The 71,482-nt window shown below is 39.9% G+C and overlaps 2 protein-coding genes across 3 annotated transcripts; one reads left to right on the top strand and one right to left on the bottom strand.

The window, feature by feature from the left end:
• Window positions 1-29,915: 29,915 nt before the first annotated feature.
• On the bottom strand, window positions 29,916-37,727 carry SNX20 (sorting nexin 20). Its single transcript, XM_039721236.1, has 4 exons — window positions 37,571-37,727; window positions 35,242-35,419; window positions 33,387-33,538; window positions 29,916-30,895 (listed from the first exon to the last, which is right to left on the bottom strand). The coding sequence occupies exons 2-4, from the start codon at window positions 35,405-35,407 to the stop codon at window positions 30,227-30,229; spliced, it is 987 nt and encodes a 328-aa protein (XP_039577170.1). The 5' UTR covers window positions 35,408-35,419; window positions 37,571-37,727; the 3' UTR covers window positions 29,916-30,226.
• A 5,650-nt stretch (window positions 37,728-43,377) lies between these two features.
• Window positions 43,378-70,115, top strand: CYLD (CYLD lysine 63 deubiquitinase). 2 transcript variants are annotated; one of them, XM_039721171.1, is made up of 17 exons: window positions 43,378-43,783; window positions 47,194-47,854; window positions 49,050-49,352; window positions 50,192-50,297; window positions 51,346-51,441; window positions 52,593-52,709; window positions 54,231-54,610; window positions 56,027-56,192; window positions 57,010-57,151; window positions 57,658-57,780; window positions 59,033-59,124; window positions 60,443-60,509; window positions 61,928-62,060; window positions 62,465-62,573; window positions 63,537-63,655; window positions 64,258-64,474; window positions 66,035-70,115. In XM_039721171.1, the coding sequence occupies exons 2-17, from the start codon at window positions 47,348-47,350 to the stop codon at window positions 66,217-66,219; spliced, it is 2,862 nt and encodes a 953-aa protein (XP_039577105.1). In that variant the 5' UTR covers window positions 43,378-43,783; window positions 47,194-47,347; the 3' UTR covers window positions 66,220-70,115. The 2 variants fall into 2 exon arrangements, with proteins under 2 accessions (XP_039577105.1, XP_039577106.1); XM_039721172.1 differs by having other exon boundaries at window positions 43,379-43,783; window positions 49,050-49,217.
• The last annotated feature ends 1,367 nt before the right edge of the window (window positions 70,116-71,482 follow it).

The following is a 71,482-nucleotide window of genomic DNA, read 5'->3' as shown; positions in this document are numbered from 1 at the left end:
GGTCCTGTCAGTCTTAGTGCAGAGCCTGCATAGCTATAAATTGCATGACATGACAATTATCATGCAATTTGGGGGTTGTGGGAGCTGTAAACATTATAATAATCTGATTTAAATACTCAGTGCTCCAACAAATTAGGCATGATTACAGTGAGTTGAGTTCTCCCTTGAATGCAAATGCAGCTTCATCCAACTCCAACAGCAATTCCATAAAAGTACACAGAGAGAGCATGTGGCTCATAAAGTGTTTTTAAAAAGGAAAATGTTGTATATATTAATGAACACAAAATAAAACCTAGGGGGAAATATAAATATACTTTGTGATGCTTATCTCAGGGATAATTGTTTAGATTTTTACATCTGGAACAGCTAGCATTTCAAAAGCTAAATATTTGATTTATGCAGTTTATTTTATTTATATTAGGCATTCTCCACGTGTCTGAAAGTTATCCCTTTGCTCTGGACGTGCATCACTTGCACCCTTATCTGGGGCATGAGGCTGCAGTGCCACAGGAGCCTGGCAGGGCTCTGTGCCCCAGGCAGGGCTGGCTGTGAGTCCCTGTCTGTGCTGCCCTGGGCTCTGCTCAGCCCCTGCCGCGTGCAGGAGCTCTCACTGTGCCTGGTAACCCCAGGTCCATGCACAGTAACAACAAAAACCAGCTCATTTGCCAAAAGATGCCATTTCTAAGGCAAGGAAAAGCAGGTGGAAGGAGAAAGGTAGGGAATAAAGAGAAGGAATGACAGTGTGGATCTGTGCAACTGTGCACGCCACTGTGTGCTGTGTTTAGCTGTCTCCTTCCCAGTGTGTCAGGGCTGTGGAGGGGAATCTTCACACAGCCTGGCTTCATTTTGCACTGGGATAGTTGGCTCAAAACTGAAGGCACATGAAGGATGAAATTCCCACTTGGGCTTCAGAGATAAAAGTGCCTGTGGGTAGCTAGGAGTGCCTGTCTAGAGATGAGGGAGAGGCACAGATGGAGTGTTCTAAACATCCAAGTGCTACCCTCTCAGCTTTATTAATTGTTGTGTGTTGGAATCCCACAGATGAATGCAGAGCACATCCTGAAGCAATGATGCACCTCGGGTTGTTCATGGATTGCCAGGAAGAGCTCTGTGCTGTGGCTGACAGCTGAACCCCTGGAGCACAAGGATGGAGTGCCTTGTCATCCTGGCAGGGAAGGGACATCCCCATGAGCACTGTGAAAGTAAAACTGAGAGGGGGAAAGCCCAGGGTACTACTGTAGATGGTAGAGAGCTGCCCCTGGAAATCAGAATTTTTCCAAAGTTACCATTTCCTTCCCACTCAGTGCATACACAGCCTTGTGACTGTCCCCTGTCTCCTTTAAAATACCCTGGCTGTGACGGACAGGCCTCGGAGTGGGGCTGCACATTTCCCTCTGCAGCTGAAGGAGCTGCTTGTGCAGCTCTCTGTGCACTTGTGAGGGGACACCAGCGCTGGCCAGCCCAGCCTGGCAGGCTCCAGAGCAGCACCCTGCACCCATCACTCGTGCTGTGCCAGGGCTGGGTGCACCCATCACTCCAGCCATGCCAGCAGACACACAGGAGCTGAAATGGACCAAGCATCAGCCCCTTGCATATCTGCTACGAGCAGAAACATTTGCAGCGATCAGTCAGCAGTTTATTGGCTGAGATCAACAACTGAGATAACTACAAATAAGTGGCTTTGCAGCCTTTTCTTCTAGCATGTCTTTTGCAATCAGTATGAATTATTACAGTGGGTTTCAAGATGTACAAAGAAAGTTCAGCTAACAAGCAAATAGATATAAAAGGAAAGGATAAAGGGAAAGCCAATGTTAATGGCTTTTCCTTACCAAAGACAGCTGGAGTTCATAACTGTATTACTATTAGTCTGCACACTGTCATTGTCAGTCTGAAGACAAAAAAAATCAACGTGCTGTTTTCTTTTTTCTTTGAGAACAGAAGAATGTAAGAACTAGATTAGGATAGATGAGTTCAAATATCTGGTCTGATGGCAAATTACGTTGGGATCAGAGAAATGAAAATGCTGCATGGACTCTGATCAGAAATTCCACATTTACTAGAACTCCTGTAGTGCTGTTTTTCTCTTCTGGGCTGCTGTGGTCCTCAGTGCTGTCCTGACTGTTCATTTCTCTTAGGACACAGTTTCAAAAGTGAAATCTTGTGGGGAGATTGGCTCCATTTTAGCCAGAATATCTTGTGCCATGACTGGAAATGCTTTCATTATTTAGAGTCAGTGCTCAAATAGTCTTCAGGAAAAAAAATCCAATTCTAAACTGAGTTCTTGCTCATGATCAACATCCCAACACAACCCAAGGGGAACTCAGCTGGTGACAATGCAGTGCGTGTCAGAGAATGGTGAAAAACCCAAATTCCCAGTGATGCCCTATTGGAAACAATTATTCTCCTACAAGCAGGGACTTTTTGAACCGATTAGAGCATGGATAATGTTGCTGTTAACCCCTCCTCACTGACCCAGCCGTTTCTTGCTTCTCTTACTGCCCAAAGGAGCTGCAGAGGGTTGTTGTGTCCCTCTGAAGAGCTGGTGTGCTCTTCACATAAAAGCACCATTCCAATAGATTCAATAGCACTGACAACTCTTGCGAGTCAAATGAAAGACTCACATTTTTTAAAGCTTTGGTTCCTTGACTGAATGATTAGGTGAAAATCTTAGCTTTCTTAAAAGTACACACTTTATTTTTATGTAGATGGATATAGAAAAACAAATTGGCTATACATAATTCTATAGGATCAGGAAATAGCAGACTCAGAAGAGACTGAAATCTATTGTATTTTTTAGAACAGTCCTGAGTTTTTAGATGTACCTAATTGTATTTAATTCTTGGTTACGCATATTGAAAGTGTAGAAACTGAAAATTATTTCTTTGTACACTATTACATGAGATAGTGCTGTTTGAATCCACCTTAATTAAAGAATTTGATGAACCAGAATTGCAAAAGGATAAAGTGTTGTTTTATTGCTTGATAAATAAATTATGAGATGGGAATATAACATATTCTTTCTCTGGGAGAGAGTTAAGAAATACCTGATTGCATGCAATGTAGAAAATGGATAGTTGAATTTTTTATTAATGCACATACTTCTTCTTGTCTTAAGATAACTTATGTCCAAAGGAGGAGAGGGAGGGGGAAAAAAAAAAAAAGTTAATTTTCAGTATTTTTCCACATTTAAGAAAAGAGCCCAGAATATCTTGACAAGTAGTGACTGACGATAGAAGGGTAAGAAATGGCATGTTCTGGGGAGGCAGACTGCGACTCCTTGGGTTTCTGTGGCCCTTCCCAGAGGTTGTTCAGCACAATCTTGGGACTGGCCACCACTTTTGGATGCATCCTTTGTCTTGGCTCTCAAGCTGTGCTGTGCTGCTCTCTGGTACTGAGACTGAATTTCCCAGCCTCGTCAACTGGCAGTGGAATTAGCTCTGATTTTACTATATGTGCTTTTCCACTTCTATTTGTGGATCGAAATTAAAGAAAAAAGAAAGAAAACAGGCTTCTAAAACAACTAGTGCCACCTAGTGTCACACCGAACCCCGCAAATCCCACACGGCAGCTCCAACTCTTCCCACTGGAAAAATCCTCGACAGTAAATCCAATTTCCATTGATTTCAATTGGCACTGACTTCCTCAGACATTAATGTTCCAGCTTGCATAGCAAAACCTATGTATTTTCCACCACTATATCCAGGGAAATTGTTAACACAGGAGATTGGAGAATTTGTGTGTGTGTGTGTTGATTGATGACAGAGAATTTAATTCCATCCTGCAGCTTTACCCTCATGCAGAAGTGGACATGACTTGGCAGCCTGGGGCAGTGGTGTTGCAGGTGAAGAAATAAATGTTTATTTCTACCTGCTCCTTTACCAGTTTCAGAAAGCTGCCTCTCAGCAACATAAAACCTTTTAAAATGTGTTTGCCGTACCAAGTTAAACACCACCATTCATTTTATCGTGTATTAAAAGCACTGTAATAAGTATTTTACACCTGATTTTCTTGTGGTGGAAAATCCTTAAAGTAAAGCTTACCACAAGGAATTTGTGATGCAGCATTGAATGATACAACTCCTAATTATCCTTCATGTTGAATAAAAACTATTATGAGACAAGGCACACCAGAAAATATTAATTACACTTCTTGGTGCTTGTGGCAATAATTCTGATTGAAATGAATTGCATCATTTATTAATATGAGGCTTGATACACTATGTGGTGTTAAATATCCTTTCTACAAGACAAAAGCTCAGTTGGAGCAGCATTATCACCACTCACCTCTCAGGGCTGGATGATGAAAGCCAAGTAAGATTATCTCTGTCTGGTCTGAGGTTTTATTAGCAATGGAATCCACAGGGATTCCTGCAAATACTTTGGGCTCAACTAGTGCCTGTTCTCTGAGGTCCTCAGTGGTCTTAGAAATTAAGTAATCCTCCTAATACTTCTCTCTTAACTTGGTGTATATTACAGAATATATTCTGTGGAAAGCGAGGTGGGAGGACTGACCCTGGAGCACATGCAGGTGTGACCTGGAGCAGGTACTTTGGTGCTGGGCCAGCTGTAGAGCGAGGCCCAGAGCCCAAAAGTCTTTGTGTGTCCTATTCTTGGATCAGCACTCCTCTCAAATTACTATTTAGAAAATGAAAGGAAGTGGGGCACTAATAGTCATGGCTGTGCAAACAGCAGGGGTTGTCAGGAGCTGTGAGTGAACACTCCACTGCTCCTCAGAGGGCTGCAGAGGAATGGCCAACGTGACACAGGCACAGCCCAGAGCAGCTCATGGCCTCTCCATCTATAAAGAGGTAAAGGGACTAAAGCAGATGAAGTTACGGAATGTTTGAACATCATCTTCTTGTGTATCTTTGTGATAGTCAGCAGATCTGGGAAAGTTTAGAACTGCAAACTGAGATTACATTCTTGCAAAGGCCATAAAAACTGGCAGAGCTCCTGGAGCAGAAAAAGGCTGTGCAGCCACTGAGCTTTCAGCACATGAAATTTAGTGCATACTCAGTCTCTGCTGGATTGGCACAATGGCACTGAGAGTTTAAAGGACTATTCACAAACCCTTCCTTCTCACTGCTTTGGAAAAGTGAGATATATTTCCTCTTACACAACATTTTGATTGATGTTCTACATAATGTCCTGCAAAATATTGCTGGTTTTGCTCACCAGAATGTCTAATCTGACCCTCTGTATGATTCTGACACAGACATTAACAAGACTTTTGCAGCTGGAAGAGACAGGTGCATTTGAGGTTAATGCCGAATTTATTGTCTCATTGTCTTTCCAAGCCTACCAGTAGGGAAAGAGCAGTAAAGACATATCTATCCTGTTTTTCTTCACTAAAAATAACTCTCAGTTTTAAACAACTTTTTTTTTTCTATCCTGAGGGTACAGTGTGAGACAGTCTTGAAATGTTTCAGAACTTACTGAACAAATATGTCCTTACTCTACCCTTCAAAACATCCACAAATGCTTTAACCCCTTGTGTTTTTCTTGACATAACTTGGCCTACTCACATACAGAAACAGGAGGTTTAACAAATGATCATTATTTCTGTGAGCTCCATTGTAAATAAGGTAATCACAATGTTGGTAATTCAGATTATCCTGATTTATAGATAGAGTCTAGCACCACATTCCAATCAAAAAGAGCATGTTTGTAAATCTGTATGGATGGATTCAAGTCTTTCAGCTGCAGGTGATACTAAGTTTTAAGAAAAAACCTGTGTACACAGGTAGAGTTAATCATAGTATCTATAAGGCATTTCCTGGCAGCCTGACAAACAAAAATGCAATTATGGGATGAGTGGTTTCTGCTAAGATGCAAAGTTAAAAACAGCCTGAAAACTTGCTTGTAAAATTAAATGTCTGTCTTTCTTGCCTACTGTGTGAAATAAAATGCATTAGTATTAGTTTTATTTTACATCATTATTAGGATACTGCACATGGTGCTTGAACAGATGTCAGTCATCACAACTTACATCTTGTATGTGGTACTGAAAACCTCTGAGTGAATTTAAATTTTCAGTAAGCCTGAGGAATCAAAAGTGGGTAGGCCACAAAAATCATGAGGTTTTGTATCAGAAGATCTAGAAGAGAATTGTTGGGCTCCTCACGAATTTTTTTCTGGAGTTTATGTTCTGCCTTGCAAGCAGGAGGAATTTAAATGAACCCTTTCCTTTTTTCCCCCCCTTTTTATTGAAAGTTGAGATAAATAAGCAAAAAACTGAAGTTTTAAATAACTAAAATATCATAGGATAAGTACTGAACTATTTGGACAAGACAACACTAAGTCAAACAAGCTTGCTATTGTTTTGTACAGACATCTCCCTATTTTTTGAACTTCTTTTAAAAAAAATCAGGGCCAGATTGCATTTTGCACGTCCAAACCCATATTGAATAGTGGGGAAAGATCCACCAAATAATTTCCATTCTTTCCTGTGGTCAGTGATACAAAGGGGAACCAAATGATGTTGTAGGAGTGTCAAGTGGTTTTGCCTGTTTTGCAGTGTTGTGGTTATTGACAGTCCATGGTCAAAGAGAGGGACAGAGGAGCCCTTAGGCTGCCTCTTGTAGCTCAGTCTTTCCCTGATTTCAGAGTGCATTTTTTACTTCAAAACAAGAATTTAAAAGCTTCAAAACAGATGAGAGATTTTTTTGAGAACAGTCCTACATGTCTAGCTCCTGGCTTGGACTGGGGTATGTCCAGTGCAGGCTGTGCCTGGTGATATGTGCTGTGGGAGGAAGAAGGAATGTTTGGGGATAGCAATTCCCCATTTTGATTTTGCTACAGTACTGTGACTTTTGGATTAATCAGTATTAGTTACGAGTTGGACAATTCAGCTCTGCACAGGAGCAATCTTAAAAAAAGTCCTCTTTTTAGAGTCCTCATATTTGGACCCGGCAAAAAGAAAAGGCAGAATAAGCAACATTTCTAGTTTTTTAGCATGTGTGCTCAGATTTTCAGCTTAAATCATGCTTGCAACATTCAGCTGCAGTATATCTATTTAGTCAGTAGGAGCAGAAGCATCAGAGCTTTGGCTTTATACACTCTGGACAGACCATTAAAAAAAGACAGGCTCCCTGAAATAATTTGTAATCTATACAGACTAACACAGAGCAGAAGAATAATGCCTTACATACAACTGTTTTAACCTTTATTTTGTGATTTAAAAAATTATCTTTATCATACCCACAGAGAGGCAGGAGCAGAAGTTATAAATTATGACATCTCACTCTTCCACATAGTGTGGCAGTGGAGACAGGTAATGCTTTCTGACTGGGTGGTTCAAACAAGAGGCTTTAGAGATCTCCCAGAAGGCTGGTGAAAGAAATGTGGATCTTCATGGCCATGGATTTTGGTATTCAAAGGAACTGATCTCCTAAAAGTCCATGACACTTTTTGCAATCTTGATTTGGACATGTAGGTGAGCACTGAAATCTGCTGGGAAAGCTGTTCTGGCATGGTCCCCCTCTGAGTGGTTTCCTGTGTTTATGCTGCCTCCCTGCCCCTCGTACCTGACTTCATGCTGGTTTATTTATCAAGTGCCTGTTCAGGTCTATTCACTCTTTTTTTTCTTTAAAACCTTTTTAAGAAATGTTTTTACTTGTAGAAGTTGAATGATAAATTAACTCACAAATGTTGATCTTCTCATTTTTTTAATTGATTTCTGTTGATTCACATCAGAAGTTATTCATGGCAATGGCATTCTAGATTGATTCAACAGAAGGCTATCAAATACACTCTAATGAAAAAGCTAACCTGACATTTCATCACTTAAACTTGCATTTAACTCTTAGGCATGAGTAGTGCCACAGGCTGTCCACTGGAGGAACTTGTGTTACCTGAGCTGAAAGCACTGGAGGTTAAAATACTGTACAAACTGACCAATACATTACAGGCAGAAATGGCAACAGAAGGCTACAGGAGACTTGTTCCAGAGATGTATTTGTTAATTAGCAGAGAATTATTGTGTTCCATGAGTTTTTTAGCCTGGAATGCAATTAAAGGATTGTCACAGGGGATTGGAACTAGATGACATTTGAGGTCCCTGCCAACCCAAACCCTTTTGTGATTCAAACATTAACAGGGAAAAATCCAGGCCCCATTAAAGCCAGTGGGAATTTTTGCACTTATCAAGAGGGGCAGGACTGCACACCTGAATGCAGATGCCTGGAATATCATGGGAAGCAGACACAAATTCAGCAATGACACTGAGGCCAGACACAATGATCCCTGTGATGCTGTCCTGCAGTGAGCTGCCTACCAGCACTGAAACCCTAATGAAAAACATCTTTCAGAAAGTGCTTTCTGCAACATTTTTTCTGTACTTGTGTATAAGTCAATATGCTGTGTAGAAAGAGAGGCTCAAGAAAAGTGCCTTGGTCTTGCTATTGCAGTAATAGTGATTCTTGACAATGCTGTAGAACTTGAAGCTGAAATACTTGAGTTTAGCTGGAGGATAATGGGATAATGGGCTCTGTGGAGGCTGTTGTGCAGTTCATAATCAGTGCTGACAAACTATGGAAAGAGACATTTTGGCTAAATCACCATCTGTATGAAAACTGTACACTAGTATTGGTTACTTCCACCTTTCTAAATTAGATAAAGTAAGGACAGGGGGACTAACATAATGACCAAGGGGGAGGAAAAATGGTTTCATTTTATCTTATAGATTTTCTCCAAATTGCATAGACATTTGGGACAGAACTGCTATCTCTAAAGGCAGGTATTTCAGAGTTCAAAAGCTGACATCATATTTCTGTTCACAGATAAACGAAACACAAATATGAGTTTCAGTGTGAAACACAAAGATCATAAATGTATCTTCTATGCTTTTGATATGCACAAATTTCTTCTAACATCTCATAAGAAATAATAATATTGGTGAAAGTAGATGTCTGATTCTGAAGGATTAACAAAAATATCTGTTCTTGCACGTTTTAGATTTTACAGGTTTGTATTGATCTTTCCTACTCTCAGCTGTAGAATATCCTGCTATTTTAATTAAACTACTAATTGATGTTTCAGGCTAGCAACTGTTGCCCCAGTGCCTCACCTGCACCTGATCAAGTGGTTTTTTTTCATTCCATGAGAGAAGAGCTGAAAACAATTTAATCAATGTGCACTAGCTGAGGATTTGGCCTGAAAACAGGTAACATCCTTTTTCCCCCATTTGCTCTACCTATCCCTAAAAAGGACTGCTTTTGGGATGTCTCCTTGAGAGTCTTTGTCAGCAGGAAAAAGGGTGAGTGTTCTTTCTAATTTAAAGATTATTTTAGTTTTATGGTACAAAGCAAGCTGCTAAAATGTATCCTCTGGGTCAAGAACAGGTCAACAAAGAAATCATACAAATGCATTTGAGATTTTCTTTCTTTCTGCTTTTCAAAAACAAGGCTATTGTACAAGTTTTCTATATAAATCTTATCCTTGTTCATCCTCTTCTGAATATTTTGTTCCTGGATGCTTTTCTACACTGCCATGAGGTACCAAGTGATGGTAGGGTTGGGAATTGCCATGCATAACTTCTGGTACACAACTATGACAATAAATAGGTTTCCCAGGTCAACTCCAACCTCTAATGCTTCAGGAAACATGAGAGTTCTGCTTCTCTGTGGAATGCAGAAGGCTTGCTTACAGGAGCACATTTTTAAGCCCACAAGTCTGAGTGGGTTTGAAATGTGTGCAGCTGACCTCTCTTGGTCCTAATGAAAACACGTGTTTGGCAGCACTGGAATTCCTGCTATAAAACAATCCTGCTCTTTGAGGGTTGTAGACTTAATGATACTCTGGACCCCTTTTTTCTTTCCTAGCGTGCCTGATTTTTTGTTCCTTTTTTGTCACCACAACAGCCAGTGACAGACATGTGTTCCACCTCTGCTTTACTTCTTGCTTCCTTTTTTTGATCATTTAGAATGCCTAGCTTAAGACATCTCATACAACTAAGCAAATGACCTATTTTTAATGACTCATTTTAGTTTTAGCATCCTCCACCTTACTAGCAGACCATCCAATCCCTCAGAATTGACTATGTCATAAAACTTTGTCTTCTACACTTATTTAGTGGGAAGTAAATATAAATTGTATTTTTTAAAGTTATCATTAAATATGTCCTTCTACTACCTAGAAAAATATTCAGCTTCACCTGTAACTTATTAAGTTTCTCACTCAGCTTCTGGTGTGTTCATTTTTCATGCTTCAAAGACCTGTCGTTCTGCCTGCAAGCTTGAAGCATTATCCCATTATCACTAGGGATCAATATGTAATTTTACCTCCAAAAACGCTTTTCAGAGATCTGTTTTTCCCATGGCTACTCCTGTGTATGCTCTTAATTATAGTCATGACTAATTCTAACAAGTTGGACAATATCAATTCCGTATTGCTATGAAATATCTTTCCCAGCTGATTTAGAAAATTGGGTCTCTTTAACTATAGCTGTTTAGGAGAATTGTTTAAAGTGCTGGCACACAGCTGTAGTTGTAAGAAATTACCAAGTCTTGGGTTTAAGCTGTTAGTACACATTACTGGAGACAGCTTGGGATAGTCCTGTGACAAAACCTGCAGGTGCTCTACCTTTTTCTTTAAAATATCAAATTTGTATGGTTCCTTCTCTAGCGCTTCTTTACTTGAACTTCTAGCAAAAGATGAAGAACTTGTTTGAATCTGCCTGCTATTTGGCATGCCTGAAGCTGCAGTTCTGGACTGAAATTTCAAAATTTCTGGCCATAAATTCAGATTTTAAAATGTCAAAGCTGGATCTAGGTCCTACATAGCACAAAATCTATGCATTTGCATTTCCAGTTGAGAAGAGGTAGCTGTGACTGGGACATGTCATGCCATTTCATGGCCCTTCTTGATAGGCTGCTCCTGGAGAGAGAGCAGCAGAGCCTTTCCTTGTCTCTCCATGGACCCTTCCCTGCAGGGCACAAGCCAAGGGGCATCACCTCGCTCCTCTTCTCCACCATTATAAAACAGAATTATCTCACTCACACTGCCCGAGCTCACAGTCCAACCTGGGTGCTGCAGCCACAGAGCCCCCAGCACCAGTTGCTGGTGAGAAACTCCCCAAAATGAGGAAGCTGCTGGTGTTTCATCTCCCCAAAACAGGCTTTCACTGAATTTCTAGGGACCTTACACGTCACGGCTATGAGCACCCCAGCTAGCAGGAGCTGGCAAACATTTTACAATCCTTCAGGCTGAAATAACTGGAAAAAAAGGAAGTTGTTACTTAGCTTTTTATCTCTGTGTGTATTTTTTATTATTTAATTTACTCTGTTCATCTTCTGCTTATATTGTACAGTGGCATAACAAAACCTGTTTTTCTATCTTTAAGCGCTTAAGGAAGAAAGTATGAAATATGATTGTTACAATAGATTTTTCAGGCTTTTTTTTAATGGGTGTGAGAAGAATTCTTTGTGACAGCAGATTTAGGGAAGAGGAAAGAGGCAGGAAAAGGGATAAGTGCTGATGAGATTGATTGCTGCTACTGAACAGTAAAAAACTGGGCTTGGGGATGGGAGATAGAAGCTGTGTTCTGGACAAACCTCTAATATTGCTCTGTAAAGCAGAAAACCTAAATTAATCCTATGTTTGGTTTTAGATTTGTGGCTTGTAAAGACTAAGTGTACAATTTTATATTTTTTCCCTTCCGTACATGACAAGCTGAAGCTTAAGTATTCCCTCTTATGCCTTTAAATAATTCAGGCTTGTCTCTGAGGGGAATACAGCAGATGTGCAGTCGGTCCCTCTGCTCGCCATGGAAATGCTCTCCAGAGCCCTGTGAGCTGACAGGATTGCAGTGCACAGGACTCTGCATCCTGCCAAAACCACGAGCTGTGTCTGTGGGGGGGAGCACTGGGAGCAGGGGCTGCTGAGGCTCTGGCAGCCCGGAGCACAGACAGGACACCCAGGCAGGTGCTGTGTGTGAGCTGTGCTGCACAGACACATGTGGCCTCTGTGTGCCATCCAGCCCCTCCCCAGGGGACAGGTAATGGCTTTCACTGCCTGCATCAATTGCTCTCTGAGGTTTTAATGACATTTTCATGTCTGCCTTCTCCTCCGCCTTCTTTGCTCTGTGCCCCATTTTCCATGAGAGCAAATTCCTCCCCTCGCTCTCCTGATCCTTGAAAAAAAAAATCATTTTTATATAATTTGCTTCTTATATTTTCTCTTCAATACCTGCGGCAGCTGCTTTGCAGGTCCCCTGCTGTGCAAATCGCCCTTCACAGAGGAAGATCTTCCTGCCAGTGACTGACAAGAGGTGCCAGGAGCAGGCTACGAGACTTTTGAAACCTGTGAGTTGGCAAATCAGCAGGTACCTGTGTGCAGTTCTGGATACGCCCCTAGCATTAGTTCCTAACTTGTATCAAAGAGTTTTTAGGATGATATGGCCCACAGGCAGAGAGATTCAGGTTAAAAGGAACACAGTGTCTGGCTGCATCTATCATCTAGGTCTTTTTGTTTTAAATATAATGACACCAGCGATTTGTTCTTGGGGAGGATTTTGACTTGTGTTTCGTTGTTGGAATTTTTTTTGCTTGTTTGTTATAGGGGTTTTTTTTGTTGCCTTTTTTTGTTTTATTTTTATTTTATAGGAACTGTGTTCACAACAGCCTAAACAAGGAGAAAATATTCTTAGTACTAAACAGCTCTTGTTTTTCTTCTCCAAAGAAATAAAGATGCCTTTCATATTTTCTGAGACTGACAGTGTTGAAGAGGCTAAGATACATGATAAATTGAAGGAAAGAAGGAAGAGACCTGCTGTGACTACCATTTTCTTTAGGGAAAGTTATGGGATTTTTAGATGGGACTAGGAATGCCCCCAACAGTCCTCTCTCCTCAATGCACAGTTGAAGGCAAAGGGTCTGGAGGGGTTTAGAAACTTGGTTTAGTTACTGAACCATCTTAAAGAGGTCTAAAATCAGTCCTAAGTGAAAGCACTTTGCAGAAGAAGGTGTAGCTCTCAGGCAAAACAACACTTGAATCAAATGCAGGATAAATAGCCTGAGTAAAGGACACAGAATTTGGTCCACTGTGATCATTTGATCTGAGTGGCTTAAGGCTTTGCACACTTCATACTTGCAAACCAGCTGTGAAATGCAGGAAATACAAGTAGCCGTGGTCTGACATTTCCCCATCTGTTCCTAATATTTAATAATTTGCTCTCTTCTCTGAGCATATTAAGTTTATTTATAAATTCAAAAAATATGTTTTATTTTATATAATGAGCTTAAAGCTGTAATGGGCTTTTTGCTCCAAAGTGCTCAAAGCACCCTCCTTTGCCAGATGGAGGGTATTAATTTTTCTGGAGGAATTTATATATAAGGTACAGATGGACAAGGCACAGTTTTAGCACACCAGGCTTTTGCCTTGCTGTTCTGTGTGTGTTTCTATTCTCTAGAGCTTCTGTGCAGTGAATGTTTTGAAAGGCCTAATTTTTTTTTTTTTGCTTTGCTCTGAGGATGATGGAGAGTGAGAAGCAAACCATGGCTCTCACAGTTCAGATCAGTTCTTTATCAGCCATAAAAAAACTAAAACAACCCTTCCCTTTGACAAGCTTGCTAAGAAATATCCTCACCACCAGTATGAATTTTGCTGTTGAGCTGAACAGCACTAAACACACCTAAACCAGACTTCAGCCAAGATCAGCTTTTAAAATATTTTAGGAGTCTCGTTTTCACATATGGGATTATAAATTATACGGAGAAGAAAAAGATACTGCATCTAAATGCCTGTGTACACAAAAAGTGACAGAGCACAACCTCCAGATTCATGCTGATAGTTCCCCATTTTAGGGAATGCTGGGTTCATGCTCATTCTGGGGCTGGGAGGTGATACTTCCAGACTGTGTGCCCCAGAATGTTACACGAAATGCTGACCTAAATAACTCTGTGCTCTGTAATGCTGGTTTCTACAGAGGTCTCAAATGTTTCCATTCTGTAGCAACTATCATTTTGAGGATGTTTCAGACTGAAATCTAAGTATCTGAAATCAGAATATAACACAAGATGCTCCTGCACCTACTAATTTTTATGTATCAGTCCAGTGAAGTGAATGATAATGTTTGTATACACAAAGATTGAACCTTTTTATGCTTCTGTAAATTTTGTGACTATTGAATAAAGAATATTCTAATCTAGAGAAAACATTAAATAATTAAAAACTTACAGATTTATCTTGCAGTAGTTGTCAAAAGAAAATTTATCAAGTAGCAGTTGGCAGGGATGGCATGCACCGGTGTGAAGACTCTTCAGGCAGAATTTGTCACTGCAGCAGGATTCCAAGCCCAGGCACTTGTCCTTCCTGGTGACCTGGGTGGCAAAGTAGGGTTGGGACCAGAAAAATAAAACCTCTTGTTCTTGAAGCAGAAGCCAAGTAGCAAATGAAGTGGCAGGGGTTATGATCTGGGCCTGGTGATTGAGAGTGGTGCTGTGAGAGCAGATCCTGTGAAACCCTGTGGGTGCTGTGCCAGGGAAGTCACTGAGGGCACAACGTGAGCAGGAAATGGCACTGGGGAGGGCATTCACCCCTGTGCCAGCGCTGCTGGGGGCACAGGGACTGCAGCGTGCACTTCTAGCATCAGATTTCTCAAATCATCCTAAAAACTTGTGGCGTGTAGGCACTGAGCAGCCAGGAGAGCCAAGCATGGGCTCAGTGAGCTCTGGCCACAGGAGCTGTACCTGACCCCGAGTCCTCACTGAGCCTTTGTCCCTGGGGCCTCCTGTGTCTGTCCAGGCAGCCCCAAAACAAAGTAGTGCTCACTGCTCCTCATTCTGGGGAGAGCCTTAAGGGACAAGGATTCCATCTGCCAGGTTTTGCATTGGTGGTTTTTATGGTAATGGAGTCTTTTTCCTCGTTTCCAAACAGTACTAGGAAAAACCATTTCTCCACTTCATTACCTTGGGTCTCTCAAGGATAAAAACAAGTACAACTTAAGTGAAATTGAAGCACTGAAGATACTAAAAGCAGTATGAGTCTTCCAATTTGAATAACATTGTTAAAAAATAATTACTGCTGAGGTTGTGGTATCTCCCAGCTATATCAGACACATCCCCAAACTCTACTGCGCTGTGGTCTGTTAAACCCTTAAGTGCATGTCTGTGTAAAGGCACTTGGGAACATTAATTCACAGCTACAGTTCATTCAAATGAATTTTTCTGAGGTTTCCTGTTTAGGAAAGCCTAAATTTGTTACAAGAGGTCTGGCTAGCAGCCCTGAAATGGAACTGATCACGAGAATAAGCATTTCTGTGACATTCCTGCTACAAGCCCTCACCACCAATATTTTCCCTTGAACTCCCATCCTCTATATCCTGAAAATAACACAGGTAAATCCCCAGTCCTTTACACATATTGAAAAACCTACTAAGTGAAAGGAATACCATAATAAATGATCAAGTATAAAAGTTGCTTTGGTTAAGATGTTTCCCAGAAGTGATACAACAAAATTTAAATAAATTGATTTCCCTGGAAAAACTCTAATACACACCCCTGCAGCCATTCTTCAGCATGTTTCTCTAGGTTTAATACCATTTCAGGAATGATTTTTTGGAATAGTTTTCACAGAAACCACTAAAGGAAGGAGATGTTACCTGAATGAATGATAAGCAAAATATGCTGAGCAGATGGTGCAGACATTAGGGTCTAATTTCTACTAGACTTGAAATGTGATCATTCAGCTGCCTTTACATTTTCTGTGCGAGGATAACAAAAATATCTTTGGAAAACTGCCAGCTTTCCCTATAAGTTTTAAGCATTTTCCAAGTGAACCTTTTGAGATTTTTTTGTTTTCCCTTGCCAAATGAAAGTTGATAGTGTTCTTAGAGATGTCTAAAATATTTTGATGTGGAGCTGCAGTACAATTTTCATTTGTACAATTTCATTTTCAAGTCAAAAATTCTTGTAGTCGGTAGGATACTTGGAAGTTTCCAGTCAGATCTTTTTGGAAGAAGAGTAACATGAAAAGAGTAATGATTTTCATGCTGAAAATTAATAGAGATTGAGATCTAGTTTTTGATTCAGAGTGCAGCATTAAGAAAGCCATTCTGGATTTCTGCCTATATTGTGACAGTAACTGGGACATGTGTATCTTATGTTTGTCTTCTTCATTTTACTTTATTTTTCAGGTTTTTTTTTTAATTTCAATAACTGCCACCTTCTTTTTTTTCTCCCCAAGCATTTTATTTGTTAAATTTTATCTCTATGCCAGTATTTCATTATTCTTTTAAATCCCTTCCTTCTTCCCTTGTAGTTTTAAACCTTGCTAGATGTATTTCATTGCTTTCCTTCATTTTTCCCCCTTGTCTTTATCCTCTTTCTTTCCTTAATTTCTTCTTCCATAATTTTTTTTCATAAGTTCCTTTTATAAAAAATTCTGCACTCTGTATGCTTTTTTCCCCAGTGGAAGAGAAATTAAGACACTGCTGTTGTCAGTCCAGATCAGTCTTTTGAGGCTACAAACCTTAAAGTCATGACTGCCTCCTGCACAGGCAGGCACCTGTGGAATCTCTGAGGCTCTGTTTTGTTGCAGGACTGGATGTTACAATCACCTTGTGTTCCTGAAATTCTTTGTGAGTCTCAATCTCTACCAGCAAGTTGCTGCTAAATTCCCTTTTCAATACTTAACTTTGAAATTTGTAAAAATAGGCCAAAAATGTGTCCTGTTTTTTTTTTAGCAAAATGCACGAAATGGACAGTTCCTGTGACAAAAGCCATAAAAGAGCTTTTGTTTTGAATACAAGAGGCACTGTTTCTCTGCAGGTGTTTGCATGAGGCAAAGTTGCAAGGGTGGCATTTGTCAGCTCAAATAATAAGTACAGAAGTGTGTCTCTTCCCCGCCAATGGTTCTTACAGGGAACGTGATCACGAAGGAGATTTAATTCAAGCACCAGCTCATTCCCAAGTTAATTAGGGCACTCCCTGGCTCTCTCACCAGATAACAGTAATCCAAACAGAATCAAAAGCAACTTCTGCTGGGTTTTGGTGGCTCACACTGTAATTGTTCTATTTTAGAAGAATGCAGCCCTAAGAGTAGGAGTGATGTGGCTTTGGAGGTATGGCCAGGCCCAGGGCTGGTGTTAATTGGTGCTCAGCCCAGTGGAGCTAATGGTGATAGGAGCTGCCTCGGGGTGTCTATCTGTCTGTGTAGCTCCACTCTCCTCTAGGCTACTTCCCTGACTTAATCCCTCCCCTATCCAGCTTAGAAATGCATTTCTTTTCCTCATTTAGGATTCCGTAGACCCTTCATATTTAGTATTAGTATAAAGAGGAAACAGAGCCCCAGGAGAAAGATCAGAGTTTCTGTTCTGTTGAGGCATCAGAGTCATTCTTCCCTTAATGAAGAGAAACAGCAGGATGGATAAAAAATCAATGACTTAAAAATAAATTGGGCTTTTAATTTCAGTTTTAAAAAGTCTTTCTTGAGTGAAACTTTAAAATTAAGTTTTAAACCCACACTGAATCCAATTTATTCTGATGCATTAAATAATTCAAAGTTTAAAAAAAAACCCCTAAATGTGTTGCTGGCAAGGTGCTCACATCAGGTCAGTGAGTCACTACTTGTTACCAGTGAAAAGAACACAGTTCTCCTATGTTCCATTTACTCCATTTCATTCAGTGATTAAAGTCAATATGTAGAACATTAAGAGATGTTTTCATTGTGTACTCTTCAGTTATCTTCCTAAAAAAGAAAATGATATTACAATTTTGTCTCAAAATTAAATATATCTATTTTGCTGTGTCTGTCACAGAGTCTCTGAATAAGTAGGATGCTTGTTTACTATAAGCATAATAGTTGGAAACAACCATTGCAAGTCAAGCCAGCCTTTGTTGATCAAAACAACTAATTTGAAAAGGAAGATGTGGTTGGATAAACGTATATTTTCCCCTTAGATTAATTTTAATTTATAAATATTGAATTATAATCCACATTTTTGTACACTGTTACCTTCTATAGTTGCTTTAATAGATGTGCATAGTTAGAAAACCCTGTCTGCACACAAAATGAAATGGCTATACTTTTCCATAAATCAGCATGCTTTAAAAATGACCAGCCTGAGATAATCTCAGCCTCACTTTAGGAAAAAAACAGGAATAGTAGTGCAAATCAAGACAAAACCAAATCAGTTTTCTGCTTGCTGAGCTAAATGTTGTGATTCTCTATCACAGAGTTCTCAGCCTTTCCATAACGTACTAAAACAGCCACAGGTGCAGCTCATCGGGGTTTAATGTGCAATCAGCCAACAACGTGTTCTAGGACAGGTCATGGGCTGGGAAATTGACACTGCCACCACCTTTTGGCATGTCTGTGACACTCGTGAAAAACAAGAGCCCATACATCTGCCATGGAGGGATGGCATGTGGGCAAAGCCTGCTGTTTGATTTGCACATGTCCTTGTTTCTCTTTCATTCCAAGAAGTGAAATTTCCTTGGCAAGATACCTGTGTGCATTTGACCTTTATTTGGGCTGGGGAAAACACCCAGCAGCCCCTGCAGATGAGATATTGGTCAGCAAATGGGAGGAAGAATTTGCTCAGAAGGCTGAGCAGCTCTTCACAGCCCAAATTAAAATCTCACCTCTTATTTGGTCCAGATGCATGAACACTTTATTTGATCCATTGAGTTTGAGTTGTTTTCAGTGTCAGTAAATGGAAACACATCTGTGGTTGTAGGACCTGAAGGTGTGCTCAGTCTGCCTTCAGGCCTCACTGACAGCCTTTGCACTAGCACGTAAAATTCACTTTGGAACTGAAAAGATCCTGGCAGGTCCTGAAAAAAGTAAAGTGAACTGTCATTGAGCACTGCAGAGTAAAGGCTTAATCTGGATTTAGTTCTGATTTTTAACACTGCTGTATCGTGGGCAGGGGGGAAGCTGCTATGTGACTTTTCCAACATGTGCAAGGAGTGTGTGTAAAAAGGCAAATAGTGTTGTGCAAAGAACAGAAGTTCCACATTTGCACATGCAGTTGTTTCAGGATTTACCCCAATATGGACTATTGATGGGAGTAACATTTCTGCTTACACACCAATATCCTTGTTTCTTTTGTAAAAGCTTTTCCCCCCTCCTCCCTGGCTCCCATCCCCCTGTTGTCTTTGTGCCTAGTATTTTTCCACACTTTATTTCCTAAAAGACTAGCAGGTTTGACGATGCATTGTGATTTCTTTTCTACAGGGCTTTATGAAGGAAGCTGGAGGCAGTTCTCATTAGTCTCACTGACATCTTTTATCACTTATCAGAGGAACAAGCAAACGGAGAGCAATTCCTTTGATCATGGCAAAAGTAGAAAGAGTATTAAAAACCCTATGAAGATTCACTAAGTAGAAAGTGGAAAAGACAGTCTGTGGCATGTTTCAAAGTAGTAACAAGATTTAAAGTTGCCAGATTTGCTTGTATATATTAAAGAATTGTTAATGATGCTACATTTTACATGCATTCTTAGGTCTTTGTTATTTTGTTTTCATTTGTTGTTTTTTTAAACAGGCAAAGGAGTTCTTAGGTAGAATGGATGGATTAGATCAATTGAAAAATATCTCTAAAAGGTGAGCTGTGTCAGAGAGGAACTCTGTGATTCAAGGAAAATTCTTGAAAATAAAAATAAGGCTGTAGCAGTTGCACAATGGATTGGAAAAGAAACTCGCTCTCATGGGAGAATGTTAAGAAACCTTAAGAATTCCTTTTCTTTAGGTAGCATTCTGTGGTGAATCAATGCATGTTTGTGAAGACTGCATGTAGGAACTGCAATGCTTGCAATTATCCATGTATACCTGACTGCCTAGCTCTGACCTCAGAGTGCTGCTGCTTCTTCATTCTATGGGGAAAATAAGACTTTTTCAGTGGTTCTGAGTATTGATTCACCTACCATGATGTCCTTGTCTTGTGCCTTCCATCATTACCAACAGGGCATTGACAACAAAGACAAGTGAATCTACCTTCCTACCCAGAGCTGATGAGCATTATGTACTCCAGATCCACTGGTGTGTTTCTGTATGGCTGCAGCTCAGTTTTCCACTGATTAAAAATCCCTTCTCAATTTCTATAGGGTGGTCAGCTCATATCTCAAAGCATCAGATTCAAATTGCCCTTGAAAGTCACTTTCTCAAATCAAAATACAGAGATCAAAACTCTTTAGGCATTTTTTTCAGCATGGACTCTGGACCAGCCCTGTCCCTGCAGCACTTTTTACTACCATAGCTAATTTTTAACTGTGTTGATTTTGATTTGGATGCAGTGTAATGCAATACATTTCTATAGCACCTTTTGTGCAAGCATCCCAGAGCACTTTCTGATCAAGCTAAAATTAGCTCTGGACTACATACAAATTCCAGAAAGATTAATTGAAAAAAACAACAACCAAAACAACAACTAAAAAACCCCCACCAACTGGTAAAGAGAATGTAGAAGTTTATGCAGTTCAAAGTTAAAACAGGCAGAGGGGTAAATTCTCTCTTAGTCCATAGAAAGAGGATGAGGTAATTGATGGTATTGCTTTCTAGCAAGCTTGGGGTGTGATTCTCCAAGCAGAGCAGTGCACTGCACTGACTCTGCTGGCTGAATGAACTGCTCTGTGAATGACCTGGAGGTGGCAGGTGAAGCAATACATGGGTGGGTTATCAGATCTCCCTTTATGTACACGTTGTTCTAATGCTTGCTACCTCTGATAAGGAAAGGGAAAGCCACACAACTCTTTCTGATACATGACCTCAGTCCTCCATAAGGAAGACAGTGGGAGAAATAAACAAACAGCTTTGAGGGACATGACTCATGGATCCAAAATGATACAAATGTTTTTGCAGAGCAAGGGGTTTGGAGATAAAGTAAACTTCAATTGGTTTCTCAGGATTGAAAAGAGAAGATTGTTGCCAGAAGCTGTCAGGAGGGACAGGGTGACATGCTGAGGAAGTAGAAAAAGAGTTACTTTTCTTTTTTTGCTAGACCTGGAGATCTTAATGAAAATCAGACTAGCATCTGACCTCTTTTATTGTTGCAAGAATTCCTTTGATCCTTTTTCAATAAGTAGGATGTCTCTTTAAGGCAGTCATTTGATCATCACTATTGTGTCTACATGGAAGAGAACTGTAGGTTATGAAGATACATCAAAATTGAAGAGAGATGGAGCCTGAAATAGGTGCTGGTGGTCTAGACTAACACCAAGGGAAATGAATCAGAGTATCTGCTCTGGTAACATTTGGTAGCAGCTCTGCCTGTCCTGAAGGTCAGACTGGTGGAGTTCCACCTCCCTGCCTTGTCCCTGCTGCTTTCTGAGCAGAGAGACAGAGGTTATCAGTGGCAACCTCAAACCATGGCAACTGCATGACCAGACCTGAAGCAGATGCTTCAGGGGCATCTTCAACAGGCAGGAAAACCTGAAGTGGAAGTGAAGAAGAGACATTTTAAAGCTGCACTGTTAGGAAAGACAGTATTTGAAGTCTGGCATTTGTTACAAGGAAGAATGAAAAAATATGTAGTCAGATTTTTAAACGCATCAGTACAAGGAGACATAAGCTTTTGTAAGCACAGCTAATAGATCAAGCAAGTTGCGTTTTCTGCAGAGATGATCTCTACATAGAGATGTAGAGATTCTGTAGAGATGTGTCTTCAATACTTTATGGCCCAGACTGTAGCTGAACATTTACTACCGGGTGCAGCTGAGCTGTACTGCAGGATGGCAGGATGGGCAGGGAGCATGTCTGTGTGAAAAGAAGCTCAGAGGCTGAGCTTTTTAGGTTTCTAAGGCTGTGTGTGCTGTTGTGAAATTAAGAAGTTTAGCAAAACAAGAAGAAAAATTGTGGAGAGGGAATGCATTCAGACTGTATTGTTCAGTGGATAAATCCCATCTGGGCCTGAGGACAGACCAGGTCAGCTGGGAAGTTAAGGGCACCTCTTGGGCTTGTCCTGCTGCAGCCAGTCCTGTCTGTATGCTGCAATGAATTGTCAAATTAGGCAGTGGTGGGGGGAGAGATGGTCAATGATCTAGAGTTAGAGACCTTCCCATAGCTAGTAAATCTCTTTTGCTCCAAATATAACTGCAGTGTCTGAGGCAGAGAGAATGGGATGGAGGAGGGAGCAGAGAGGTCTCTGGAGCCACACAGTGATGTTGTGAAACAAATGCAAAATAGCAGCTACAAATACATCCAGGGGAATGACTGAACCTCTGGAGTGACACATAATCTGCCCAGCTCTAGCACATGGCTCCTCTGACAGTGGTTAGCTGTGGAACTGTGCTTTGTCTCAACTTTCCTCTTGATGCTTTTGCCGTGTTTCCTGCTCCCTCATCCTCTATGTTGTGAGCATCAGTGGCCAACACAGGGGAAACATGCTGAGATGAGATAAAGAACATCCTTCTGCCCTCATCCTCTGTCTCTTACCTTAGATTTTGAAGGGGCTTGGGGTGGGAGCAGCAAACAAAGGTTGTTTCAGAGTGCTCTGCCTTCCAAAAGGAAAATGAATTCCTTTCCTATACAGAAGATTTATATGGCAAATTAGGTCAGTTATCATTAAGCTGCTGCACAGCAGGACAAATCATAATTTTAAATACATTTCAAATCTAAGTACGTGTAAAATACATTCTGATGCAGTACAAATCAAGCCTCTTACAGTTGCTACACAGACCACTCAGATGAACATGAAGCATAATAATCAAGGAATAAGTTACTTGGGCTTACTGCTGCTTGTGAGGACTATAATTAATATTGTTGTTTATGTTTTCTTATAACCAAGTATCCTCACTGCTATCTGCTTAGATAAGAAATGTATAAATGCATAAACCAAAACCAGTTTTCCCTGTCAGTCTCTCTGGGGCACTGTTTTTACCATAAAGATATGCATGACTCTTTGCTCTCCAAAGGAGATGAAATGAATGAAAACTTACACTCCACTGCAAGTGACCAACCATTTGTTTCTCTTCTTAGATTTTTCTCTCTGTCTTCTTGTTTCACAAATAACAAACCTTTTTCCTGGCTGCATATTTTTGAGTCTCCTTTTTTGATCATCACAATTTAGTTTCATGGCAGACTTTATAATCTCATGGGCACCAGAGCCCTCTGCCAAGGTTTATGCAGATTTAAAGCCTGGATTAATCTTGCCCAGTATTTATAAAATGTTCTGAACATATGAAGCACTATAAAAGCACTGTATCTTTTTTTCTTTCTTTCTTTTTTTTTTTTTCTTTTCCTTCCATGATTTCTGGAAGAACCTGAATAGGAAGAAGGCAGACACCCCTTTCAAAGATTTCACCTCCTGAGACTATTCTTTCAAAGACTTTGGCAAAGTCTTCCTGCTTTTTACTGCCTCTGGACTGCCCAGTTCCCTCATGCTGCTTCTGAAAGCTAGCAGATTCTGCAGAAACCTTTTGGAAAAAAAAATCTTGATGCAGGGGGAGGCTGCTTTCAAACTCTGGTCTGCAGCTGGCAGTCAGTGGGGGGAGAAGCCAGTCTCCAAATCCAGGCCATCCCAGCAACTTGACAAAAATCATTATAACAACTCAAGGAACTGCAGGCCAATGCTGGGTCTGTTGTGTTTCTCAGGGCTGCTTCCAAAACCAAATTTCTGTGTTTTGCAGCTTAAAGCACAGATAAAGGAGATGACTGGGAACTATGGTCTAGGTTTAGTTATCATTTCTTCCTCTTCCATGTTATCAACCAGAGGACATTGCTCAATATCAAAACATGTCTATGGATACTGTTTGCAGTATATTTCTGCCTGTACATAAATTAACAGATGTATTTTATAGTAGTTGGACTCAAAACAGAATCAGATCTTGTTTTCATACTTGGGAGTGCAGCTTTTTAAAATGGAGTCATTGAACTTTCCCCAGCACTATTCAGAAGGCATTATGGGCCCATTTATTTTTACTTCCCTCCCCCCATTATTTGATAGTTCTTTTAAGAGTTGTGAGTTTTACTTGGTTCCTTTTGATCAGAAGGAAAAGGTACTGTAGGAACTGAGACGCTGCAGTGATTCTGGCTTTGAACTCACCAGGTCTAAAAGCCTGCAAGAACATTTTCTCTTTCAGCTTTCCAGCCAGCTCCTAGAGCTCTGCCTGATAAAGGGCTGTGGTAAATTGTCCTGAAGGACAGCTGGAAAGCAAGGCACTACAGTCTGAGCCCACAATGGAGCTGAGAGATATATATTTAGTTTAATCATATTAAAATTTAAATGTTAAACTTTAGAGTAGATTTTTTAAAATAAAATTCAAGTCATTAAAAAAAGTTCTCTGCTCCATTCCCTTGAGCTCGCAGGGTCCTGAGCTCCTGAAAATGCTGCGGCTCCATCTAGTGGCACTGCAGCCCCTGCCGGGGCAGCAAAGCCTTGGCAATCACTGCCACCCGGGAAAAATAGTGGGATTTAGGTCCCACATTTTCAGCAAAATTCTTTAATATTTCCTATCGGTTATCACAGAGTCTTGCACTGTCTTGAATGAAAAATATTTAAATTACACTAGTTTAGAGAGATTAGTATATGGAAGTTCATCCAGTGTATTTCTCTGCAGCATTTTTCTGAATAATCACAGTTACATATGTATTCCTATTTCTAATATAAGGAGGTTGTATGTTTAAAACAGGCACTCTCTATATATATATATCTATATGCATATAAAATCATGAGGTGCTTGTAAAAGTAACTTTGATCCGAAATTCTTAAACACTTGGAAAGCATTTATTAAGCATCAAAACATTCAAATTTGCTTGCTCTTTCCCCTCATCAACCATCTCTCCATCCACACATCCGCTGAGTACAGGGATTGTTTATACAGACAGTAGAACCCATTCTGTTCTCCACTACATTATAACTTAATTAATTTCAGTGTAGCTACTCTCAGCTCTTACTGGTCTGACATGAAAATTCGTGTCCTGTGCATCTACAGAGCATATACATATTCACAAAGTGTGATGAACATATGTTGTAATGTGATCTGAATGTAAATAGGTTGGTTCTTTGGGGTTCTCACCTCACCCAGATGGGAATTGACATTCAGTATTTTACACCATTACAACTGTGTTTAGTTTTTCAACACATCTTGCTTCTGCCTTTGATCTAATAAAAAAATAAACATTCTTGATTTGATTTGCTCAGCTGCTGTCTCAGCCACGAAACCTAGATTTCATCTTGTGTCCTGAACTCCACTCCCATGCTGATTGTACAAATCTGTTGAATTCAATAAATGTATTTAGTCTTATTAAGATTCAGGAAAGCAAATATTATCCTCCAGTGATGCAGCAGATAACAGGAGTTAATAACAAGTATGTGATAAAGATCACAGGATTCCCTGTAAACAAGATGCTGCATTGCACAGAGAGCATCTTGTCTGCATATGTTTCATAAGTAACTAGGCATCCTCATGGGCTTCTTTAGTTATTTTAGAAAGTTGTGTAAACAGTATTATCTGCTTAATGCCCCAAATGATATAATAATTGATATGGAAATGGGGCAAAGCTCAATAGATCGTAATGCAACTCTCCATGGACTCTTGGAGATGATCTGCCCAGATTTTATTTAAATTTTTTTCTCACTTGTATGCAGCCTGTAGTTTGTTAGACATGCTAGGCAGATGTTGGTTGGACAGCATTTTTTTTTAACCTTTTTTCCTCTGAACAAGTTAAATGTGAATTTATACTTGGATTGGTATCTGTTGTAGGTATACTTCAGAGCTGTCAATAGCAATTGGAAAAGTGAGACCATACTGCAAAGCTCTGATGTACTGTGTGCTGTTGTTGAGAAAAGTGGATAGTAACAGATTGCTGATGTATATGGCACTCTGTAGTGGTTGTGGGATTCTTCTTGTTTAGGCTACAAGAGCACTGGAAAGACATTCCAAGGTTCTAAGAAATACTTAAAACTGGAAAAAATGTATTTGAAAATATTTTTCTGTTCCTTCTTGCAGAAAATGATACTGAAGTCTGTAGGTTTTCTATATATTCTAAAAATCTCTTAGGCAAGACTTTTGCTTTTTTATTTTTATAAAGTAGTGGTTAAAATATTTGTGCTATTCAACCACTTATTAGTTCTTCAAATATATTAATTAGTCAGAAATATTTTCTCTTGCATTGACACCTCAGGCAGTTTTCTCTGGGGTATGACAGCAGGCACAGGTGAAGCCATGTTGTGGCTGTTCATGCAAGAAGTACTTAAGAACACAAAACTGTGGCATATGTCTGTTTTTTAAAGCTGGGATGCAAGTTGTGCTTCAGTATTCCTTCAGGCAGTCAGTGTGGTCTCCAGACTGCTGCATTAGACCTTGGGAAAAATCACTTCTCTTACTTGTACCACAATTCCCCTAGCTGTAAAGTGGGGAAAATGATACCTTGGAATATACTGCTAAAATATGAGTAAAATATAGCTTTATAGAAGACTATTGGTATTCAAAAGAAATCTGAGATTTGATTAGTTGATCAAAGTCACTCAGTGGGCTTGGGACACTGCCAAGAGCAGAGCTTGGGTCTCAAGACCTTCAGCTGGAGAGTGACTCCAGCCACCTTCCAGGTAAGGAGAATGGCTGATGAAGGTTAGTGATGGACAAATGAAACAGGACAAATGCCAGCAAATGTTTGCTTCTATCTATTTCATTAAACTGAAGAAATATTTTGTAAAAAGGACACATTGTCTGGGGAGACAGGAAAAGGATGAAATGGATTTATTTATAGTACAGCAGTGAAGAGTGGAGTAAAATGGCTGTGGGGAAGCAGGAGCCACCTGTTTAATTAATTTATGCTATGCCCTTGCATATGTGGCAGTGACAAAGTTTCCTTCTTACAAAATAGTCTCACTGATGCAGTCCTTTTCCCTTTCGTTGACCTGGCACCTGGAGGGGTGAGATGTGTCCTCTGGGGACAGCAGATGAAGCCTTTAGAGACTGCACAAACATTTCAGCCATTGCTTCTCCAGTGCCTTCTCAAGGGGAGTTAAGGGAGGGCAACCTGTAAGCAAGACAGGTAGATATGCATGAAAATGGTAGCTATTTCTCTTTTGAGCCACTCTCAAAACATTATTCAGAGGAAAACTAAGATGAGGTGGCTGGTGTAGAGCACCCATTCCATTGTTATACACACATCTTATGGAAAAGCCAGGACAATACAGCAACACTGCTCATTGCTGCAAAGTTAATGGGAGAGATGCTAATCTTGTCTGACTGCCTGCAGGAAATCTGTCCTACCTGCCTACCTATTTTTGACTGTGGAAGACAAAGCCAGAGGGAACCTGGTCCTTGCAGGCTTCTTGCCAGTGGAAGACAGTATGGGAGCAGGAGTGCCATTACCTTTTAGTTTAGTAACATGTAATTTCTGTTACATGTAATAACATGTAACTCACTTTGTTGTAAAATCAACTAAAAAAGAATATGCGGAAGTTGACTCTTGAAATGTGTGTAAAAGGAAGCAGAATTTTTTTGGCAGATCAAACCACTCTGAGGTTCTACAGCTAAGAAATCAGAATTGGCTGATTGTCTGTGGGCCTGATCAGCCAGCTTGGTCTCACTACAGTATTACAGTAAAATGTAATACAGAGATAATTTTGTAACTTCTCTAGTTTATTAAGAAATAACACCCGATACTAAAATAAGACTGCAGTGGTAGAGAAACTGCAATCCACAATAAGCACACAGGTTTGGCAACTCAATCCCTCTAAAATTCTCTTCTGCCTCAAGATATCCTTGAGAATTGGAATAGGCTTGTATATCCTAATGCACATTTCCAAGTTAAATGCTGGACTCATTCAGTCAAATTTCACAACTGTCCTGTTCCATGAGTACTGAGAACCTGAATCAGGAAACTTTATGGGGAAGTACTGTGGGAGGAAATACGGGCAGAGAGATTAAGTTCCTTGTGCTGAGTTCAGACGAAGTCTGTGGCAGAGCGCCAGGTGAAATCCAGGCACAGTGCAGACACAAAAGGCATGCCAGGGGGAACACAGAACTGCCAAAACAAGGGTCCCTCCACACCTTTCTGTTTAGAAAAAGACGTCACCCAGGATTGCTTTTAAAGCCCTCCCTAGGGTTAGGGTTCCAAAAACCACACAGCCTACAGCTCCAGGCACACTGCAGCTGCCATAGGCATGCCAAGGGGAACACAGAACTGCCACAACATGGCTTCTTGCACAGCTTGTTCCTTTGAGCCACCCCTTGTCCAAGGATACTTTTACTGCTTTGCTTAGGGTTCCAAAAACCACAATGCCCAGAGCTCCAAGCACACTGCTGTTGCAAAAGGCATGTCAGGGGGAACACAGAACTGCCAAAATATAACCATAACCCTAATGGCCTAACCCTAAACTGAACTGTAACCCTCACTCTAATGGCCAAATTCTAACCCTAACCCTAAAGGATGAACCCTAATTGCCTAACCCTAACCATTACCCTAACAGGCTAATCCTAATGGTCTAACTTTAATCCTAAATCTAACCTAAATGGCCTAACCCTAATCCTAACCCTCATCCTAACTCTAACCCTAACCCTCACTATAAACCTAACCATAACCCTAACCCAACCCCAACCCTAACCTGTCGATGCTCACCCTGGTGTGTGTATATACACACAGATGTTTCCTTTCAAATGCCTCCTGCCTGAAATGTATCACACATTTAATTTACACACCAGGAATGAAGGCAGTGATCACCAGGTGGCCACTCTTGGGAGGGCACTTTCAGTGCATCACCAGTCTGAGCTCCTTGGCTGCAGCAGCAAGGACACCAAGCCGAGGCTAACCTCAAGCAGGCAGCTCTCACATGCCTTTAAAGAGGCAGGTAGATATTCATGGACCATCCCATAGAAACTGAGGAGGATCCAAGAAAACTGTGCCTAGGATGCTGCACACAAGGATGGGAGGGGGCAAAAGGGAGGAAATATTTTTTTCCAATTCTTTTGTTTTTTCATCACAACCTGTTGTGGGGTTAGAGCAGTGTAAAGGCCATGCTTCCTTTCTGCCTGAACTTGAAACTGCCTGAGTGTGATGCAGACCCCAGACAAGCTTTTTTCTTCACTGCTTTGTTACTGATTCATACATCCTCTAAGAAGGTGTTACCTTTGATCCGTTTTAACTGTCCTGCAATATGCTATGTTGTGGGAAGATTAGCCCTTAAGTCTCTTAATTAATTACTCTTAATTCTATTACTTCCGTATAACTAGCAAAAATAATAATTGTCAAATAACAAATAATCCATGTATTTTGTGTTTCATGCCTAGCTGTTAATAGCTACTTAAAATATTAACTTTCCATCCTAGACTGTCCTATTATTCTGTATTTTTTTCAAGACATCCTTCTTGTAACAATACACAACAAAGTTTTTCAGCTTCAGTACACTTCCAATTAGCTGAATCTTTCATGTCTTGGGTAGAAAAATTAAAACAGTTTTTCCTAAGTTATAGACAATGTCATTGTGGTGTGGGTAGTATCTGTAACAGAAGTACAGGGCTGAAGTACTCAATGAACTATGTTCAGCAGAGAATAATGACCCATGCTAGATAATGACAAGCTTATTACATTATTTATGAGAATTAATTTACTAGATTGTTAAAATAAGTGTATGGGAGAGACCTTAAAGTAGAGGGAAATTACCAAGGCAGGCAAGCAAACAAGAATATGCCTTCAATGCAGAAAGTCAAAAAACTCTGTTAGTTCCAAAAGGGAGATGAAGTGTATTCCCTCATCTGTGATGGAGTGACCATCACCTGTATTTTTTGCTCCCACCCAAGTTGATTGTAAACCCTCCCCCTCCTCCTGCCCACAGCAGCTGCATTCAGTGGGAACAGGACCAATCCCATCATCCCCAGAAATGGTAAAGTGCCATTTGACCAGGTCTCAGCTGGAGGAGCAAAAAAACTACATTCAGTGTCTGAGGATGTACCCTTTTCAGATTGCACCTACTGAGAAGATATTTTTCTTCATGAAAGAAAGTAGTTTCCACATGACCAAGTAATGCCTCTGATTCTGTAGATTTTCAAGTACTTTATTTTCTTATTCTGACTTTTCACACAAAATAAGCTATGTTCAAAATAACCAAATCATAAATGATTCTTTTCTTGCACTTTTCCTTCAAGAAACCTTAAAGTGCTCCTCGGGAACTCCTCATATCTGTACAGTAGATGTAATACATTCCAATATAGATGTTAATGTCCCTTTGAACATAGAGTATATTTAATTTTTTTTCCTATTAATACAATGTTAGGCAACACAATCAGGTAATTTCCAGTTCCCATTCTTTCAAGAGTTTGCTCTTTCATTAAATTTTTCTTGTGTTCACCGTACGTACTCCCGAACTGCAAGTTCTTTCAGGGTAAAAACCCGTATGGGATCTTTCTTTGTCTTCCATTCTTCCAGTTTTTCTTGCAAAGACAGAAAATCCTTGCCAAGCTCATATGCCAGAGTGATCATTGTTTCTAACAGTGGCACATAATACCTGTGGCTGGTGTGCACACAAAGGCGTGACAGAGCTTTTTCTCCAAATTCAAAGGCACTCGCTGGGTTTTCCAGGTCCTTGTGGCACACCACGATGGCACAGAGAGTAGGGACAATTGCAACAGGGTTCCCTCTCGTCAGCCTTTCCTGCAGCCCAATGACTTCTAAAAGGATTTCCAGAGCTTTGGTGTACTGGCCACCCCGCAGGCAACCATATGCTTCCTGAAGCTCTGGCCTTGTTAAAAAGTCAATAAATTTTTTTGATCTTCTGATGTATTTCATAGAATATAGGAGTCTCAGGTAGTCCTTGAAGGCTAATTTTCTTTCATTGATTATTTCTTCTGTGAAGTTTCCTGTTAGAGCTTTTTTGGGAAAGGTTACATCTTCCAGTTCTTCGCTAAATTCTTCCAGCAGTTTTCTGTGCAGTTTCTCAAAATCTGAATAACGCCGCTCAATTACAGACTTGTTGCTGTCAAAACTCCCTGTTTGCAAAATGATGATTTTATACATCTAAACACAATCAAAGAGAAAAAATAAGCATGAGAAGGGACCATTCTAGCCCCAGTGCAGTCAGATTTTGTCTGCAAAGCAGACTTTGTGCTTGTTCAGTCCTCTGGCTGAAACAGTCCTGCACCAATTCTCTGTGTGTAATCTCGTGTACTCCTGCTAAATCAGTTACTGCCTGGGATTACAGTGCATGCTCAGTGTAGACCTGAAAGATCTGCAGCCATCAAACTAAAAATTCCCACCTCCTGCTGTTCTGTACTTCTGTCACCAGGCTTAGGTTTAGCACGTAAGTAAGTTGTACATAAAGAGAGCACTAACAGATCCCATCCTGCAAGGTGCTGGGAAAGCAAACTAGCGGCAGACTGAAGCACATGAAAACACTCAAAGCATTTCTGTGCTTTGTTTATAACAGCCATGGCTGCTGTAATCAATCATCTTCAGTGAACTGAATGGATTTCCCAGACTTAATATTGAATGTAATCTATTTTACATCAGTCATAATATTCAGAAATGCCCTTTGTATAGGACATTCCTAGGGATTTGGGGTGTTAGTAATGCTGTGAAGGAAGAGGGAGTATTTGGCAATATATCTGGTGTGTGCAATAATAAGATGGAGCAACTCCAAATACTTTTCTCTCCTCTAAACCATTGTCCTGTATTCAAACTTAATTAACATTTAAATAATACCAAAAAAGTAACATTTCTACAGCAATCCAAAGGCCTTCACTAGCAGCTAACAGCTGTGCTGCCCCACTTAACAGTACTCAAGAGCACATCTTCCTCAGCTCTTCACTAGCCCCAAAAAGACCATAATAAATGTGGTATTGGGCAAATAGCTGCAAAATTCTGTGCTGTGTTGTCCAAATAATCTCTTCTGGCTCTGATCCAAGCACAGTGATGCTGAGGAAGAGCCAACCCCTGATGTGTGTAAACCATGGTAGCTCCACGGGGGCCAGTTTAACTGTGTCACCAGACACCAGCTAAGGACACAGACTGCTGACCTCCTGGATGATGACCATGTTCACTTCCAACTTCACCCTGTGCCCATTAATTTACACAGGAGCTGGAGGAGTTTTGCTCATGCCAGTTATTTTCTCTGCTGCTGTTGAAGGCTGCAAACCAGTACTCGCACTATGCCTGTCTGATTCTCTTCCTTGTTTTTCCTTAAAGAGAAATTCTCTCTTTTAATCTTTATAAATGATCTTTACAGGCACTTCTTGAAAGGCTTCTAAATTTGAGCTGACTTCTCTGATCTCTTTTCATTTGTAAGCACTGTGACATTTTCCTATAGTTTGTCCTGCTCCCTGCTGAAAAGTGAATATATGCCTGATGCATTCTAAAACAATCATAAGAGCATTTTTTTTAAGCTATCATTTTATCAAGGGCAGCTAAGTGAATAATTTACAAGTACTTGCTTTTTTATTTGTGGAGTGTGCATGAAAAAGGTAAGAAGTAGCACTTAATTAGACTGTCATTTAAATTGGCTCAGTTTTGTTGTAATGTAAATCTTTTTGCCTAGGCTTGTGACTTATGACTAAGTTTATTTGCACATATGCTGGATGATACTCTTGCTCTCATGCAGTTGCACAAAACCAATTTCTAGCTATTCAGAAGCTGAATATTCAGGGGTGTATGCAAGAAAAGCAGCAGCTAAGTAGGTGTGCCCAGTATGCAACAAGATGTAAGGACAGTCTCCGAAACATTTACTTGCTTCAAATTCTACCAAATTGGATCACCCAGTATCAGCAATGCTGATTCTTGGCATTTTTCATCTACAGATCTCACAGACTGTAGCAAAAAAGGAAAGCATCTCTATCTGAATTTCACAGGAGTGCTAAAAGGCACTTGGTCTAGATCAGTCCTTCTGAAGGCCAGGAGCAGAATCAGAAATAAAAGCTTTGTACAGTCAGTAGTGGGAAAAAAATACAAAAGTCCAACCTACTTGGTTGTTCCCACTCCTCATATTCATGTTTCATCTTAAAAATATGACAGAAATATGCCACCTAAGGGAGCTCCAAGTAAGGAAGGAGAACAATCCCAAGTGATCTAGCTGGAGGATTCTTAGACTTTGTCAACATCAAAGAATTCTGCACTTGTGCTAAGAGAAACCTCTGATGTGGAAGTTATACAAATGCACTGCAGCTGCTAGCTGGCTAGCTCAGTGGAAGTGCAAATATTTTTACATTTGTGTGAATTTCCTTAATGTTGTCAAAACTCTGTGTTTTAAGGATACTCAAGATACTAATTTATTTGATAACACTTTTCCACTGCAGCAGATTTTGTGAACTGACTGTCAGAGGGGTTTTTTAGATGCAGATTCCACCAGGCAAGCCAATACAATCAGTGAGAACAGGTTCTATTCAGTGTGATCCTGGCTTGCAAAACTTGGCCCTTGCTGAGCCTTTCATGTAGTGAGGCTTGCTGTGTGCTGTGCAGACCCCTGCAGAGTGAATAAAAATTAATGATCTTCTTACATATTCATTTCTTAGCTTACCACATATTTAGATAAGTGGTGCTCTACAATTCTGGTTGATGGGATTTCAAAAAGGAGTTTGATTTGTTTGCACTGGCGTTTCTCATTCCTCCAGTATTCCTGAAGCTCCTTAGTGGTCATCGAAGAGTTGGGACTTAGGGTTGCACTGGAATCTAAAACCAATATATTTAGTATTTCAGATTATATTCTTTGCATTTGGAAAGAAAATTCTTATGTATTTGTTGTGAAAGCACAGCCTAGATTTTCTGTTGCTGTAACAGCAAGACCTAAAGACTGATAAAATAAATTATTTCACTGCTAACAGACAGGAACAGATGCTTTGAGGAAAGCTATTAGGGTCTGGCATTTTGAAAGAAAAAATATCACCTGCAGAATACAAAATTGTAGAGAACCTATTGCCATGAAATATTGTATGTCAAGGTTGTAACCTAGGGCACAATCTGAGCAGGGGATTTTCTTCATCGTCTCAGAAGTACCCTAAGAAACACTGACCAAGTCTTGTGAGTCAGATGTTTCTCCAGATTTCTTTGTTGCTAAATGGATGAGATAATACAATGCAGCTGCAAACTCAAATGTATATTCAAAAACTGACCCTACTCAAATATGGGGTTTGTGCAGTAATAGGAGAAAGCTGAGAAAACATGAATCTCCTAACCTCAAAGTTGGATAACCAGCTCAGCTGAAGGAGGATTTACCACATTCTCTCTCTTTTTTATTTTTCCTGTAGCTGAACTGATGGCACAGTTCAACTATACATATACAGCTATATATAAAATCTACAATTTTTATATATATATAAAAAATATATATTTTTATATACCTCCCTCCTTTCCCCTCTCTCTCTTCCCACAGTCACATACACACACACATATATATATATATTTATGCACATATAAAAAATATGGGACAGCTGGTTGGAGAGTTTGCTTACAGGAGAATTTGATGTGGAATTAAAAAAATTTCTCTGTCTTTGAAATCTACTGACAAGAGATTTCATCAGGTGCCATATAGGCTAGATAAGTGGATAAAAGAAATGGAATATTTGTATCTCGGTGGGCACACTGGTCCCAGTTTCTAATCAAGGATGTCTTTGTCAAGGCAGTCAGCTGAAGTCAGTCTGCAGTGTATGGAGCCAGTGGAGGTGAAGGAGCACAACTGAAGGGCAGGAGAACAGCTTGATGCAGAAACAGACTTGTAAAGGCACCACAGTACTCTTTCAGTGGCCTCCCTTTTAAATGTTCTTAATCATTTGACCATACAATTTCAATTATCAAGGCCTTGGGGGTTTGGCTCAAAGCATCTATTTCCTAGGAGAGGTGGTTTTTATAACATCCTTCCAGATTTAAAATCTTGATGAGATTATAGATATTTAAGGTTATACATAACATTTTATTTAATAACAGGTGAGAGTAATCTTAGGCATGGTGAATGTTCAGTGCTGCCTCTTTAAAGGCATGTGAGAGCTGCCTGCTTGAGATTAGGCTCAGTTTGGTGTCCTTGCTGATATTGCCAAGGAGCTCAGAGTGGTGATGCACAGAAAGTGCACTCCCAAGAGCGGCCATCTGGTGATCACTGCTTTCATTCCTGGTTTGTAAACAGTGTAAATTAAATGTGTGATACATTTCAGGCAGGAGGCATTTGAAAGGAAACATCTGTGTGTGTATACACACACCAGGGTGAGCATTGGTTCCACTATTGCTACATTATTACTACAAGTGTACTCAAGGCTTTTTTTCAGTGGAATATGGCAGTACAGCTTTGAACCACTGCTGCAATAAATAAGCAAAGTTTTTAATACAAAAGATTAACTCCATAAACAGCTAGATGAAAAATAAAATTAAAGGATAGCATCAACCTTGCGTCTCATCTTTTTCTGGTTCTTCTTTTCTCACTTGACATGAAATTTCAGCTTTGGGTTGATTTTCTTCTTCATCAGATGGACTTGTGGTAGAAGATGTAGTAATTCTGCTTACAGCTTCCAACAGTTCCCTTTCTGCTGTGCAGTGTGAATCTTGGTCCATTGCTTGCTATCACTGAAAGATTACAAACCCCATGACATTTCTTAGTACCACACCTTTAGGGGATCCACTTTGGCAATTTTCTTGTATTATTCATTCTGTTGTTTTCATTCTATTCATTCATCTTTCATTCTATGTTCTCTGTGAACTTGTATCAGTGCAACTTCATAAAAACTAAAGTAATTAATAGAAATATCTACAAAGCAAGAACCACCCCTATTACTCTTACCAGTGAAAATGTTTGGATATTTTTCTGTCAGCTTAAAATCAAATAAGAAAACCATAAGAAGTTATATTGAATAAGATTAGATGGGGAACTCAGTTCTTACCTATGAGAATTTTATCATGAACTTCAGTGTGGGCAGATTTCTTCCTCCTTGTATTTTGCCCTCAAGCTTGCAAGTATGAACTCAGATGAACTAAAAATCTTTGAGATAATTAGTATAACCAGCAGCCTGGTTCTCTTACACTGCTAAAATTTACTGTTCTCAGGACTCAAAAACTTATTGTCTGTTCTTAATCTGTAGGACAAAATAGGGTAAGAAGGTCTAAAATAGTATAAAGTTTTATCATATTTCACAGTTTTAGGTTCCCTCCAGAGACTTGTCTCTGTACTGTGAAAACAAAACAACTGACTTTGACAGTGGCTTGATGAAGGAGATCTGAATTTTGTTATTATTATACAGGAAGTATTCTCCTTTTACTTGTTCTTTTACCCTAGATATACCGTGCTACTTTAGATCTGTTGTGCTAGGACAAATATTTTACCATGTACTAACAAAATGCTTAATACAATATACTCCTGCTCCATAGACCACGCTGACCATTCTGCTGCTTAAATATCTCCACACCTAAGGATGTTCTTTGATTTGTTTGGGTTTTTTTAAACAAACAAACAAAACCTGCCTGTTGCACCACTGTTACACGAGAAGTTGAAAAAGTTCTAAGAACATCCTAACAACTTGCCAAGGCGCCATGTTCCCTTAGCATGAGCAAAGTGTTGCTCACAGTTCAGCCAACAAGTGAAAACCAAGAAGCTCTGCTGAAACAATGCCCAAGCAGTAGTTATTAAGCAATGGGAGGTTTTAGGAGGGCTGTTGCTACATATCATTTTGCCTCTACTTGTCTACCACACAGTTATGCAATGCTGGATACAGAGGTGAGGAAACTCCTTCAGCAGACCTATTGATTTCTGGCAAGTTGTAAGGCTATAAAAAGAAAAGAAATTACTTTCCTCACTGAAAATAATGGAAGTGCAAACCACTTTCCTCTAAGAGAAACCTATCCTTTGGCTGGCTTGCACAAGTAAGCGTACAGATGTTGTCATCCTCCTTAATGAAAGCATCATGGGAGCTCTTTTTCTAGGAGTGAAAGTTCTCACTGCTCTTCAGTCCTCCTTATGATCTACTTTTTGAACATGAAGAATAGCCACTTACTTATTGTTTAACTACTCAGTCTTCTGAAAATCACAAAAGGGCATATATCACAAGAACATAAATAGTAGATTAAATGAGGAATCTGAAAAAGGCCAAACAGCTTTAAATGACAACTTTTTTCTTGGATATGAGTTGGGATAACTTTGTAAGAAAAACTGTGTTTACACTGAAAAAAAACCTTTGTATGTGCATAGTTTTATATTCATAAATATATATATGAGTATATGTATGTGTATATATACATATACACATACATATTTTTTTATTTTTATTTATTTATTTATTTATTTATTTTTTTATACTGGTTTAAAACATTGTTTATCAGGATCCATAACACACCTGCAAACAGAAGAATGCAGAAGTGGATGTTATGACTCACAAGTATTCTACTTCGAATACATGTACCTTAAATACTAACTGCACTTCATGCAGTTTCATTTTCACAGCTAAAACTCATGGCAAGCTCTTTTAGCTAAGCTACCTCTTATTTTTCCATATGCACTTCATGAAAACAGTTTCATTTTCACAGCTAAAACTCATGGCAAGCTCTCTTAGCTAAGCCACCTCTTATTTTCCCATATTAAAAAAAAAAAAAAAAAAAGGCAGCAAACCAGCACAAGCCTCCTGCAATACATTGCACGACGTTATCTAGAGCAGACACTCATCCTGTTCCGCGTCGGGGTCAGTGCCGTTGAAGCAGCACAGGCCCCGCAGCGCCCGCAGCACGCACCTGCAGCCCGCGGAGCTCCTTCAGCGGCGGCGCGCAGGGAGCGGGGCCGCGCACAGCCCGCCCGGCCTTCGCACAGCGCGCAAAAAGACGTCTGTGCCTTCTTCGAGCGGGCACATTCTGCGTCGGACAAAAAGGAAGGAAGAAGCCTCGGTAAATGACACTTCCCCGTGCCATTGGCCCGCTTGCGCAAGAGCCCTCCGGTGCCTCCCCCGCCGGGGCTGGCCCGGCCCCGCTCCGGGGCTCCGAGGCAGCGCCCCCGGCACCCCAGAGACCTCCACAGCAAGCGACACAGCCAACACAGCCCTGCAAACTGCCCTGCACGGGCAGAGAAATAAAAAAAAACATTCTTAGCAAAAGGGAGATTAGGGCGAGAAAAGAGCTAAATACGTAAAATGTACTTATGCAGAAACATAATGCCCCTTGGGATGTCTTTAAAATATAGGCTTAACATCCAGTTCAGGAAAAAAATGCACATGGCATCACAACAAACAGCCTTGCTCTGCGTAAACTTGCACTTCTGACAGAAATCCTGATCCTGCATAGTGCAGAACACATGATTAATTTCAAATATCTGCTCAATTAAATTTCAAATAGGAGCATTATCATATCTGACATGATTACTAAACTTGAGATGGGCTTAGGAGTGTGCCTAAAATTAATCCTATATGTGCTTAAATTCATTGTTAAACTGAGGACAAGATGAAGAAGAATAATGTATGAATCCACATGCCCTTTGGCCCAGATGCTTCCTTTTGGAGTCCACTTCAGTTTGGAAATTTGCTTTAAACCATCAGGATAGCTATTCCTGGGGTAAATAATATGGGCTATCTTTTTTTAGTAAGGTAAGTTTCCCCTCTGCCAAAGTTCAGTCACTGAAAAACCAAGCAATTTTAATGCAGCACAAATGTGGGAGGCAAGCATCCAAAGGACCACATGGATGCTGCCCCACACATTCCTTTAGAACAAACAATTTAAAATAATGTAAAATCAGGGCCATAAACTAGTAATACTTGTCTTCTGCTTTATTTGCAACATAAAACAATGCCAACTTTAACTTGGACTTGGTCTAAATGTAGGAGTTTTGCCCAAATAGCTGTCAGAATGATGAAAAATCCCTTGCTACAGTCACACTGGCAAAAGCCCTGGAGTAGATGCCGTTATATTGGCAGAGTCCTTCGGCCACTTTAGCACATTCCATGAGAAAAGTGATTTAAGTTACACCTGAAAAGAAATCTGGGCTTGCCAATTCAGCTCTAAGGTGTAGCTATACCAGCCAACTCTTTTAAGTGCAGACAAGGCATGGGTTCCTGGCACTACTCTCATTCCTTTAAAGCTAGATTTATGGGTTTGGTTACAATTGTGAGCAAAAACCGAGGGGGATTTCAGTGTATTTCACTCATACTGACAGTTTACAGATGTATCTAAGCTTTGAATTTGGAAACAGTTAATTTATGTGTTGCCAAAAAGCAGAGTATTATTTGGTGGTGTTTAGTGCTATTGTCCTGTTCTTGGTAAAGCGAAAAAAAAAAGAAAAAAGTACATTTTTCAGTTTATTAAGTGTGACCTCTACTTTCAATTATTTCAGAATAAGTAAGTTCTAGTAAAATTAACCTGGATGATTAAAAGAAATGAAATGTGTTAGTATGTTTTACCAATCAAGGGTGTCTGCCACAATAGAGGCAGCTATTATGGTCACAGCTGGCTCCTGAGGGTGTTCCTCACGCCCAGGAGCTGTGACATCCACATCAGGTTTGGCAGGCTGCAACTCCTCATCCTGCTCCCAGGAGCTCAGGTTTGGTCCAAACAGCACCTTGTCCTTCACTGGGACCCAGTGCTGTTGGTCTGGCAGCATTTAACTTTCCTAAGTGTCTACTTGATTAGCACATGCAAAACACACTGTTAGCAGTATGCATAACTAATATTTCTTTCTGTATTCTCAGGTACGCTTCCAAATATTATGGTTAAGAAGTTGAAAAGAAAATTTTCACAATGGCAGCAAAACATTCCGAGAGACAGGCAAGTGTACTTACACCATCAATTTACCTTAATACTCAAAAAACTGTGGTATATTTTAATGGAAAAGCATTTTCTGTCGTTGTCAGGGATGGAAAAGGCACCCTGATGCAGTGGTTCACTCCGAGTTTGTATTCTGTGAAAGCACTTTGTCAGACATAAAGACCACGGTGTTATAATGCACCTACCAGGGGATATGGGAAATGTGTGCTCTGCAATAATGCAGGAGTGAGGCAAGGTTAAAATCATAAGAGTGCAGTGCATAAAAGGTGGTTGTCATGTGAGTTATGCCCTCCATATCATTTAAGATGAAATGAGTCATTTTAAGAAGGAAGCTGGAAAGTTTATGGCCAAAACTTGGTGAGCAGCCAAGAGATGAGCCAGCATTGTGATGCCAAGTAAAGGGTGCCTGCCACTATTGAAAGGCTGTGTGCTTTTGGTAGTTAAAGAACCAAAAGGGACTGCCCCAGTGTCAAACATTCTGCCTTGATTTATACCCTGATCTGGGCAGTTCCCATTTTCCCAATCAGACAGATTACAAAAACCCTGACAGATACAATATGTAACCATAGACTACAAAGTTGGTATCAGCTGGAAAACTTAGGAGCTAAATCAATGTCATATATGAACTGCAATTTTCTGGCAGATTTTATTGGCATTTTATCACAGGGAGAGCAAGGTCTTATTCTTGTTAAAGAATGTGGCTGTAATATCCCTATTACAAAATACTCTTCAGCTTCTGTCCTAAGAAGTGCAGCTTCAGGCAACTTCACAGTCTGTGCTGTTTTTCCATCTCAAGCCCCAAACTAGCGAGCTAAACATGGTTTATTTTACTAAATCATTCATTAGAACAGTAGATAATGACAAAAAGCCCTAAACAAACAAGGGCAGGAAGAAATACCTGACATATTTACCCAAGTCCCTTTTTATCATATAACTAATATTTAGAAAATGCAGTCATATTGTCTTTGATGCTTCTACAAGAACCTTTCCTCTCTGTTTTTTTTTAATGCAGCTGGATAAAAAACAACCACTTCCATGTTTGAATTAGCAGAAAAAAAAATCATCTGTTTTGATGAATATTCTGTACTTTTGGGACAATGCTGTGATAAATTAATACCATACTCCTATCCTGGCACAGAACAAAATTCGCTTCCATTCTATGCCGTAATATGTAATTGCACAGTGTTGTGTCGTTTGGAAGTGGAATTTGTTTACCATACTTCATTATTACAAAACATATCTCTCTTAACAAGAGTGTAGTTTAAAGAAATCATTTGCTGTTTAATGGCAAATGTCTCATGCTGGTGTTACTGACAGGGTTTTCAACATAAAAGAGACGTAGCAGGCCCATTGTACACTGCCAAAGTCCTGTTATCACTTTGCAACTCCTCCATACTTCTAAAGGAGTATGAAGGAGCTTTAGAGTAAACAGCAGTCCTGGCCTGCCTTTCATCTGTGGTCTGTCAGTGACACGGAGCTGTGTGCAAGCCAGTGGGTCAATAGGATATTAACTTGGGTTAAATGTCACAAGCACTGCTCTGTCTGCAGAATGACAGCCTTTGTCAATGGGCCATGCTGGTCATTTTTCCTGCTGGATTCATAGAGGGTTAAGTGCATAACTACATGGAATATAGAGTATTTTTAAACATTTGGTTCTGAGTTATTAGGAACACTACATGTAGTCATTCCTATCAAGCAGTTTGATATTTTATACTCATGTGTCTGTCCCCTTTTCTTCTCACATATAATTATGGCGTACTTTGGCTGATACTTACAGTCCTGTTCCATGTGATTTATTTATACCCAAAGTGTGTAAACATAATGAAATTTGGGATAACAGGACTTACAGCAGACATGTTAGTGCAGTTTGCAGTAGCACAAGAGGCAGCTCCTCAAGCAGAGGCTGCAGCACTGTGTGTAGATAGCCACCTTGAGGATCAGCAGAGCATGACTCGGGGTTACTTTGCTCTTCTGCAAAATGAGGAAGGCATAAATCTTAGTATATTGTTTAGTATAATATATTTTCAATGTTATTTATTGTTTAAAAATGAAATGAGACTTTGAAATGCAATTTTTCTTTTAAGGAACTAGGGGGAATGATTAGTGTGACATCTCATTTCTTCCTCAGGAGTTCCCAGAAAACTCCTGCTGGTGTCTGTGTCCTTTCCATCTTGCACATACCCACACAAATAAAACCCCCTGTTCTGCCCTCCCATCCTCCTAGCAAAAGCCTTGGTAGTGACTCAGAGTGCTTCAGAGCTCAGAAATGGGCACTCCAGACTGGTGTGGGGCTGCACTGGACCTGCTCACTGACTGTCTCTGGATTCTGGAGAGCTACGGGGAACGGGATAACTGGAACGGCCTTTAGCTAATGTTGAACTGCACATGTTACTAAATTACATAAAAACATATATTAAGGGAATGCTACAGATGCTAAGAAACCAGGAAAGTGTTTATTTATATGCTAATATTACTGTAACCTCCTGAGGTACATGATCAAATGCTGTATCTTTAAAAGATGCTTCTTTGTAGGAAGCCCACTTCTAAAAGTGCAAAACTTTAGAAATATTTTTAAGTGAATTTAAAGCACTAGTTTAGAATCCTACATGAATAAAAACATATCTTCTCCAAAATAACTGGGTTTTTTTTGAAATGTTGAATGTGTGTATCGAGCCTTTAAACCCAACTGTCCTGTTGAGAAACTCCCTCCTATACCAGAGCTCATTCTCTCATTCATAATTTAAGCAGAGCTCACTATCTATAAGCAGCAGCAGACAGAATAAGTGGAACAGTGGAAGTTGCTAAGTGGATAGAACAGCGCAGCATTCAGATGACAGGCACAATCAAAAGTAGGTCGGGCAAAGAGGAACCACATTTGGCTTTTATTACATGAAATATTCAGCAGCATTACTTCAATTTCTTGGGAGTAAAAATATTTCAGAAGCGGGTACTGAAGCCAGACCGAAGCCTGACATCCGCGAGCCGGCTCTGGCGCTCGGACCCGGCAGAGCCCCCGGGGAGGTCGGGGCTGTGCAGGGGAGCCCCCTCGCCCCTGGCTCCCCGCAGCACACGCAGGGCCTGTCGCTGATCCCGCCGGTAGCTGTGCTCCCGGCCCGGGGAGGTTCCTGACCGCACCGCGATGTCTCTGCCGCCTCCCGAGGAGCGTCTGTCCCGCCCCACGTGCTGCGCGCACCGGGGACAACGACCAGAGACTCCGGCTCAGGACTGGGCGCTGGACGCGGGCGTGTCCCTGCCCAGGGCGGGCTCGGTCGGGGCGGAGCGGCCTGCAGCAGTGGAACCCAAGGCGGCGGAGCCCTCAGGGCCCTCAGAGCCCTCAGGCCGCCCTCCCCTCAGGCAGCTCGGCCCCCGCGCGGAGCCGGGAGCGGGGCGTGGCACACGCACCAACACCCGCGCGCAGCGCCAGCCCCGCCCCTGGGGGCACGCGCGCGCCATCCAATCAGCGCCTCCGGTGTGCCAGATGTCCCGCCCACTCACCCTGCGTGACCAATCAGCGCTCTCCAGGGGGAGTGTTCCGCCATCCGCCCCCTGCCCTGCGGCTCATACAAGCGCTATGCGCTGGAAAACCCCGAATCCGCTGGTGACTGGCGGCGCTTGTTGCCAATAGTGCCGCGCAGCGCTGGCGCCGGCGCGCTGTGATTGGCTGCGGGCGCGGCGGAGGGCGGGCCTGTCGGGGCAGCAGGAGCGGCTGTGCGGGCGCTCGCTGCGCGGCCGCGGCTGCGATGGGGCAGCGCGGACGGGGGCTCCGCTCTTGGCGGGCCCTGCTGGGCCTTTCCGCCGCTTGAGCTCAGTCCCCGAGCAGCGCTCCGGGAGAGTTCGGGGACTTTCCTTCCCCGTGCTGCGCGGGCCGCCCGGGGAGCAGAGGAGATGCTCAGGTTTGGGCGGGGGGAGGATCATTATTCTCCAGAGCTGACCCTTCACAGAGCCTGTGGGTCGCACGGACGTGCCTTGCCATGAAACAGTCCGTGGGAGAGCCGGTGAAAGACGATATTCGACATAATTTCGGAATCTGAGCACACCTATTTCAGTTTTTGGGGAGGGCTGGCCGGGGGTGGCTGCAGAGCGGCCGCATTGGTAAATCTCATAACGCCACAGCATTCTGGCCTTTGCGAACGATTCCTGTTCTTCCTCTCACGGGGATTGTTTGTGTCAGATTTATAACGCCGAACACAACTGCAGGTGCGTTTTCTTTTAGGGATCATGCTACCAGTGTGAACATCTTTGTATTACTTTGGTTGCACCGCTGTGTCGAGAAGCAGTTTCTATTTCTTCCACTCATGCCTTGTATTGCCGACATGTAAATCTGTGCATTCACCTGCACCTAAATTTCCTTGCTCCTGGTTTTAACCTTCCCATGAAAATTGGTTTTGGGCTGTTGAAGAACAGAACTTTGCATCTCAGCTGATTTAATTATTTTTGATATTAAAGTGTCAGTTTTTAAAAGAAACTGTACAGTTTATTTTAGCCTTTTCATTTTATACTCTGAATCAGAGCCACAGACGTTTGTTCATTCTGAAACTTGATAGCTGGTTTGAATATCTTAATATAGTTCATCTAAGGCTCCTGCAGGGTAGGAACAGAGGTCTTGAATTTCAGAGCAAACTGTTATTCTGATGAGATGTCTCTGTAGCGACAACAGTGACTCACAGCCGAGGAATAAAGGAAATTAGGGAAGCTTTGAAGTTAGGTAGCTTATGGCCTACTTCTGACAATTTAAAAAATGTTATTTTCTTCCGAAGTACGTAGTGTTGCAGTCATAATTGTGTTTTTCCTGTTTCTCCCCAAAGACTTTTGAGCATGAAAAAATTCAGGTAGTGGGTGGAATAGAAGGATGCAGCTGAACGGGCTCTGACACTTAAATTGTCCCTGTTGGTGCTCGAGTTCCCTTGGGTTTGCACAAGTCTTGTAGCTGCAGTGTTGTGCAGTGTGTGATGCCTTTGTGGTGAGGATTAAGTTGCTTGGTTCCCAAGTTAATCAAACAGTGTCTGACAGTTTGTTCTGGTCATAGTCTGCTATGACTGTGCTGTTTGTTCAGCTAAGATTTTTCTTTACTCACAGAATTCTATGGAAAATGGCTGTAAGAATAATCCTAATAATACATAAAATGAGTGGTGCATGTAAATGTATTTTTGATACATTGCCAAAACTTAATGCCCTTTTAACAAGCTTTTCTGTACTCTTAAAACACTAATTTATCACTTGTATCATTCTAAAAGAAGGGTATTTGGCTTTTAAAGCTGTATGGGACAGTGGTTATAGATAAGTTTTTAAAGGAAGGCATTTTAAATAGTGATAATGAGCTCGTTAATAAAGAAAAGCCTTTTGGTACTATAGCCATTGGGTTTAGTAACATTTCTGTGGGTGATTAGGGTTTTAAAAGACTGACCACAGACCACATAAAGTTGTTACATAATCTAAATGCAGCTGTTGACAAGTTTTCAGCCTGAATTCTTCACTACTAAACATGTGGAGATTGTACTGTTGCAGCAATGTACTTGCAAGCAAGATATACTTATTAAAATAGATATGATAAAGCTTATTTTAAAAAATTGAATTAATCTTTTTTAAGCTGTTGAACAGACTTTCTCTTTTAATATATTACTCCATGCATACTTACTAAAATTAGTTGTTTGTGTAAATGAAGTAGGAGAAATCAGGATCCCTGTAATGTTGGAGATATTTGTTTGCAGTCTCCTGGGAATTGAGAAACTTTGTGGAATGGCTCAAAGAAAAGAAAAGTGAAGTGTGTCAGCTCTTGAAAGAACATAAATGTTCTTGAGAACATAAAATGGAGCTATGAAAAACAAGACATAAGGCTTTTTTCCTATTGTGTGGAAAAAGTAAAGGGAGAAAACTACTCAGAACTTGTAAGAAACTCTTAGTGTACCATCTGAGTAGACTTACAAAAACTATTTAATCATGTTTCCATGTGGGGCAGGAGGGGTGGAATCTTGCTGTGTTCTTCATCAGTTTCCCCATAAACTATTTCAGTCCTGTGCTCACTACTTTTTTGTTACTCATTAATTAACAAACATTAAAGCCCATTTATCTGTATCAAAGGAAAGTGAAGAAAAATATTTTTTAAACTTGGAGACACATGGATGGACTATCAGCCTTTCCTCCAGCGAGGTCTGGAGCTGCCTGGATCCTGCCCCTCAGATGTTACTTCCCTGGCAGATGGAAACTCCAGTGAGCTGCTGCAGCAGCAGGGTGGAGGTGTGGTGGTGACACTGACACCCTCGTGTCACATCTGTCATGGTACAAGGGCCTCACCAAGGCAGCACAGCAATCTGTGGGTTCCTGGGGACTGAAAGATGAGGCTTTGTTTGCCCAAGTTTCAGGTTGTCTCCAGTTACTGCTTTTCTTGGAGTTTTGTTAAATACTCTGCCTGTTTGAAAAGATGAGGGAAATAATTGCAGGACTGCTGGATTTTGTTGCTTTCCAATAGCTTCTGAAACTGGGTTCAAACAGGGAAGGAGAAATAACAATAGATTTTGTGCTGTTTGAATGCCATCAGAGAAAAGTTGTGGAGAAAGAGGTACCTAGGCACAAGGATAAAGATTATTTGCCTTTAGGTATAAATAGTCATTGAGATTGTCCTTTAACTGAATTAAACTGTGGCATCACAGATTGGGAACAGGAGCATTTACATGACAATACATTCTGAACTTGTACACTGCCCTTTGCTGTCATCTTTAGAAGAATAAATTCTGCTAAGGTACTGCAGATCTTTCTTCATGCATCCACTATGATCAAAACTATAGACACACTTGCTCAAAGAAGTATTTTCAATTTGTTCTTTTCCATTTTATTAGTTGTGAACTGTAGTTCTAAAGATGACGTTTAACTGAGATGTTTGCTCCATGGTATTTTAATAACTGAAAGTGAGGTATTTCTTTGTTGAAGTGAATTATCTTTCTAGGATGATAAAATTAAGAGCCTTCAATTTTTTTCTGAGAATTGCATGTTGCAATGCTGATGCAATTTGGTTTTCATATATTGTATATTACTGGACCTGTCCATTTCTATTAAAGAAATGGCTGTTATAAGTTACTAAAGTTCCCATTTTGTGCTGCTCTATTTTGTCAACACAATTTTCTGCTTCACTAAATCAAAATGTTATGCAGGATGACAGAAGCAGTACACTTTGTCAGAAATAAGTAGTCACTAACCATGGGAAAAGAGCTTTATAGTGGTAAGTTTCATTAAAATAGCGTTTGTAAGTAGAGCAGGTTGTTTATTTATGTTCATTTGCACTTAAGTTTTCTTTTTGCTTTCACTTATGTTTGTTTCCTTTGTTTTCTGCATTTCATTACATGTTTTCCACAATCCTTTTTTTTTTCAAGGAACTAAAGAAGGAAATGAAATACACTACAGTAAGGAGCAGAAATGGGTAAATGGGTCTGTCTGTGATCAGCAGTACAGTGGCTGTTCTGGGACTGTGGTCACTGCCTTGCATTTTGCTGAACTCTGATCTGTATGAGGAATTAATCTGGTCACAGATTTAAATTGTTTTATATTCTACTTAAGGCTAGCTGTGCTTACCCAATTAAATTTTGTCTTTTTTTTCCATTTCTTTTTTATTCTAGACTTCCTGCTCTGAACGTGTTTCTTTGCAAAATGAATATTGCTTTGTTTCAAAAAGATTGGACCCTCCAGTAGAATTTGGAAAGATCACTGCACATAAATCAAGAGCTTAGTTTTCTTGAAGACTTCTGTCCAGCTTTTAAAGTTTTAATCACAATGAATTCAGGCTTATGGAGTCAAGAAAAAGCAAGTTCATCCTATTGGGAAGAGCGGATCTTTTACTTGCTTCTCCAAGAATGCAGTGTCATAGACAAGCAGACTCAAAAGCTCTTGAAAGTGCCCAAAGGTAGCATTGGGCAGTTTTTTCAAGACCGTTCTTCTGTGGCACACTCCAGAAATATTCCATGTAAAGGCAAGAAACTGCAGATTGGATTAAAGATTCTGGAACAACCTCATGCAATCCTGTTTGTGGATGAGAAGGATGTTATAGAAATAAATGAAAAACTAGCTGAGTTGCTTCTGGCTATTACTAACTGTGAGGAAAGATACAGTTTGTTTAAGAGCAAAAGCAGGTTAGCTAAAGGAGTCCAGATAGATATTGGCTCACCTGTTAGAGTACAGCTGAGATCAGGGGATGAGAAATATCCTGGAGTTGTTCGCTTCAGGGGACCCTTAATGCAAGAAAGGTCCCTGACAGGGATATACTTTGGAGTAGAGTTGCTGGTAAGTTACTTGCTAAGGGGTGGTATCAGATATACTTTATGAGGTGAGCTAAATATGTCTTCAGTATAAAGAGGAAGTCCTAATAATTTTTTTCCTAGAAGCATATTACCCCTGAAATCCATTACTTTCAGTCTCACCGTAAATACTTTTATGTGAATGTGCCATATCACATCAGCCTTGTAATCTCCATGTTAAGTGAAGCTTGATGTGCTGCATGGGCTGGTAGAAAGACTTGAACATACTCTGAGTCCTTTAGCCCAGAAAAAATTAATCATATAATGATGGAATGGTTTGGCCCTTAAATATTATATAGTCCCAAACCCCTTGTTAGGTCAGAGACACCTTCCACTAGACTCGGTTCCCCAGAGCTGCATCCATCCTGGCCTTGAACACTGCCATAGATGAGGCATCCACAGCTCCTCTGGGCAAAAAATATTTACAGCCCTATCATGGTGAATATCTGACTCAGATTTCTGTTGAGTACTTTGTTTGCCTGTGTCAGGATACAGTCTGTAAATGCAGGGTTGGATTTTAGGCCTGGTGTTTTTGGTGATCCCTAAAAGTCCAATGGCAACTAGTTAAAATAGAGAATGTATCTGCTCTGTTCTTGTGAGATATTTCTGCAAAATTGATGCCAGCCATAAGCTATTGAGGGATTAGGTTCAGGAGAGTTCTCCTCTTGCTGTAGAAGTATATTTTTCAAAGTACTCTTTAAACTTTTCCTGAACTCTTTGTAATTCCCGCTGAGAAGCTCAGGGAATGTCAGCCCCAAGTGTTTCTGAAAATCATCCCACTTTATATGGCATTTAAGTGGAATTTTTGAATGCTTGGCATTATGTCTAGTATGAAGTAGTCTTGTCTTGATATGGCAAGAATTTGATGATTGAAGCAAAATTTGCACCTGAAGAAAACATGCTTCTCTGAGTTTAAAGGCTTCTGCCTGCAGCTACTCTCTAATCTAGGGACATCTTGCTCTTTATTCCCTGAAGATAGACAGTTTGTATATTTGCCACAGATTCTGAAACAGAATTCTCTCAATAATGATAGAGCATCAGACAAATTCTTAGTGCAATTTGTCCAAAACACTGGATTATGTTACTGCTTTTTCAGAAGTCTGTTTTTCACAAAATGCATTATTTGGTTTTTTATCTCTCTTTTTTTTTTTCCTTCCTCTTCTTCCTCCTCCACCACTTAGGAAGAAGGTCGCGGTCAGGGCTTTACTGATGGACAGTACCAAGGCAAGCAGCTTTTCAGATGTGATGAGGATTGTGGGGTTTTTGTTGCTTTGGACAAACTGGAGCTGGTGGAAGATGATGACAATGAACTGGAAAGTGACTATGCAGCTCCAGTTGACGCAATGCAGGTAGAACTTCCTCCTCTGGAGATCAACTCCAGGGTTTCTCTGAAGATAGGAGAGAGTATAGAGTATGGCACAGTTATATTCTGTGATGTCTTACCAGGAAACGAAAGTTTAGGATACGTTGTTGGAGTGGACATGGTAAGAAAATAATCTGACTTTAATAACTTCTGCATGTGTGTTAGCTAGTGAATGACATGCACGTAGAAGAAGAAACATTACCCACAAGCTACTTCAGCGGAGGCTGACCTAAAATGGGAAATAAACACTGTGTTCAAAGATGCATTTGGTGGTAATTTTCTTGGCATCAGGTAAATGGTGTTGTATTTGATGCTGAACAGTTCAGGCAAAATACTCTGCATACTCTGAGGAGCCTCCACTGAGCTACTTGCCATGTTAGGTGTCAGTCATGGAGTCCAGTGTTTGTCTTGTGAGACTGGCTTTGTTCTGCCTGTTAAAAAAGTAGGCTGGATGTCTTTTTCTTTTGTTAGCCATTTTTAAAAGCTTTTTTTCATGTAACTCTTTTGTTTGACTTTGTTCTACCTTAAAAGTGTGAGTTTCAAGGACAAAAGTTGATCTTTCAAGAAAATTTAAAGCTTGTAATGAAAAATTATTTCTAGCAACATGAATTTTTGGTAGTTCAAGATTTTATTGGTTTTGTTGGTTAGATGCTTCCGTTTTCTTGGTTGCATTACCTGTTTCCTAAAAATGCACTGGAATTGCTCTAGCTTGTTTATCAGTAATATTTTTTAAAAGAAAAATGCTTGTTAAAGTAGGAGCTGTTTCTCAAGAGATAATGTTTTAAGCTTACCTTAAAGACTGGAATGTTTGGCTATTCTAAATACAAAATCAGTTACAGGAAAAAGTAGATGTCAAGTGTTCCATTCTCCTACTTTTTATATTCCTAAAGACGTATGTGTGTACTCAGTATGATGTAAATCTTCTTTTGGGATACATGTAATGTGTTTTTCTATTTTTAGGATAATCCGATTGGAAACTGGGATGGAAGATATAATGGAGTACAGCTGTGCAGTTTTGCAAGTGTTGAAAGTACACTTCTTTTGCATATCAATGATGTTATTCCAGGTATGCCCTGCTTTCTTAACCAGAAGGCAGACTTTGATAACATCTAGGACATCCTCCACCTAGGCACAGTTATATGATTAAAACAATACTGCAGAATTAATTTCCTAAGTTCACTTGAATTACCTTCTCAGTTATATTTCTGTTCAGAATTGCCCTCCTTTGGGTTACAGTCTGACTAGTAGAAAAGCTTTAATACTGAACAAAATTCCTGTCAAAGTGTATAGTATTTACAATACTATGCAGTTGTAATCTTCATGGATATGTGGGTGTCTGTATTGGGAATCTTTTCTATGGACTGTTGTTCAGTTTACTCCAGGGGTTCAAATATCTTGATCAGAAAGTTGTTCTTTCTGTGCTTGAAAGGTGTTGACAGGATTATATATGCATTCTGGGAATAAATACTTGGAAATGCCTGTCAAGACTGTGGAAAAAATTCACTGCAGTGATTCACTGAATAGTATTAACTTGTAACAACTACAGTTCCCTGATTCCTTTTCTGAAGAAAGAAAAGTTTGTATGAGACTTTAGTTGGGTACTATCTCTAGGCAGATTCTAATGAGTCTGTAGTCTGTAATTGTTGCTCTCACACTTCAATTTGACTGACTTTTCTTATGTCTGCCTCCTACTTGCTGGTTTAGTTGATATGCATGATTTTGCACAAATTTTCTGCTCTTCTCTGGAGAATTCAGAGAGACTTCTTCCTTTTTTGAAAAGAGCATTTATTGTAGATGTGTTTGTAGAGAAAAACTTTAAATTTCTTGTATCTGTTTCCCATAATGGAAACACCTACGTTAAAGGATGTGAAATCAACCTGTTTGATGTGTTCAAGAAGTAATGGTAGACTTTGCAGCAAGCACTTGCTGAGGTGATAAAAGCAGATTTTATACACACAAAATGTTGTTCATGTGCCAAACAAGGCTTTGTTCTGCTCAGTGTTAAAGCTTTGATAGCAGAGCTTTGTTCAGTTACATTTTGAGGTGAGCTTTGTGTAACATAGTGAAAACATAGCAAAGGGAAGCTAATACTCTCTTCATGTTCCATGTCTTAGAGACTGTGTCACAGGACAGGAGACCTCCCAAGCTTGCCTATACCTCAAGAAGTGGTGACAAAGGCATGTTCAATCATAGTAAGCCAAAGGCTATAGGTATGTATGGGAAGGGATTTTCTCTACTTTTGTAAGATTACAAAATTTTGTTGCTTACAAAAAAGTATTGTCTTTTCTGTCAGTTATGTGTCAAGTTCACAGAATCATCAAGGTTGGCAGGGACCTTTGAGATCAAGTCCAACTGTACTTAAAAGTTAAATTTCTCTGGAATATTAATATGAATTTAATCATTATGGAGATGATAGTTTAAGTTAAGATTGCTCAAACTGCCTTAATTTTCATGAAAGAGGGTTTGAGGTTTAGCAAAAATTCTTGACCATATTACCTAGTTGTCTAGTAATACCAGGTCAGGGCTGCATTCTGTTTCTCTGGAAGTGTGGTGTGTGTTTATTGTTTTGCTTTATTTTTAATAAATACAGTTTGCTGTTGTCTTCTTGCAGAACTAGTAACTTCAGAATTTTTAGCTCAGGAGCAGATCTACTTAATAGTGACTGTATTAATTTTGCTGTGATTCAAAACCAGAATTGAATTCCCAAAATAGAAACTTCCTTGACTTTGTTTTTGTTCAAGTCTGAAAACCCTCCTGAGAGGAAAAAAAAAAAGCCAAACTGAAAGAGAAGCAATCTATCTTTTTGGTTTTTTTTCATTAAGGCAGAAATCAAAATTCAGTGTCTTTTGATTTTACTAGTGGCTACATTGGGTAGTAGCATACTAATGACAGTATATTCTGAAAGTTGTCATTTTACCTGGCATTGGATGTTAGCAGAGATGATCTTCACTGTAGTAACTGTGGTTATGTGTTGGCCCAAGTTATAAATTTGGAATTGGATCAGTAATTTATTTGCCTACTGTGAAATTTTAGTGCTTTAAAACCAAAACCCACCTACTGTAACTATTGCAAATATCCTCTTATATCCATAATTTATAGGCATGAAAAATTTGCTCTTGAGAGGAATTTTTTGCCTTCTTTTCAGCATGCTGACTTGAGATTTCGGCTCAGAGTGTGTGTTGGTTTGGTGTACACTTCTACCTTGTTGTAAGCTTAGTACTAGCCTGTGTTTGCTCCTTTGTGGAAAGGCAGTTGTGTCTTCTTCAAAGTGTAGTAACAAATTTATACTGGGAAATAAGAGTGTAGGTGGCCTTTTATAAATAAAGTTTAATCTCTTCGATAAAATATGTTTTTTTTCCAGGATCTACCTCTGAACCTGGAAATAGAAGCAGATCTGAAGTCTTCTACACATTAAATGGCTCATCAGTTGACTCTCAGCCTCAAACAAAAACAAAATCCCCATGGTATATTGATGAAGGTAAAGAGAGAGGACAGTTTTTTTAATGTGTATTCTAAAAACCCACAAAACAAAACCAGAGTGTGTTACGTTCTTCACATAAAACAAGGATGAGATTAAATGTAAAACAATTGGACTGTGTTGTCATAGTGGAATACATACTACATCACAAAAAGCATCTTGAAACCCCTGTGAGATTGTACTCTGTCTTGGTGTGACCTGTGGTTTTATTCTGCATGTGGGAGATGATGTTCTTGGCAGTTCATGTGCAGCTCTGTGGCAATGCACGTGTCTCCCAGGCAAAATAAAAGCTGAGGCTGGGATGGAAGACAAGAAGTGTTCTTGTAGCTGAGTGTACACAGTAATTGTATGTTGCCTGTCTTTGTAGCTGTGTTACAGATCCAAGGGAACAGTAATATTGTGCCATGCCAGCTAATCAGTCTGGAAGTGGGAGCAGGGAAATTATCTAAGTATATGTGGGTTTTTTTCTGTATTTTAAAAAAGTTATTTCTGTAAAATCTCTCTGTTTTTAAAAGTATGAAGGATCTTGAGTGCACGTACTTGAAGGATCAATATATCTTGCTTTGATTCCAGACCTATTTTTCTTTTTCATGGTAAACTTTAGAAAAGTATGGCTAATGGCTTAATGACTGAAGGGGTAAATACTAAACTGTTAAGTTACACCAGAAACCTGTAGCAGCAGTAGCCCCTGAATTCTTTGAACCATTAAAGAAAATGGGTTAAAATTGTTCTTGGTTTTGTAACAGATGTCTTTTTTTTAATGTTTTTAAGACATTAACTTCATTTAATGAAACAACATGGGGAGAATGGGTGAAGATGAAGAGGCAGAGTTCTGTGAATACCAATTGTGTATTAGAGACCCTTCCAACTCAGGGTATTCTATGACTATGTAGAGAGATGAGAGAAGACAGAGTGCTTGTGCTGTTCCATGTAGTTGTGATCTGTTTTATCAGGCCCTGCATTGCTCATGACATATTTAAGTCCTTTATTCTTTATAGACACTGATAGATTCCCTGTTTTAGAACCAAAGTATGTTGTGATAAAGTCAACGGAATAAGCATTTTTCCATTTGCCAATATCTCCAAGCAATTATTTATGTATTTATAAGCTGTGAACCAAATAATTTCCTCAGTCACAATGCCCAGTGAGCTCTTTCTAGTTTCGCCCCCTTCAGTCATAATCTTTGGGGCTGTTAACTCATGTTCAAAGGAAAAGCCTCATGTGATGATGAAAAAAAAGATTTCAATCCAAACCTTCGTGTAGTTTCTAACATCTCCTTTCTCTGTGCTGTTAATTTCTGTTGCTTGTGGTAAAAGTGGTGGGACTGCAGCACTGTCTGCTCAGTCAGTTCTGTGTCTCCAGTACTGCCAAGTGACAAAAGTCTTCCTAAATGTCCCCAGCTGTAAGTGCTTCCCACCTGTTACATCAGATGTTGCTGCTTTGAGAGCAAATCTTTTCTTTTTTAATACAAGGGGAAAAAAACCCCAACACTTACTGACATCTTGGTTTTAATTTTGACAGCTGCTGAAGACCCTTCAAAGTCACTTACTGATTCATCTTCTGGATTTGGGCATTCTTCACCACCACTGCAGCCACCTTTAACAAACTCTGTGTCTACAGAAAACAGATTTCACTCCCTCCCCTTTAGCTTGACAAAAACAACAAGTACTAATGGTACTATTGCACATAGTCCTCTCTCTTTATCTGTTCAGTCTGTCATGGGTGATGTGAATACTACAGCTACCCAGGAGAGTCCATCATCAGCAAGCCCAATTGGAAACTCACATGGTCTTGAAGCAGGTTCCTTGGCTGAAGTAAAAGAAAATCCTCCTTTCTATGGAGTAATCCGCTGGATTGGCCAGCCCCCTGGAGTAAATGAAGTATTAGCAGGACTGGAACTGGTAAATATAAATTCTAGTTCACATTAATGCTAATTACTAGTTTTGTTTCTCAGAGCTGGTGCCTTTATGTGCTGCAGAAGCAGCCAGTCTGGAGGCTTTGCCCAAACAGGTTGCCAAGTGATTTGCTTGGTGCTGAGTTCTTTGATAAGCTCTGACTTTCATGGCTGCCCCACACCTTACCCTGTCAGTAGACTCCGAAATGTGTTTGTATCACAGTGGGCAAAGGATTTTGTAGGACTGGTCAATTCCTTGCTTTAGAGGAGCGTCCTTTACTTACATTATGGGGATTGTAATTGAAAAAGGAAATTTAAAGGTGCTTTAAGTAGAATTTTATATAAAATTGTCTAGCTGCAGTAGTCTTTGTTGAATGTAATTTTTTGTGTGTTGTTTGCATATCAGCAAGCAGGCAGTCAGAGTGACGACTGTCAGAGCCGTAAGGCTGGTGTTGATAATTGACAGTAGTGATATTGTTGATTTGACAGCCATGTGCTTTATGTGTTTCTGTGAGCCCTTTGTAAAAAAAAAAAAAACACATTTGCCTCAAACATGAATTGCTGTTGTGTACTGACATTCCCTCTGTGGCAGCTGCTGCCAAGGCTGTGATGAGGTATTGGTTAAATTAATGTATACAAGTTAGGGAGATGGGGGTCTTTATTTTGGGACAACATTCAATAAAATATTACATAAAACAGTGTAAAATTATGTAAAACATAAGCAAGGTATGTGAGAATGTGACTGAAATTCCAGCTGTTACAAAGAAGTCCTGATCCTTGTGGGTGTTTTGAGTGTTTTGAATGCCTGCTTGCCACAGGCATTCTGAGCCTGCTCCTTAGGGTGTCCTGCATTAACCTGGGTGCCACTCATGCATTTCTTCATTAAAGCCTAGCTGTTGTTAGTAAGCAGGCAATGTACCTTAAATCCTGTTCTCAAAGATAACAGCTTGTTGTTGTTCACTCCTAGCTTGTGTTCTCTCTTTGATGTACATTTTGTATGTGTTTTGAAGCAGGCATTTTTCTTGTGCAGCCAAATCACGCAAAAAATGTTCACACTACCCCAAGCTCAGTGATTTTAATTAAGTGGTGAAAAGTGCTCTAACTACAGAAGGAATCTGGACCAGGTTGAATTCACAGTCTCTCCTCCTACCTTCCCCATGTTGCTTCTGATGGAATTTTTGTTTTATTTTGGATGTAGTGCAAGTTTAAGCCTGAAGAAAGAAAGATGCATGCAAGTCTTAATTTTCTCAATAAATCCAGTCAAACAACACCTCAGTTGAGGCTTTGGATACTAAATTGCAGAAACAAGTGTATATCATGCTTCAGAGTAGCAGAAGGGTGACTTATGGGTAGATAAGCTATCAAATGTCTTACTGCAGAATTGTAGAAATAAGAAATGCTCAATTCTCACTTGGATTTTCAGGAAGATGAATGTGCCGGCTGCACGGATGGGACATTTAAAGGAACTCGCTACTTCACGTGTGCTCCAAAGAAAGCTCTTTTTGTTAAACTCAAAAGCTGCAGGCCAGACTCCAGGTTTGCCTCACTCCAGCCTGTTTCCAACCAGATCGAGCGCTGCAACTCTCTAGGTACTGACCTTGTGCTTGTGTCTTGTTTGTCAGCTGGGAACTGGCCAGGGCTTTGGTTTCATTCATTCCTGCAAGAAGTGCTTTTACTGAGCACTTGGAAATCTGTACAGGTATTACTTAATTGAGCTTAATGAATAACAGATCAGCCTGTGCAGAATATAGCGATTCTTGAATTATTCTTTTATGATTTAAAACAAGAGAATGTTCATATATTTAAAGAAATGTTATAAAAGTATGGGAATTTTTTATGCTGTACACTTTTTACATTAGAAGTTGTAAAACAATCTTGCTGAAAATGGTATTTGTAACTGTAGCACTGTATGATTACATTAAAAGAAATAAAGGTAGTTATTTTTCTATAATCTATAAAATCAAATTATTTTAGTCTCTAAATATTAACAAATTAGAACATGTATTTTTATGATGGAAGTTAGTGGTGAAAAACTTATTTTTTCTGTAACTTCAAGCATTTTAGATTTCTTGGGTCACATTGTATAGTCTGGGACAACAGCAAAGAAAAGTGTCTGATACTTGTAAGATAGTGTGAACAGGGCATTTGTAATGAAAAGACAACTTCATTCCTGCTGGATAAAATTAATTCAGTGCTGCAGGCTTTCTGAAGCACTCTAGTGTGGAATGTAGGGCCTTGTTCACTCTCTGGAAGATAGTGAGTCTCAGCTATAAAAAAATGCTATTCTAGTCCAGAGAAGGAATGCTTACACTAAGGCATCAACTTAGCTATAAGATTTTACTAGGAAGATCTCAAGGGGGATAAGATTTGAGGCTTTAAAGTGTCTTTTGAAAAAAAATATTTCAGCCTTTGGAGGTTACTTAAGTGAAGTGGTAGAAGAAAACACTCCTCCAAAAATGGAAAAAGAAGGTTTAGAGACAATGATTGGAAAGAAGAAAGGTATCCAGGGTCATTACAACTCCTGTTACTTAGACTCCACCTTATTCTGGTAAGTTCATAATTTGTATAGCAGAAGTTCATAATTTGTGTCCCTTGCTAGAAATGCAGAACATGTGATCTTTGCTTGAGTGACTGTGTGTGTGTTCCTGTGCAGCTCCCAGTGGCCTGTGCTGCAGTCCCTGTGCTCTCCCAGTGCCAGCAGTGAAGTGTCCAGGCTGGCCTGGCCCTTATGGATCTGCTTGTTTGGACACAGGGAGTCCCTGGCCTGTAAATGGTGCAAGGATAAGGAGAACACAGGCCAGGGGATGGAGGGAGGGAAATGCCTCTTACAGCTTCTTTGCAGAATCTTGCCGGGACAACTGGCTGTACTTTGCTGCAGAAGGGGTACTGGGTTGGAGTGGACTTTGCTGTTTAGTGCAGCTGTGTCCCCTGTCCATAACTGCCTCTTTTTGAGTTTTAGTTCTTTAATTCTTCTGTGGCTTTGCTTGGTTTGTCTTATGTTGCTCGGGCATCTGAATGGTCAAAACAACCTTCCTTTTCCTTTTTTCTTTGTAGCCTGTTTTCTTTTAGTTCTGTTTTGGACACTGTGCTACTGAGACCTAAAGAAATTAATGATGTAGAGTATTACAGTGAGACTCAGGAGCTGCTGAGGACAGAGATTGTGAATCCTCTGAGAATGTAAGTGAAAACAAGAATTGGTCTCTAGTCTAACATGAATTAGAGAGATCCTGCAGTGTTTGCATTCCTTCTGTAAATCTGAGATGTTTTGCTATCTGCTGCTACTCAGTGTACTTCTTAAAGTATTTTTACATTTTCTTCATAGCAAATTTAATCAGTGATAACTGGAAAAAGTTATTCACTGTTTGGTGAGAAATATTTTCACTAGTTTCTTACTTGCAAATTGATCAGCACAAAGTGTGACTACAGAAGTATTGATAAATACAAGTTAGGTTTGTTCACAGCATTCATCTTTACATGTTTTTAATCCTGTTATACTTGACAAGAAAATTATTGGTGTTGCTTATATGGAGTTGCACAATTTGATAGAGTCAGCAAGGCTTTAGAAGTCTCATTACTTTTTACATGTGGTCTGCAAGTGGCCACAATACTTTTATTAAAAGAACTTAATATGACCTTTGTAATTTCTCAGGCACAATGAATAAAGGAGGTGCAACAAAAATCTCCATGAAAAGCTGTTATTCTTAAGCTTAATTTTTTTCAAACATGTGACTAATACACTTGTAGTTCCAAAATTCTGTGGGCTGTCACTGAATAATTTCTGACAAAGTTTTTATTTTGATAAATAAAAATGTTGGCCCCTGAAGCCTTGTTCTTGTCAGGGAGCGTGTGCTTGGACTGCTGTGTTCCAGGGTCTGTGAACAGGTAGGAGAGCAGGATGCACATGGAGTAGCAGAAATCTCAGGTGCCTGAGGTGGCTGAATGCCTTACTGATCTTTTAACTTTAGGGGAAAAGACTGAATGCTCAAAGCCTTAGCTTCTTAGGTCAGCAGTACAGCTCTGTGTCTTTCTAAAATATTGAAGTTTTTTTTTGTCAACAACTCCGACAGTGTTATTATTTTGTGACATTCTGAAATGATGTATTAAGCTGTGCAAATTAGAATGAAAACAAAGAAAAAATAATTAACTGACAAATCTGAAAATAGTTATTATGGTAAGTTGATGATTAAAAATGCTCTTAAAGGTTGTGAAAGAACATTGAGCACTGCATTAAATTTATACTACATTAAGAAAACTGGGAGTTAGATTAAATATAAATAATCAATATATAGTTGTGAAAAAATACTGTATGAAGTTAAAGAATGATTTGAGAACCTGTATTTCAGTTTCTAAGTGATTGGTTTTGGCTTTTTTTTACTTCTCTGACTTGATCACAAATTAGCTAATAGCTTATTAAACCCATTTATCTTAGATATGGATATGTATGTGCTACAAAAATAATGAAACTGAGGAAAATACTTGAAAAAGTTGAGGCTGCATCAGGATTCACTTCAGAGGAAAAAGGTAATGGGGGAGGTTTGCTTTTCTTTGAGACTTACAGGAATCTAATGTGAAGGAGCTGAGGAACCTTGCTACATAATTAAACCAGAACAAAGCACCCAGATATTTTTCTGTGGCAGTAGTGTCTCAAGCAGAGATCTGAGTGACCATTGGCTGCTAGAAAGGTCTTTTCTGCTTCTTTGGGTATGTAAGGAATCGTAGCTGAACAATTCTGGAGTTTTCCACTGCCTAGATTTCTTTTAGTGCCTTCCTGTGCCTCTGGAAGTTAGTGGAGAAGACTGATAAGGCTGGGGTGTTTGTCCTCTCTCAAATTGTCACTTTGATCCCTAAGGAATAAACTTTTGCACTACAACATTTCATTGTTACAATGGTTATGTAGTATTTTAAGAAATAAAATGTTCAAATCATGTTAGAAAAATCAGTTCCCAACTTTGTGATCTTCTGCCACATATATTGATTAATTAGCATTACATTATGTAACTGTTTTTCTTTTATTCAAGAGAATACTACTTTCTTTGTAAATACAGAATGCTGGAACCAGTATTTAGTGCAGTTAGTAGCAGGGAGAGAAATTTACCAGCAAATTGTGATGGGAGAGAACAGCCCTCTGGGAAGTGCTGTTGGCTGGCTGCATTCTTGGTTAGAGGACTTGGTTCCTAGTTTAGATGAACTTGGGACTATGGTGTAGGTTTTGTGTTACTTTACCAGCAAATTGTGATGGGAGAGAACAGCCCTCTGGGAAGTGCTGTTGGCTGCATTTTTGGTTAGAGAACTTAGTCCCTGGTTTAGATGAACTTGGGACTATGATGTAGGTTTTGTTACAGTCACTGCTCCTCAGTGGCTCTCTGCAGATTCAGTTTCCTTTTGAAAGCTTTTCTTTCTCCTGGAAAAGTTCTGTGGTGCTAAATGATTCCTCTATAATGCAGAGCATCTTTTTTAACTTTACTGATAAGATTTGCTACCCTGTTGAGCCTTTTATTAGGGCCATCTAACACTAAAAGAATAAACAGCTTTTCTTTCTCCTGGAAAAGTTCTGTGGTGCTAAATGATTCCTCTGTAATACAGAGCATCTTTTTTAACATTATTGAAAAGATTTGTTACCTTAAGCCTTTTATTAAGGCCATCTAAAACTAAAAGAAAAAATAGAGGTTTGTCATGAAAATATTCCTAGTTTGTCATAGTCTTATTGGGGTAATAAAGCTGTAAAAATTAACTGTTACTTTTTTTCTATGAAAATTTTGAAAACTTTCATTTTCAGTGGGTCTTGAGTAATGCATCTGGTTTTGCATGCTGACAAAACTCTTTTCTCTCCTGCCTCCAGATCCAGAAGAATTTTTGAATATTTTATTTCACCATATTCTGAGAGTTGAGCCACTGTTGAAAATAAGGTGAATCTTATTTCTTTGGCCTTCAAGGGCTTTGTTGTGTCTCTGCCATACACAGAACAAAACTTCTGTTCCATCATTCAGCTTTAGCAGCAGAGTTTGTGTGTATTGTGCACATACCTGAACTCCTCAAGGGCAATTCAGAAGTCTCCTTTCTTAGTAGTGGTAACACTGAGCATCATGCTTTTTAGAGTAATCAGGTGTCAAGAGGATTCTAGAAGCAGCATTGGCTTAAATGCTGGCTGGGATTGGAGGAGGTTACAGTTTATAGCAAATTTGGTGGAAGTTCTCAGGAGCTTTTGATGCTGAGATGAAACAGCTCCAACCTAATGGTTTTCTTTTGCTGTTAGAGGCTAGTCAGTTCTGTATGTTTTTTCTCTATAGTAGCAAAAACTATTTTTTCAACCTGAGCATCATCTTTTGTATCCTTTCTTTTGTACTTCCAGAAGATTTGAATTGTTTATCTGAAGATCTCCTCCCAAATATATCAGAATTATGTTTATTTGACAGAAACACTATCTAAAAACATTGATACTTGATACTTCACTATGTTTTGAACATGTGACCTCAAAACATACTTAAATTGGTAGCTTAATCCTGTGTCCCTCTCCCTAGCTATACAAGATGTGTTGTGGTTTTGTGGTTGTTTTTTGAGGAGGATAATTGATTTGTGGTAGGATTCTGTGTATTTAATGGAAAGGGTTTTTTTCCTTTTTATTTTGGTGATGATAAAGAAGTTTCTCCAGACTACTTCCTATGGCTTGCATTGGCAGTTTGTGTGGTCATCTGCCTCAAATTTGGCCTAGGTGTGGAAGGAGTCTTAACAATTACAGCTGGACAGCCTTGAATTTGGATTATCCTTTTGGAGAGTTCTCTGCTAACTATAGAGCAAGTCTAGCAACATTAGCCATCTGTGTGAGACTTCCACTGCAGGAAGCAGTGTAAATATCGCCCTGATTTAGAGGAAATGTTTCATTAAACCCATCATACTGAAGATAATTAGTGTTGTTTCATTTGATATTTTATTACTGCAACTCCTAATTGTGTCTCCAATGAAAGCTGCTTTATTATCTTGGAGTTTTTGATGCAGATGCTTAGTTGGTAGTTCAGCCATTCACAGGCATATGTTTTTAAAACATGCTCTGAAACTCACGTTGATTTTGTTTCTTTCAATTTTTCCATCATCAATTCAAACTTATTACTTGGCTGCCTGGCACTTTGTTGTTGGGGGCAGGGGGCTGGGCTTTTGCCAGGCTTTGTTGTTTGTTTGGGTTTTTTCTAAGCACAATATATTTCAGTGCAGAGAGGATGTCTTGTCGACTATTTTCATGTAGATGTTATTTTCCTAGAATATGCAATTTATCATTGCAGTAGAGCTTCAGAATTCTGTTGTTTTGTTTTGTTTTTTAAACTATTTTTAGATCAGCTGGTCAGAAAGTACAAGACTGTTATTTCTATCAAATTTTTATGGACAAAAATGAGAAAGTTGGAGTCCCAACAATTCAGCAGTTACTGGAGTGGTCATTCATCAACAGCAACTTGAAGTTTGCAGAGGTTGGTGACAGCAGTTGCCTTGTTAGAAGTGACCATCCCTAAATATCTGTTCATTCAGCAATGGGAGAAAAGTAGGATTTGGTGCAAAAACATTCAGACATGTTGGAAATGGGAATATTGTGTTAGTGATCCAGGATGCCTACATAGCAAAAGCATTTTAAGGTTAACTTAATGAGATGTATTCTTTGGTTGAACAGATGAAAGTGATTTAGGTAAAGATTTAATAAAAGAAAACTTAGCTGCTGCCATTGAGTTGTTTTAAGGACTAATACTTTGAGATACCTTTGTCAGTGGGCTGTGGGTTTAAAAAACATGAATATGTTTATAGCATTAGAAGAATGTCTACAAAGTTAGATAATTATTTATCTCAACTTGGTTACATTATTTTCTGGCATTTTACCTAGGCACCCTCTTGCCTGATTATCCAGATGCCCCGGTTTGGAAAAGACTTCAAAATGTTCAATAAAATTTTTCCATCCTTGGAATTAAATATAACAGACTTACTTGAAGACAGTAAGTATATAACATGGCATTGTATAGTGAAAGAGAGTTGCTGAGAATAATTAAGACAGTTAAAGTATTACTGATACTTCTGGTGGTTTATTGGGGTTTTTTACTGTTATATATTTACCAAGATAGTGTGAGATGCTCAGGCTGAGGAGAAATGAAATTTTACTGGATAGAAGGCTTTTCCCCCCTCATGTAGAAGCTCTAATTCAGAAGAATGTATAGAATACAACTTCTTTTTTTGTTTATTTAAGTCTTGAGTAACTGTACAACTGAACTTATTTCGGGACTGTTTTTAGAATTGAGTTATTAGCAGCAGAGCAGTTCATTTATATGGCTGTTCATTAGTTCATTAGACTAGAAGGGACCCTGAGATGAGGATGTGCACCTGTGGTATATTGTGGCTGTGCATTTTTTAGCCATAATTATGTCCCTTCTTTTTGTGACTTAAGTTTCTGACATTGGCCATCCACTGAATTTTTCATTGTGTTATCTTAAGGAAGAACACCTGGGTTTAAATTTGAGTTAAGAATTAATAAAACTTTCAAAGTTCGTTAGAATAATAATCTCTGAAGTTGCCATGGCCTTTTCTCTCACCATATTGGCCATCAGCTTATGCTTTTTTCTTTCTTTTTTTTTCTGGTGTTGACAGCTGTAGGAGCTAAGACCACTATGATGAGAGAGAGCCAATATGATTTAAAAGCCTGTTTTTGCTTGTTCATGCAATTAATTTTTATCATCTGGTTTTGCCACTTACCGTGTAAATGTTTTTCTCTTAATCCACATTGTACCAAAGAGAAGTTAAATAGAGTGGTTCATTTCTCTTTGATTAGTAATCTCATTTAAACTTTTTTTTAATGTAGTGTCATTCTCCATTTAAAGTGATAGTTGTCCTTCATTTTCATATTCCTTCTGTTAAAAAACAAAGCCTCCCCAGCCTGGAGACTAATGCCTTTGTTGCCACTGCAGCTCCCAGGCAGTGCCGCATCTGCAGAGGGCTCGCTATGTACGAGTGCAGGGAGTGTTATGAAGACACTGATATTTCTGCTGGCAAAATCAAGCAGTTCTGCAAAACATGCAATACACAGGTCAGTGCTTGTCTTTGGTATTTACATGGGTTTTACCCAAATGGTCAATGTTGTGGTAATCGAAAGAGGCAGAAGAGATAGTGAGACTTCTTCACCAGCACCAGTGTAGGTGCCACCCACCAAATAAAGTGTCTCTTTTGGTGACAGATCAGGAGCTCCTGCAGTGTGTTTATCAGCATGCAACTGCCAAATCCTAGAGTGGACACAATGGAGAAGTAGTAGCCGTGTGTTTTAAATTCAATTTTCTATCCATGCTACCTTTTTAGAGTTGATAAATTCATTACAGAAATGCTATGTTTTGTTGTTTTGCAATTGTATGAAGATGTCAGTCATGGCTTGTTTTCAAATCTGAGCATAGTAGAAAACTTGCATTAAACCTGATCTGCCTTCTAATCTTAGATTTGAATTTTCTGAGCAATATTGAACTACACTGGTGGGGAAAAAATAAAAGAAACGTTTAGTCAGCTGCTGTTATTGCAGTTCCTTCTCTAACACCATTAATCTTCTGTTCAGCAGTAATGTCCTTTTTAGCTTTGTCTGCCACCAAAACAAATAATCTTACAGGGTGTTCTTTCTTTTCTGAAATATCACTTCAATTGTAGGTTCATCTTCATCCCAAGAGACAGAGTCATAAATTCAATCCGTTGTCACTTCCGAAGGATCTGCCCGACTGGGACTGGCGGCACGGCTGCATCCCGTCACAGAAGATGGAGCTGTTTGCAGTGCTGTGCATCGAGACCAGCCACTACGTGGCCTTTGTCAAGTACGGCAGGGACGACTCCGCCTGGCTCTTCTTCGACAGCATGGCAGATCGGGATGGTAATCTCCTTTACTCTCTTTGCTTTCTCTTGCAGTTTTGTATCTGTAGTTTAGATTTCAGTGACTATTTCCTAAAGTTTTGGGGGTATTAGTGTAGTTTAACTTCATGCTGGCATACCGATCTTGGCTCAGACTTACCTTAGCAATTGATTTCATGGCAGCTGCTGATTTGATTTCAGTGGCTATTTCCTAAAGTTTTGGGGGTATTAGTGTAGTTTAACTTGATGCTGGCATACCGATCTTGGCTCAGCCTTACCTTAGCACATTGATTTCATGGCAGCTGCTGATTTCTGTACTTTGAATTTCTCCTTAGTTGCATACCTGAGTAATAAGACTGTACAGAAGTAACTGCAGAAGTTTCCTAGCAGGACTCCCTATACATTTTTCTATGCTTTACAAATTAGGCAGAGACAATTAATATTAAATAATCAACTGCAGGAATGTACTTTCCATTTATATTTAAGTTGATGTACGTGATTATCAGTTAGCATACAAATATTTTTATTACTTTTTCTTAAATGACTTGTGGTAGCTGTCTTTAGAATAAAGGAAGCAGTCACACATTACAACATCTATGCTATTCCTTTGAATCCCTTTAGAGTTATCAGTGGAAAATTGTTACCCTGTAGTAATACAAATGCCAGTAAAACAACTGTTTTCTTAGATGCTGCTTTTTAAACAAATCCCGTTTAAATATGGACTCTGTAATTCTGGCGCCTAAGAAAAACAGTAATAGATGAAGTGCCAGACACATAGTAACAGTTCTTGCATGAAGTCTTCTTGAACCCCTCTTACAGTGTGAGGCAGGGAGAGAAGAGTCTTGCCTCCTGTTGAAAATGATGCTGCTGCAGAAGTAAAGTCACTTTCTTACAACAACCAGAAGACAATCAAGCTTCGTTTCAGAGTGCTTGAAATACGTATGACTGATGTTTGTAAAGAACCACTTTATTTCAGGAATTTGGACACATGAGATGCTGGAAATATCTCCTGCTGATCTTAGTGGGGGTTTTTAGTATTGCAAATATTTTTCTTCAGCTTTTCTTTGTAAGCTAAAAATCTCTGCTGGAAACAGCAGGATGTCCATACTTGTGTTGTTTGAAATTGCTCAGTTTTAGGAAAATGGCCAGGAGCAAATGGTACCTTAGTCTTGTAAGTCAGGTACAGACATGGTTTGTAAATTCATCAGCTGTTACCCTTGTCATGTTATTTACAAATTCAGTGCATGTCACATGGTTTATGTATTCAGGTCGCTTTTCTAAAGTCACACAGAATTTTTAGTGTTAATGAAAACCCAAAGTTCTCCCTGGTTTTGTGATGTGTTTGTGTGGGTGTGGTTTGTTGGTAAACACTGTGGGATATTCTGATTCTAACAGTAATTTCTTGAACAATACACTTCTCATAGGTGTTTACCCTGCAGCAGTCCAGTGTGGCATGTTTAAGTTTTTTAGAAGGTGTTTTCAAAAACTGGTGATGCTGTCATAACAAAAGTACATTATGAAGAGCAAATGTATATAGATGTTCTCCTAATCTGTTTCTCCTTCTTTCCTAATGGTTTAAAAGGAGGTCAGAATGGCTTTAACATTCCACAAGTTACCCCGTGTCCAGAAGTTGGTGAATACCTGAAGATGTCTCTAGAAGAATTGCACTCACTGGATTCCAGGAAAATCCAAGGCTGTGCACGAAGACTGCTTTGTGATGCTTACATGTGCATGTATCAGAGTCCAACAATGAGTTTATACAAATGAACCTCTGCAGAACTGAGGAGACAGTACAGAGTCACCCACTCTTGGGTTTGCTGCAGTTTTGGGTAGTTCAATGCAACCGTTGCTGGCAATGGAAGAAGTTGACTATGACATCAAGAGGATTTACTGTTCCAAAAACTACATATGGAGTTCTGTCACTGAAGTATTTAAGCATTTTGCACTCTAGGAAGTGTGCTTGTGTGTGTTTGTTTTATAAACAAAGTTAAGTTACTAAAACTTAAAAGCTTTAAGTGCATTGATGATACACAGGCTTTTTTAAAATGTTAAAGGTGGAATTATATCAGGAGAAATCTCCTTAGTCCATTGGGAATGTAAGGATTCAGTATTCTAGCTCAGTGCATTTCTGTGGACAGGGATGATGATTTTCATGTGTTTCTGTGCCCCCACCCTGTCTCCTCATCCTTGATCTTTTTAGCACCACAGATTCTCTCTCAAAGAGGGAATAGCTTCAGTTTGAGTAAGATAAATTTTAGACTGCTCATTGCGTATTGTGTTCTGTCATCTACTACGTTCTTTTCAGTTCCACAAATTAACATTCATTTAAAGATCTGAATCCCTGTCTTGCAAAAACCAAGCATACAGACTTGCTGTGTTGTTAACTTGCAACTTTTGAAGGGGAAAGAGAGGAAAAGAAAAGGGTATTAAGGGGAAGCATAATTGCTAAAATATAAAATTAGCAATGAAAGTTAACAGATGTCTTTTCCTAAGTGTCTATTTTTAAAGAAACAAAGCAGTCTAGAACAGAACAGTAACTGTACACAAATGATTCCAGGACAAAACAATAAAATCATGGATTGCCTCAGGGAATGTTACTGAAGTGAATTCCAGTCCTTGATAAATAAAACTGAATTTTCTACAGTACATTAAGCTACTGCCTGGGAATGTTACACATCTGACTCTTCATTTCAGGATCAGTAATATTAAAAAGAGAATATTAAAAATCTCTGCCTGGAAAGATGAAGCTATACATAAAGGTAGATCAGAGTTTTACTGTATACCAAGTATCTGATGAAAACTAACTTGAAAAGCTGCAAAACCTGTGTTTATGTAAAGTACTATACTTTAAAGTCTGTAGGCTCCTGTTTGCAATGACATACTGTTGTTTTAGTTGCCTTTTAGCTACTTCTGTCTACACTACTAGCAAACATGCAGCTATATATATATACAGTAACATCTGGTCGTAGAAATTGCATCTATATGAACTGTACATTTTCAACTCTTAAACTGTTTTATATGGAAACTTCCTTTTTGGGATCAAGTCTGTAGAAGGGAAGCGATAACAAAATGTAACAGTGGAAAAGCTACATTGAGAAAGCCACTGTTTTAAAGGCAATGGAGGCTGATCCCTTATTGTAGAAAGTGTGGTTACTTTGTTTTTCTTGGAAAATCTAGAATCTTTCTTTTGGACACACTTTACCGTAGAGGGTAGTAGAGAGAGGTTTGAAAACTGCTTAAAGGACTAATCTGTGAGAAGCAGGGGCTGCTGAGGGGTTTGATCTGTTCCATTAGCCTTTGCATGAAGTGTGCTCCAACCTTTCACTGTCAAGAGCAACAAGGTTATTAGAAGTTGTCACCTGTGCTTTGGCCTGGAAGAGTCTCCTGGCTTTCATGTTCCCTTGCCTTATTTCACCAGTGTGTGCTCCTTGACAAAACTCTTGTTTCAGTAGAGAGCTCTTGACCTCTTTCTCTCCTGAAAAAATTTGGTGAGATTTTAGGTGATGGATTCTATAACCAGGCCCCTTGTGTCCCAACCTGGAAGGAGGTCCAAGCAGTGACCCCTTTGAACAAGGAGCAAACATAGGCCCAAGCACAAACCTGCACCCAGGAGACCAGTCTGAATGTCTGGACCCTTTCTCTTCCCTAGCCCTAGATTTATTTTTGACTTTCCTAGTGCATTAATTGCATTTGTCTTCCACTGGTGTCATCTTTCCAACACCCCCCCAACTCATTATGTGTAGTTACCTCTTCCTGCCTGAGCTTGGAGAACAGCCTTGGACCTGCTATGGCCAGAGGAGAGAATTGGAATTGGCCCTATTAAAGTTTCCTAGGTGAATAATCTTGTAGCAAAATATCCACTCTTTCATACAGCTGGAAAGGATCCAGCTTTTCAGGAGATATACTTGATTAGCAGAAGTGAACTAATACACATGGGTGTAAATGAACTTGGCTTCTTGCCTCCAAACTCCTGGCCTTTCACTGGAAAAGGAAAAGAAGTGTGAACTCTTGCTGTGGGACACACAGGGAATATTCTTTACTGTGCACACTTCTTGGTGACAAATACTGTGTTTGGAAAGGCAGGCAGTGCTTTGCAGCCTGCCTTTTGTACTATAGATTATTGCAAAATGGTAAATAGTTTTGCAAGCACTGTCTGATTACATGGTTAGTTTGTTGCCCACTTAAGAGGGCAGAGATACCTTCTACAGCATGCAAAAAAAATTAGTTTTGGCAATCAAGGAGTCTTCTTTTAATCTAAAATGTATTGCTGTGTTCTGTACTGCACTGCATTGGAGGTGATCTGGCAATGTAAATGAAATGTTACAGAAATAAACCCCAGTTTTATTTCCTTTCTCAGTAACGAGTATACAAACAGAAAAGTGATTTCACTGTGAAAGGAAACTTGTAAAATAACTTATATGCAAGGGTAAAAAAGGTGGGGTTTTCTGAGTGTTTTTTAGCCTTCAGCATATATTTGTAGGGGATTTGAATAAGCTATTTTGAAGCTTGCATTCTAAGCATCTACTGCTGTTAACTGTAATGCCCAAAGAGTCCAGTGACTAAGCACCCAACATTTATGTTGTTTAATGCATTTGCAAACCTCCCAATCAATTATTTTCTCTCTTTTTTTTTTCAATATGGTGAATGTCCCCCTGAATTAATAGCACTTAGATCATTCTTCATGGTTTGGCTCATAAGTACTGCTAACAATGGCCTTAACCTGTGAGTAGGAAAATACATTGACAGCATGGTTCCTGACAGCCTGTAAAAATGTAAAGTTTCGTAGGACAAACTTTTGTAACTGAGGAAAAAACCTTCATCCCATACAACTTGCCTGCTCTGCTAAACATTTTTAGAACTAGGGGTTCAAAATGGAACAAATCACTGTGCCACTAGATCCTTGCTTATTTTGAATATAGAGGGTAAAGAGGAGGTATTAGCTAAAGGTGATGCCTTACAGATTTACTCAAGCAAACAAAATCCTTCAAGAAAGCCCCAACCAAACCCACTGTAAGTTACATCAGAAGGCTTGTTGTTGGGCGGGGGAGATAATTGGAGGAAAAAAAAATACAAAAATATCTGTGTTCAGTAAAGATCTTTCTAATACGTGATACTGATTCTGTGCTCTTGAAAATTGTAGTACTGTGTTGTACTGAACAGCCTGTGAGATTCCCATTTTAAGCAAGTACTGTGTGTAACAAGAATTGCTCTTGATCATAAATGGTTCATTTCAATGCACTTCTTTTTCTCGTGCACTTTATACTCCACTGAGTAGCTGAGCGTGGTCACCATGATCCCTGACAATTGCCAGTTCCATACAGTACCAAGGCACCACCGTGCTGCATACCAGACTGGTGTGGTTTCCCAACTGAGCTGGTGTAAAAAGCAGCTTGAAAGCTCTGTGTATTTTTACCACTGTAACAAAGCATGTTTTTATCTGTTCTTGATGTTTTGCTAAATAAACATCCCATGTTTTGTGCACAAATAGTCTCTTAAGCTTACAAGGCTGTCTCCAAGAAGGCATAAGGGAAACAAACCATTGGATCAGGTTGCCCTCAACTAGCCTTAATTTATTTTTTTTCCAATGGTAGGGCTGAATGAGCTGCTGCTGGAAAGGAATGTACTATGTGCTTTTTCTGTATTAATTAAAAATATTATTCTTATGGCTCTATTCATTTCTTTGGGGCTTGGAAATGTGGGAGTGTCATGAAAAAGCATAAAGACAAGGTGACTTAACCAGGGTGTTTTGTGTACTTACAGGCAGTTTTATGTTTATACATTTCTTTCAGTCCTTCAACATTTCTAGGAAACTTAGGAATTGTTGTACTGTATAAAATCAAGTCTAAGATTACTACATGTGTCTTACCAATTAACACTTAATGCTGTAAGGGAAAACCACTGAAAAGCAGCTATAGCACCCGGAGTTTTCCTGGGGGGATTTTATTTTAAAATTCTTAGTGCACCACGTTACTAACCCTAGTGAGCAACTCCTGGAATAATACTGTAGCTTCACTGCTAAATCCAGAGCTGCCACTTTCTATGCATTTTCTGTCTAGAAAAACACTAACTCCTGTCCAGTAGGAGTAGGTTTAGCTTTCTATTTATTTTTCCTGAGTATTTTAGTAATAATAAATAAATATATTTTAGTAATAATAAATAAATAAAAACTGATAAGTATGGTGAACGAAATCCTACCTGAGCATGCAAAAGGAATTATGTCCATTTAAGTAATTTTAAAATATTTATCTTACTGAAAATCCTTAAACACCTGTTAAAAAAAAAAAAAAATAGGTGCAAAAGCTGTTTAGGGAGCAGCCGCTGTGGAGGGCGGGTTTGTTTGAGCTGAGCTGCCCACGAGCAGGAGTTTGCAGCTCGGTGTGGCTGCCCGGGCGGGGCTCGGGCCGCTCCCGCTCTGCGGCCACACGGGGGCAGTGCCCGCCCCGCCTCAGCCCGGCCCGGCCTCGGCCCGGCCCCGCTGCCGCGTCCCGCCCTGTCCCCGCCCTGTCCCCTCTCTGTCCCCGCTCTGTGCCCCCTCTGTCCCCACGGCTTTGTCCTGGAGCCGGGGCTGCCCGGGGCAGTGTGCCCCACAGGCTGGCCAGCCTCACTGCACCGCTTGTGCGCCCGGCAGGGAAAACTGGATCCGGATGGTGCCCGTGAGGGAGGGAGGCAGGTACTGCTGGCACATGCAAAATGCCAAGGAAATCGTAGGGTAATTGCAGCACTCTGATGAAAGCTGATGAAAAACGGTATCAACAACACGAATGCAGTAATAATTTTTCACACCAAAGCTTCCATGCGAAATGAGGTGCCAGAGAGGAGAGCCAGGCGCTCCACGGGAGCGGGGCAGCCGCGGAGCCGAGCCCGCTGCGGCGGCTGCAGCTCAGCCTCCCCCAGCCCTGCCTTCGCTCCAGGCTCTCCCAGGCTCCTCCTGCTCCCAGCCCGCTCGGGAACCGGGCCCTGCACGAGTCCCACCGCCCGGGAGCTGCTGCAGCCTCCAGGTATTAAAGACAAAAAAATCCCCCATCACCCC

The sequence above is a fragment of the Passer montanus genome, unplaced genomic scaffold, assembly GCF_014805655.1.
Source record: "Passer montanus isolate IOZ18808 unplaced genomic scaffold, ASM1480565v1 scaffold45, whole genome shotgun sequence".
In the NCBI taxonomy this organism is placed as follows: Eukaryota; Metazoa; Chordata; class Aves; order Passeriformes; family Passeridae; genus Passer; species Passer montanus.
Note: the sequence above shows the minus strand (reverse complement) of the source record. Positions and strands in the feature narration are given on the sequence as shown.

Bases quoted from the DNA above. Each gene is read 5' to 3' on its own strand.
- SNX20 (XM_039721236.1), bottom strand. From the start codon at position 35,407: ATGGACCAAGATTCACACTGCACAGCAGAAAGGGAACTGTTGGAAGCT. The intron at 33,539-35,241 runs GTTGATGCTATC...TATTGGTTTTAG, and splicing joins AGAAAAAGATGAGACGCAAG to ATTCCAGTGCAACCCTAAGT. The intron at 30,896-33,386 runs GTAAGCTAAGAA...GATTGTGTTTAG, and splicing joins ACCACTTATCTAAATATGTG to ATGTATAAAATCATCATTTT.
- CYLD (XM_039721171.1), top strand. From the start codon at position 47,348: ATGAATTCAGGCTTATGGAGTCAAGAAAAAGCAAGTTCATCCTATTGG. The intron at 57,781-59,032 runs GTAAGTGAAAAC...CATTTATCTTAG, and splicing joins ATTGTGAATCCTCTGAGAAT to ATATGGATATGTATGTGCTA. The intron at 64,475-66,034 runs GTAATCTCCTTT...ATGGTTTAAAAG, and splicing joins CAGCATGGCAGATCGGGATG to GAGGTCAGAATGGCTTTAAC.